The sequence below is a fragment of the Natrix helvetica genome (genome assembly GCF_964273705.1).
Source record: "Natrix helvetica genome assembly, chromosome: 2".
NCBI classification, from domain to species: Eukaryota; Metazoa; Chordata; class Lepidosauria; order Squamata; family Natricidae; genus Natrix; species Natrix helvetica.
The window spans coordinates 146,328,540-146,400,628 of NC_138552.1; positions in this window are offsets into that span (position 1 = coordinate 146,328,540).

Below are 72,089 nucleotides of genomic sequence, written 5' to 3' on the forward strand. Positions count from 1 at the left end.
TGGATTCACAGCCCCTCGGAATGGTTAGGAGGGGGCACGCCTTTTGAGCCCACCTTATATACATTTCCTGACAAAAACATGGGAAAATCCCATTCTGGAAAATTCCACTTAGGGTTAGGGTTAGCTCTCCTTGAATTCTCAGAGCAAAACGGACATCGCCATTGGATTCACAGCCCCTCGGAATGGTTAGGAGGGGGCACGCCTTTTGAGCCCACCTTATATACATTTCCTGACAAAAACATGGGAAAATCCCATTCTGGAAAATTCCACTTAGGGTTAGGGTTAGCTCTCCTTGAATTCTCAGAGCAAAACGGACATCGCCATTGGATTCACAGCCCCTCGGAATGGTTAGGAGGGGGCACGCCTTTTGAGCCCTCCTTATGTACATTTCCTGGCAAAATACATGGGAAAATCCCATTCGGGAAAATTCCACTTAGGGTTAGGGTTAGCTGTCCATAAATTATCAGAGCAAAACGGACATCACCATTGGATTCAGAGCCCCTCGGAATGGTTAGCAGGGGGCACACCTTTTGAGCCCACCTTATATACATTTCCTGGCAAAATACATGGGAAAATCCCATTTGGGAAAATTCCACTTAGGGTTAGGGTTAGCTCTCCATGAATTCTCAGAGTAAAACGGAGATCGCCATTGGATTCAGAGCCCCTCGGAATGGTTAGGAGGGGGCACGCCTTTTGAGCCCACCTTATATACATTTCCTGGCAAAATACATGGGAAAATCCCATTCGGGAAAATTCCACTTAGGGTTAGGGTTAGCTCTCCTTGAATTCTCAGAGTAAAACGGACATCGCCATTGGATTCACAACCCGTCGGAATGGTTAGGAGGGGGTACGCCTTTTGAGCCCACCTTATGTACATTTCCTGGCAAAATACATGGGAAAATCCCATTCGGGAAAATTCCACTTAGGGTTAGGGTTACCTGTCCATGAATTATCAGAGCAAAACGGACATCACCATTGGATTCAGAGCCCCTCGGAATGGTTAGCAGGGGGCACGCCTTTTGAGCCCACCTTATGTACATTTCCTGGCAAAATACATGGGAAAATCCCATTCGGGAAAATTCCACTTAGTGTTAGGGTTAGCTCTCCTTGAATTCTCAGAGTAAAACGGACATCGCCATTGGATTCAGAGCCCCTTGGAATGGTTAGGAGGGGGCACGCCTTTTGATCCCACCTTATGTACATTTCCTGACAAAATACATGGGAAAATCCCATTCGGCAAAATTCCACTTAGGGTTAGGGTTAGCTCTGCATGAATTCTCAGAGCAAAATGCACATCGCCATTGGATTCAGAGCCCCTCGGAATGGTTAGGAGGGGGCACGCCTTTTGAGCCCACCTTATGTACATTTCCTGGCAAAATACATGGGAAAATCCCATTCGGGAAAATTCCACTTAGGGTTAGTGTTAGCTCTCAATGAATTATAAGAGCAAAACGGACATCGCCATTGGATTCAGAGCCCCTCGGAATGGTTAGAAAGGGGCACGCCTTTTGAGCCCACCTTATGTACATTTCCTGGCAAAATACATGGGAAAATCCCATTTGGGAAAATTCCACTTAGGGTTAGGGTTAGCTCTCCATGAATTCTCAGAGTAAAACGGAGATCGCCATTGGATTCACAGCCCCTCGGAATGGTTAGGAGGGGGCACGCCTTTTGAGCCCACCTTATATACATTTCCTGGCAAAATACATGGGAAAATCCCATTCGGGAAAATTCCACTTAGGGTTAGGGTTAGCTCTCCATGAATTCTCAGAGCAAAATGCACATCGCCATTGGATTCACAACCCCTCGGAATGGTTAGGAGGGGGTACGCCTTTTGAGCCCACCTTATGTACATTTGCTGACAAAATACATAGGAAAATCCCATTTGGGAAAATTCTACTTAGGGTTATGATTAGCTGTCCATGAATTATCAGAGCAAAACGGACATCGCCATTGGATTCAGAGCCCCTCGGAATGGTTAGGAGGGGGCACGCCTTTTGAGCCCACCTTATGTACATTTCCTGGCAAAATACATGGGAAAATCCCATTCGGGAAAATTCCACTTAGGGTTAGGGTTAGCTCTCCTTGAATTCTCAGAGTAAAACGGACATCGCCATTGGATTCACAACCCGTCAGGATGGTTAGGAGGGGGTACGCCTTTTGAGCCCACCTTATGTACATTTCCTGGCAAAATACATGGGAAAATCCCATTCGGGAAAATTCCACTTAGGGTTAGGGTTACCTGTCCATGAATTATCAGAGCAAAACGGACATCACCATTGGATTCAGAGCCCCTCGGAATGGTTAGCAGGGGGCACGCCTTTTGAGCCCACCTTATGTACATTTCCTGGCAAAATACATGGGAAAATCCCATTCGGGAAAATTCCACTTAGTGTTAGGGTTAGCTCTCCTTGAATTCTCAGAGTAAAACGGACATCGCCATTGGATTCAGAGCCCCTCGGAATGGTTAGGAGGGGGCACGCCTTTTGATCCCACCTTATGTACATTTCCTGACAAAATACATGGGAAAATCCCATTCGGCAAAATTCCACTTAGGGTTAGGGTTAGCTCTGCATGAATTCTCAGAGCAAAATGCACATCGCCATTGGATTCAGAGCCCCTCGGAATGGTTAGGAGGGGGCACGCCTTTTGAGCCCACCTTATGTACATTTCCTGGCAAAATACATGGGAAAATCCCATTCGGGAAAATTCCACTTAGGGTTAGTGTTAGCTCTCAATGAATTATCAGAGCAAAACGGACATCGCCATTGGATTCAGAGCCCCTCGGAATGGTTAGAAAGGGGCACGCCTTTTGAGCCCACCTTATGTACATTTCCTGGCAAAATACATGGGAAAATCCCATTTGGGAAAATTCCACTTAGGGTTAGGGTTAGCTCTCCATGAATTCTCAGAGTAAAACGGAGATCGCCATTGGATTCACAGCCCCTCGGAATGGTTAGGAGGGGGCACGCCTTTTGAGCCCACCTTATATACATTTCCTGGCAAAATACATGGGAAAATCCCATTCGGGAAAATTCCACTTAGGGTTAGGGTTAGCTCTCCATGAATTCTCAGAGCAAAATGCACATCGCCATTGGATTCACAACCCCTCGGAATGGTTAGGAGGGGGTACGCCTTTTGAGCCCACCTTATGTACATTTGCTGACAAAATACATAGGAAAATCCCATTTGGGAAAATTCTACTTAGGGTTATGATTAGCTGTCCATGAATTATCAGAGCAAAACGGACATCGCCATTGGATTCAGAGCCCCTCGGAATGGTTACTAGGGAGCACGCCTTTTGAGCCCACCTTATGTACATTTCCTGGCAAAATACATGGGAAAATCCCATTCGGGAAAATTCCACTTAGGGTTAGGGTTAGCTCTCCTTGAATTCTCAGAGTAAAACGGACATCGCCATTGGATTCACAGCCCCTCGGAATGGTTAGGAGGGGGCACGCCTTTTGAGCCCACCTTATGTACATTTCCTGGCAAAATACATGGGAAAATCCCATTCGGGAAAATTCCACTTAGGGTTAGGGTTAGCTCTCCTTGAATTCTCAGAGTAAAACGGACATCGCCATTGGATTCACAGCCCCTCGGAATGGTTAGCAGGGGGCACGCCTTTTGAGCCCACCTTATGTACATTTCCTGGCAAAATACATGGTAAAATCCCATTCGGGAAAATTCCACTTAGGGTTAGGGTTAGCTCTCCATGAATTATCAGAGCAAAACGGACATCGCCATTGGATTCACAGCCCCTCGGAATGGTTAGGAGGGGCACGCCTTTTGAGCCCTCCTTATGTACATTTCCTGGCAAAATACATGGGAAAATCCCATTCGGGAAAATTCCACTTAGGGTTAGTGTTAGCTCTCAATGAATTATCAGAGCAAAACGGACATCGCCATTGGATTCAGAGCCCCTCGGAATGGTTAGAAGGGGGCACGCCTTTTGAGCCCATCTTATGTACATTTCCTGGCAAAATACATGGGAAAATCCAATTTGGGAAAATTCCACTTAGGGTTAGGGTTAGCTCTCCATGAATTCTCAGAGTAAAACGGAGATCGCCATTGGATTCACAGCCCGTCGGAATGGTTAGGAGGGGGCACGCCTTTTGAGCCCACCTTATATACATTTCCTGACAAAAACATGGGAAAATCCCATTCTGGAAAATTCCACTTAGGGTTAGGGTTAGCTCTCCTTGAATTCTCAGAGCAAAACGGACATCGCCATTGGATTCACAGCCCCTCGGAATGGTTAGGAGGGGGCACGCCTTTTGAGCCCTCCTTATGTACATTTCCTGGCAAAATACATGGGAAAATCCCATTCGGGAAAATTCCACTTAGGGTTAGGGTTAGCTGTCCATGAATTATCAGAGCAAAACGGACATCACCATTGGATTCAGAGCCCCTCGGAATGGTTAGCAGGGGGCACGCCTTTTGAGCCCACCTTATGTACATTTCCTGGCAAAATACATGGGAAAATCCCATTCGGGAAAATTCCACTTAGGGTTATGGTTAGCTGTCCATGAATTCTCAGAGCAAAATGGACATCGCCATTGGATTCACAACCCCTCGGAATGGTTAGGAGGGGGTACGCGTTTTGAGCCCACCTTATGTACATTTGCTGACAAAATACATAGGAAAATCCCATTTGGGAAAATTCTACTTAGGGTTATGATTAGCTGTCCATGAATTATCAGAGCAAAACGGACATCGCCATTGGATTCAGAGCCCCTCGGAATGGTTACTAGGGGGCACGCCTTTTGAGCCCACCTTATGTACATTTCCTGGCAAAATACATGGGAAAATCCCATTCGGGAAAATTCCACTTAGGGTTACGGTTAGCTCTCCTTGAATTCTCAGAGTAAAACGGACATCGCCATTGGATTCACAACCCCTCGGAATGGTTAGGAGGGGGTACGCCTTTTGAGCCCACCTTATGTACATTTCCTGGCAAAATACTTGGGAAAATCCCATTCGGGAAAATTCCACTTAGGGTTAGGGTTAGCTGTCCATGAATTATCAGAGCAAAACGGACATCACCATTGGATTCAGAGCCCCTCGGAATGGTTAGCAGGGGGCACGCCTTTTGAGCCCACCTTATGTACATTTCCTGGCAAAATACATGGGAAAATCCCATTCGGGAAAATTCCACTTAGGGTTAGGGTTAGCTCTCCTTGAATTCTCAGAGTAAAACGGACATCGCCATTGGATTCACAGCCCCTCGGAATGGTTAGGAGGGGGCACGCCTTTTGATCCCACCTTATGTACATTTCCTGGCAAAATACATGGGAAAATCCCATTCGGGAAAATTCCACTTAGGGTTAGGGTTAGCTCTGCATGAATTCTCAGAGCAAAATGCACATCGCCATTGGATTCAGAGCCCCTCGGAATGGTTAGGAGGGGGCACGCCTTTTGAGCCCACCTTATGTACATTTCCTGGTAAAATACATGGTAAAATCCCATTCGGGAAAATTCCACTTAGGGTTAGGGTTAGCTCTCCATGAATTATCAGAGCAAAACGGATATCGCCATTGGATTCACAGCCCCTCGGAATGGTTAGGAGGGGGCACGCCTTCTGAGCCCTCCTTATGTACATTTCCTGGCAAAATACATGGGAAAATCCCATTCGGGAAAATTCTACTTAGGGTTAGGGTTAGCTCTCCATGAATTATCAGAGCAAAACGGACATCGCCATTGGATTCACAGCCCCTCGGAATGGTTAGTGGGGGGCACGCCTTTTGAGCCCACCTTATGTACATTTCCTGGCAAAATACATGGGAAAATCCCATTCGGGAAAATTCCACTTAGGGTTAGTGTTAGCTCTCAATGAATTATCAGAGCAAAACGGACATCGCCATTGGATTCAGAGCCCCTCGGAATGGTTAGAAGGGGGCACGCCTTTTGAGCCCACCTTATGTACATTTCCTGGCAAAATACATGGGAAAATCCCATTTGGGAAAATTCCACTTAGGGTTAGGGTTAGCTCTCCATGAATTCTCAGAGCAAAACGGACATCGCCATTGGATTCACAGCCCCTCGGAATGGTTAGGAGGGGGCACGCCTTTTGAGCCCACCTTATATACATTTCCTGACAAAAACATGGGAAAATCCCATTCTGGAAAATTCCACTTAGGGTTAGGGTTAGCTCTCCTTGAATTCTCAGAGCAAAACGGACATCGCCATTGGATTCACAGCCCCTCGGAATGGTTAGGAGGGGGCAAGCCTTTTGAGTCCTCCTTATGTACATTTCCTGGCAAAATACATGGGAAAATCCCATTCGGGAAAATTCCACTTAGGGTTAGGGTTAGCTCTGCATGAATTCTCAGAGCAAAATGCACATCGCCATTGGATTCAGAGCCCCTCGGAATGGTTAGGAGGGGGCACGCCTTTTGAGCCCACCTTATGTACATTTCCTGGTAAAATACATGGTAAAATCCCATTCGGGAAAATTCCACTTAGGGTTAGGGTTAGCTCTCCATGAATTATCAGAGCAAAACGGACATCGCCATTGGATTCACAGCCCCTCGGAATGGTTAGGAGGGGGCACGCCTTCTGAGCCCTCCTTATGTACATTTCCTGGCAAAATACATGGGAAAATCCCATTCGGGAAAATTCTACTTAGGGTTAGGGTTAGCTCTCCATGAATTATCAGAGCAAAACGGACATCGCCATTGGATTCACAGCCCCTCGGAATGGTTAGTGGGGGGCACGCCTTTTGAGCCCACCTTATGTACATTTCCTGGCAAAATACATGGGAAAATCCCATTCGGGAAAATTCCACTTAGGGTTAGTGTTAGCTCTCAATGAATTATCAGAGCAAAACGGACATCGCCATTGGATTCAGCGCCCCTCGGAATGGTTAGAAGGGGGCACGCCTTTTGAGCCCACCTTATGTACATTTCCTGGCAAAATACATGGGAAAATCCCATTTGGGAAAATTCCACTTAGGGTTAGGGTTAGCTCTCCATGAATTATCAGAGCAAAACGGACATCGCCATTGGATTCACAGCCCCTCGGAATGGTTAGGAGGGGGCACGCCTTTTGAGCCCACCTTATATACATTTCCTGACAAAAACATGGGAAAATCCCATTCTGGAAAATTCCACTTAGGGTTAGGGTTAGCTCTCCTTGAATTCTCAGAGCAAAACGGACATCGCCATTGGATTCACAGCCCCTCGGAATGGTTAGGAGGGGGCAAGCCTTTTGAGTCCTCCTTATGTACATTTCCTGGCAAAATACATGGGAAAATCCCATTCGGGAAAATTCCACTTAGGGTTAGGTTTAGCTGTCCATGAATTATCAGAGCAAAACGGACATCACCATTGGATTCAGAGCCCCTCGGAATGGTTAGGAGGGGGCACGCCTTTTGAGGCCACCTTATGTGCATTTCCTGGCAAAATACATGGGAAAATCCCATTCGGGAAAATTCCACTTAGGGTTAGGGTTAGCTGTCCATGAATTATCAGAGCAAAACGGACATCACCATTGGATTCAGAGCCCCTCGGAATGGTTAGCAGGGGGCAGGCCTTTTGAGCCCACCTTATGTACATTTCGTGGCAAAATACATGGGAAAATCCCATTCGGGAAAATTCCACTTAGGGTTAGGGTTAGCTGTCCATGAATTATCAGAGCAAAACGGACATCGCCATTGGATTCACAGCCCCTCGGAATGGTTAGGAGGGGGCACGCCTTTTGAGCCCACCTTATGTACATTTCCTGGCAAAATACATGGGAAAATCCCATTCGGGAAAATTCCACTTAGGTTTAGTGTTAGCTCTCCATGAATTATCAGAGTAAAACGGACATCGCCATTGGATTCAGAGCCCCTCGGAATGGTTAGAAGGGGGCACGCCTTTTGAGCCCACCTTATGTACATTTCCTGGCAAAATACATGGGAAAATCCCATTCGGGAAAATTCCACTTACGGTTATGATTAGCTGTCCATGAATTCTCAGAGTAAAATTGACCTCGCCATTGGATTCACAACCCCTCGGAATGCTTAGGAGGGGGTACGCCTTTTGAGCCCACCTTATGTACATTTCCTGGCAAAATACATGGGAAAATCCCATTCGGGAAAATTCCACTTAGGGTTATGGTTAGCTGTCCATGAATTCTCAGAGCAAAACGGACATCGCCATTGGATTCACAACCCCTCGGAATGGTTAGGAGGGGGTACGCCTTTTGAGCCCACCTTATGTACATTTGCTGACAAAATACATAGGAAAATCCCATTTGGGAAAATTCTACTTAGGGTTATGATTAGCTGTCCATGTATTATCAGAGCAAAATGGACATCGCCATTGGATTCAGAGCCCCTCGGAATGGTTACTAGGGGGCACGCCTTTTGAGCCCACCTTATGTACATTTCCTGGCAAAATACATGGGAAAATCCCATTTGGGAAAATTCCACTTAGGGTTAGGGTTAGCTCTCCTTGAATTCTCAGAGTAAAACGGACATCGCCATTGGATTCACAGCCCCTCGGAATGGTTAGCAGGGGGCACGCCTTTTGAGCCCACCTTATGTACATTTCCTGGCAAAATACATGGTAAAATCCCATTCGGGAAAATTCCACTTAGGGTTAGGGTTAGCTCTCCATGAATTATCAGAGCAAAACGGACATCGCCATTGGATTCACAGCCCCTCGGAATGGTTAGGAGGGGGCACGCCTTTTGAGCCCTCCTTATGTACATTTCCTGGCAAAATACATGGGAAAATCCCATTCGGATAAATTCTACTTAGGGTTAGGGTTAGCTCTCCATGAATTATCAGAGCAAAACGGACATCGCCATTGGATTCACAGCCCCTCGGAATGGTTAGGAGGGGGCACGCCTTTTGAGCCCACCTTATGTACATTTCCTGGCAAAATACATGGGAAAATCCCATTCGGGAAAATTCCACTTAGGGTTAGGGTTAGCTCTCCATGAATTCTCAGAGCAAAACGGACATCGCCATTGGATTCACAACCCCTCGGAATGGTTAGGAGGGGGTACGCGTTTTGAGCCCACCTTATGTACATTTGCTGACAAAATACATAGGAAAATCCCATTCGGGAAAATTCTACTTAGGGTTATGATTAGGTGTCCATGAATTATCAGAGCAAAACGGACATCACTATTGGATTCAGAGCCCCTCGGAATGGTTAGCAGGGGGCACGCCTTTTGAGCCCACCTTATGTACATTTCCTGACAAAATACATGGGAAAATCCCATTCGGGAAAATTCCACTTAGGGTTAGGGTTAGCTGTCCATGAATTATCAGAGCAAAACGGACATCACCATTGGATTCAGAGCCCCTCGGAATGGTTAGCAGGGGGCACGCCTTTTGAGCCCACCTTATGTACATTTCCTGGCAAAATACATGGGAAAATCCCATTCGGGAAAATTCCACTTAGTGTTAGGGTTAGCTCTCTTTGAATTCTCAGAGTAAAACGGACATCACCATTGGATTCACAGCCCCTCGGAATGGTTAGGAGGGGGCACGCCTTTTGATCCCACCTTATGTACATTTCCTGACAAAATACATGGGAAAATCCCATTCGGCAAAATTCCACTTAGGGTTAGGGTTAGCTCTGCATGAATTCTCAGAGCAAAATGCACATCGCCATTGGATTCAGAGCCCCTCGGAATGGTTAGGAGGGGGCACGCCTTTTGAGCCCACCTTATGTACATTTCCTGGCAAAATACATGGTAAAATCCCATTCGGGAAAATTCCACTTAGGGTTAGGGTTAGCTCTCCATGAATTATCAGAGCAAAACGGACATCGCCATTGGATTCACAGCCCCTCGGAATGGTTATGAGGGGGCAGGCCTTTTGAGCCCTCCTTATGTACATTTCCTGGCAAAATACATGGGAAAATCCCATTCGGGAAAATTCTACTTAGGGTTAGGGTTAGCTCTCCATGAATTATCAGAGCAAAACGGACATCGCCATTGGATTCACAGCCCCTCGGAATGGTTAGGAGGGGGCACGCCTTTTGAGCCCACCTTATGTACATTTCCTGGCAAAATACATGGGAAAATCCCATTCGGGAAAATTCCACTTAGGGTTAGTGTTAGCTCTCAATGAATTATCAGAGCAAAACGGACATCGCCATTGGATTCAGAGCCCCTCGGAATGGTTAGAAAGGGGCACGCCTTTTGAGCCCACCTTATGTACATTTCCTGGCAAAATACATGGGAAAATCCCATTTGGGAAAATTCCACTTAGGGTTAGGGTTAGCTCTCCATGAATTCTCAGAGTAAAACGGAGATCGCCATTGGATTCACAGCCCCTCGGAATGGTTAGGAGGGGGCACGCCTTTTGAGCCCACCTTATATACATTTCCTGACAAAAACATGGGAAAATCCCATTCTGGAAAATTCCACTTAGGGTTAGGGTTAGCTCTCCTTGAATTCTCAGAGCAAAACGGACATCGCCATTGGATTCACAGCCCCTCGGAATGGTTAGGAGGGGGCACGCCTTTTGAGCCCTCCTTATGTACATTTCCTGGCAAAATACATGGGAAAATCCCATTCGGGAAAATTCCACTTAGGGTTAGGGTTAGCTGTCCATAAATTATCAGAGCAAAACGGACATCACCATTGGATTCAGAGCCCCTCGGAATGGTTAGCAGGGGGCACACCTTTTGAGCCCACCTTATATACATTTCCTGGCAAAATACATGGGAAAATCCCATTTGGGAAAATTCCACTTAGGGTTAGGGTTAGCTCTCCATGAATTCTCAGAGTAAAACGGAGATCGCCATTGGATTCAGAGCCCCTCGGAATGGTTAGGAGGGGGCACGCCTTTTGAGCCCACCTTATATACATTTCCTGGCAAAATACATGGGAAAATCCCATTCGGGAAAATTCCACTTAGGGTTAGGGTTAGCTCTCCTTGAATTCTCAGAGTAAAACGGACATCGCCATTGGATTCACAACCCGTCGGAATGGTTAGGAGGGGGTACGCCTTTTGAGCCCACCTTATGTACATTTCCTGGCAAAATACATGGGAAAATCCCATTCGGGAAAATTCCACTTAGGGTTAGGGTTACCTGTCCATGAATTATCAGAGCAAAACGGACATCACCATTGGATTCAGAGCCCCTCGGAATGGTTAGCAGGGGGCACGCCTTTTGAGCCCACCTTATGTACATTTCCTGGCAAAATACATGGGAAAATCCCATTCGGGAAAATTCCACTTAGTGTTAGGGTTAGCTCTCCTTGAATTCTCAGAGTAAAACGGACATCGCCATTGGATTCAGAGCCCCTTGGAATGGTTAGGAGGGGGCACGCCTTTTGATCCCACCTTATGTACATTTCCTGACAAAATACATGGGAAAATCCCATTCGGCAAAATTCCACTTAGGGTTAGGGTTAGCTCTGCATGAATTCTCAGAGCAAAATGCACATCGCCATTGGATTCAGAGCCCCTCGGAATGGTTAGGAGGGGGCACGCCTTTTGAGCCCACCTTATGTACATTTCCTGGCAAAATACATGGGAAAATCCCATTCGGGAAAATTCCACTTAGGGTTAGTGTTAGCTCTCAATGAATTATAAGAGCAAAACGGACATCGCCATTGGATTCAGAGCCCCTCGGAATGGTTAGAAAGGGGCACGCCTTTTGAGCCCACCTTATGTACATTTCCTGGCAAAATACATGGGAAAATCCCATTTGGGAAAATTCCACTTAGGGTTAGGGTTAGCTCTCCATGAATTCTCAGAGTAAAACGGAGATCGCCATTGGATTCACAGCCCCTCGGAATGGTTAGGAGGGGGCACGCCTTTTGAGCCCACCTTATATACATTTCCTGGCAAAATACATGGGAAAATCCCATTCGGGAAAATTCCACTTAGGGTTAGGGTTAGCTCTCCATGAATTCTCAGAGCAAAACGGACATCGCCATTGGATTCACAACCCCTCGGAATGGTTAGGAGGGGGTACGCGTTTTGAGCCCACCTTATGTACATTTGCTGACAAAATACATAGGAAAATCCCATTCGGGAAAATTCTACTTAGGGTTATGATTAGGTGTCCATGAATTATCAGAGCAAAACGGACATCACTATTGGATTCAGAGCCCCTCGGAATGGTTAGCAGGGGGCACGCCTTTTGAGCCCACCTTATGTACATTTCCTGGCAAAATACATGGGAAAATCCCATTCGGGAAAATTCCACTTAGGGTTAGTGTTAGCTCTCAATGAATTATAAGAGCAAAACGGACATCGCCATTGGATTCAGAGCCCCTCGGAATGGTTAGAAAGGGGCACGCCTTTTGAGCCCACCTTATGTACATTTCCTGGCAAAATACATGGGAAAATCCCATTTGGGAAAATTCCACTTAGGGTTAGGGTTAGCTCTCCATGAATTCTCAGAGTAAAACGGAGATCGCCATTGGATTCACAGCCCCTCGGAATGGTTAGGAGGGGGCACGCCTTTTGAGCCCACCTTATATACATTTCCTGGCAAAATACATGGGAAAATCCCATTCGGGAAAATTCCACTTAGGGTTAGGGTTAGCTCTCCATGAATTCTCAGAGCAAAACGGACATCGCCATTGGATTCACAACCCCTCGGAATGGTTAGGAGGGGGTACGCGTTTTGAGCCCACCTTATGTACATTTGCTGACAAAATACATAGGAAAATCCCATTCGGGAAAATTCTACTTAGGGTTATGATTAGGTGTCCATGAATTATCAGAGCAAAACGGACATCACTATTGGATTCAGAGCCCCTCGGAATGGTTAGCAGGGGGCACGCCTTTTGAGCCCACCTTATGTACATTTCCTGACAAAATACATGGGAAAATCCCATTCGGGAAAATTCCACTTAGGGTTAGGGTTAGCTGTCCATGAATTATCAGAGCAAAACGGACATCACCATTGGATTCAGAGCCCCTCGGAATGGTTAGCAGGGGGCACGCCTTTTGAGCCCACCTTATGTACATTTCCTGGCAAAATACATGGGAAAATCCCATTCGGGAAAATTCCACTTAGTGTTAGGGTTAGCTCTCTTTGAATTCTCAGAGTAAAACGGACATCACCATTGGATTCACAGCCCCTCGGAATGGTTAGGAGGGGGCACGCCTTTTGATCCCACCTTATGTACATTTCCTGACAAAATACATGGGAAAATCCCATTCGGCAAAATTCCACTTAGGGTTAGGGTTAGCTCTGCATGAATTCTCAGAGCAAAATGCACATCGCCATTGGATTCAGAGCCCCTCGGAATGGTTAGGAGGGGGCACGCCTTTTGAGCCCACCTTATGTACATTTCCTGGCAAAATACATGGTAAAATCCCATTCGGGAAAATTCCACTTAGGGTTAGGGTTAGCTCTCCATGAATTATCAGAGCAAAACGGACATCGCCATTGGATTCACAGCCCCTCGGAATGGTTATGAGGGGGCAGGCCTTTTGAGCCCTCCTTATGTACATTTCCTGGCAAAATACATGGGAAAATCCCATTCGGGAAAATTCTACTTAGGGTTAGGGTTAGCTCTCCATGAATTATCAGAGCAAAACGGACATCGCCATTGGATTCACAGCCCCTCGGAATGGTTAGGAGGGGGCACGCCTTTTGAGCCCACCTTATGTACATTTCCTGGCAAAATACATGGGAAAATCCCATTCGGGAAAATTCCACTTAGGGTTAGTGTTAGCTCTCAATGAATTATCAGAGCAAAACGGACATCGCCATTGGATTCAGAGCCCCTCGGAATGGTTAGAAAGGGGCACGCCTTTTGAGCCCACCTTATGTACATTTCCTGGCAAAATACATGGGAAAATCCCATTTGGGAAAATTCCACTTAGGGTTAGGGTTAGCTCTCCATGAATTCTCAGAGTAAAACGGAGATCGCCATTGGATTCACAGCCCCTCGGAATGGTTAGGAGGGGGCACGCCTTTTGAGCCCACCTTATATACATTTCCTGACAAAAACATGGGAAAATCCCATTCTGGAAAATTCCACTTAGGGTTAGGGTTAGCTCTCCTTGAATTCTCAGAGCAAAACGGACATCGCCATTGGATTCACAGCCCCTCGGAATGGTTAGGAGGGGGCACGCCTTTTGAGCCCTCCTTATGTACATTTCCTGGCAAAATACATGGGAAAATCCCATTCGGGAAAATTCCACTTAGGGTTAGGGTTAGCTGTCCATAAATTATCAGAGCAAAACGGACATCACCATTGGATTCAGAGCCCCTCGGAATGGTTAGCAGGGGGCACACCTTTTGAGCCCACCTTATATACATTTCCTGGCAAAATACATGGGAAAATCCCATTTGGGAAAATTCCACTTAGGGTTAGGGTTAGCTCTCCATGAATTCTCAGAGTAAAACGGAGATCGCCATTGGATTCAGAGCCCCTCGGAATGGTTAGGAGGGGGCACGCCTTTTGAGCCCACCTTATATACATTTCCTGGCAAAATACATGGGAAAATCCCATTCGGGAAAATTCCACTTAGGGTTAGGGTTAGCTCTCCTTGAATTCTCAGAGTAAAACGGACATCGCCATTGGATTCACAACCCGTCGGAATGGTTAGGAGGGGGTACGCCTTTTGAGCCCACCTTATGTACATTTCCTGGCAAAATACATGGGAAAATCCCATTCGGGAAAATTCCACTTAGGGTTAGGGTTACCTGTCCATGAATTATCAGAGCAAAACGGACATCACCATTGGATTCAGAGCCCCTCGGAATGGTTAGCAGGGGGCACGCCTTTTGAGCCCACCTTATGTACATTTCCTGGCAAAATACATGGGAAAATCCCATTCGGGAAAATTCCACTTAGTGTTAGGGTTAGCTCTCCTTGAATTCTCAGAGTAAAACGGACATCGCCATTGGATTCAGAGCCCCTTGGAATGGTTAGGAGGGGGCACGCCTTTTGATCCCACCTTATGTACATTTCCTGACAAAATACATGGGAAAATCCCATTCGGCAAAATTCCACTTAGGGTTAGGGTTAGCTCTGCATGAATTCTCAGAGCAAAATGCACATCGCCATTGGATTCAGAGCCCCTCGGAATGGTTAGGAGGGGGCACGCCTTTTGAGCCCACCTTATGTACATTTCCTGGCAAAATACATGGGAAAATCCCATTCGGGAAAATTCCACTTAGGGTTAGTGTTAGCTCTCAATGAATTATAAGAGCAAAACGGACATCGCCATTGGATTCAGAGCCCCTCGGAATGGTTAGAAAGGGGCACGCCTTTTGAGCCCACCTTATGTACATTTCCTGGCAAAATACATGGGAAAATCCCATTTGGGAAAATTCCACTTAGGGTTAGGGTTAGCTCTCCATGAATTCTCAGAGTAAAACGGAGATCGCCATTGGATTCACAGCCCCTCGGAATGGTTAGGAGGGGGCACGCCTTTTGAGCCCACCTTATATACATTTCCTGGCAAAATACATGGGAAAATCCCATTCGGGAAAATTCCACTTAGGGTTAGGGTTAGCTCTCCATGAATTCTCAGAGCAAAATGCACATCGCCATTGGATTCACAACCCCTCGGAATGGTTAGGAGGGGGTACGCCTTTTGAGCCCACCTTATGTACATTTGCTGACAAAATACATAGGAAAATCCCATTTGGGAAAATTCTACTTAGGGTTATGATTAGCTGTCCATGAATTATCAGAGCAAAACGGACATCGCCATTGGATTCAGAGCCCCTCGGAATGGTTAGGAGGGGGCACGCCTTTTGAGCCCACCTTATGTACATTTCCTGGCAAAATACATGGGAAAATCCCATTCGGGAAAATTCCACTTAGGGTTAGGGTTAGCTCTCCTTGAATTCTCAGAGTAAAACGGACATCGCCATTGGATTCACAACCCGTCAGGATGGTTAGGAGGGGGTACGCCTTTTGAGCCCACCTTATGTACATTTCCTGGCAAAATACATGGGAAAATCCCATTCGGGAAAATTCCACTTAGGGTTAGGGTTACCTGTCCATGAATTATCAGAGCAAAACGGACATCACCATTGGATTCAGAGCCCCTCGGAATGGTTAGCAGGGGGCACGCCTTTTGAGCCCACCTTATGTACATTTCCTGGCAAAATACATGGGAAAATCCCATTCGGGAAAATTCCACTTAGTGTTAGGGTTAGCTCTCCTTGAATTCTCAGAGTAAAACGGACATCGCCATTGGATTCAGAGCCCCTCGGAATGGTTAGGAGGGGGCACGCCTTTTGATCCCACCTTATGTACATTTCCTGACAAAATACATGGGAAAATCCCATTCGGCAAAATTCCACTTAGGGTTAGGGTTAGCTCTGCATGAATTCTCAGAGCAAAATGCACATCGCCATTGGATTCAGAGCCCCTCGGAATGGTTAGGAGGGGGCACGCCTTTTGAGCCCACCTTATGTACATTTCCTGGCAAAATACATGGGAAAATCCCATTCGGGAAAATTCCACTTAGGGTTAGTGTTAGCTCTCAATGAATTATCAGAGCAAAACGGACATCGCCATTGGATTCAGAGCCCCTCGGAATGGTTAGAAAGGGGCACGCCTTTTGAGCCCACCTTATGTACATTTCCTGGCAAAATACATGGGAAAATCCCATTTGGGAAAATTCCACTTAGGGTTAGGGTTAGCTCTCCATGAATTCTCAGAGTAAAACGGAGATCGCCATTGGATTCACAGCCCCTCGGAATGGTTAGGAGGGGGCACGCCTTTTGAGCCCACCTTATATACATTTCCTGGCAAAATACATGGGAAAATCCCATTCGGGAAAATTCCACTTAGGGTTAGGGTTAGCTCTCCATGAATTCTCAGAGCAAAATGCACATCGCCATTGGATTCACAACCCCTCGGAATGGTTAGGAGGGGGTACGCCTTTTGAGCCCACCTTATGTACATTTGCTGACAAAATACATAGGAAAATCCCATTTGGGAAAATTCTACTTAGGGTTATGATTAGCTGTCCATGAATTATCAGAGCAAAACGGACATCGCCATTGGATTCAGAGCCCCTCGGAATGGTTACTAGGGAGCACGCCTTTTGAGCCCACCTTATGTACATTTCCTGGCAAAATACATGGGAAAATCCCATTCGGGAAAATTCCACTTAGGGTTAGGGTTAGCTCTCCTTGAATTCTCAGAGTAAAACGGACATCGCCATTGGATTCACAACCCCTCGGAATGGTTACGAGGGGGTACGCCTTTTGAGCCCACTTTATGTACATTTCCTGGCAAAATACATGGGAAAATCCCATTCGGGAAAATTCCACTTAGGGTTAGGGTTAGCTGTCCATGAATTATCAGAGCAAAACGGACATCACCATTGGATTCAGAGCCCCTCGGAATGGTTAGCAGGGGGCACGCCTTTTGAGCCCACCTTATGTACATTTCCTGGCAAAATACATGGGAAAATCCCATTCGGGAAAATTCCACTTAGTGTTAGGGTTAGCTCTCCTTGAATTCTCAGAGTAAAACGGACATCGCCATTGGATTCAGAGCCCCTCGGAATGGTTAGGAGGGGGCACGCCTTTTGATCCCACCTTATGTACATTTCCTGACAAAATACATGGGAAAATCCCATTCGGCAAAATTCCACTTAGGGTTAGGGTTAGCTCTGCATGAATTCTCAGAGCAAAATGCACATCGCCATTGGATTCAGAGCCCCTCGGAATGGTTAGGAGGGGGCACGCCTTTTGAGCCCACCTTATGTACATTTCCTGGCAAAATACATGGGAAAATCCCATTCGGGAAAATTCCACTTAGGGTTAGTGTTAGCTCTCAATGAATTATCAGAGCAAAACGGACATCGCCATTGGATTCAGAGCCCCTCGGAATGGTTAGAAAGGGGCACGCCTTTTGAGCCCACCTTATGTACATTTCCTGGCAAAATACATGGGAAAATCCCATTTGGGAAAATTCCACTTAGGGTTAGGGTTAGCTCTCCATGAATTCTCAGAGTAAAACGGAGATCGCCATTGGATTCACAGCCCCTCGGAATGGTTAGGAGGGGGCACGCCTTTTGAGCCCACCTTATATACATTTCCTGGCAAAATACATGGGAAAATCCCATTCGGGAAAATTCCACTTAGGGTTAGGGTTAGCTCTCCATGAATTCTCAGAGCAAAATGCACATCGCCATTGGATTCACAACCCCTCGGAATGGTTAGGAGGGGGTACGCCTTTTGAGCCCACCTTATGTACATTTGCTGACAAAATACATAGGAAAATCCCATTTGGGAAAATTCTACTTAGGGTTATGATTAGCTGTCCATGAATTATCAGAGCAAAACGGACATCGCCATTGGATTCAGAGCCCCTCGGAATGGTTACTAGGGAGCACGCCTTTTGAGCCCACCTTATGTACATTTCCTGGCAAAATACATGGGAAAATCCCATTCGGGAAAATTCCACTTAGGGTTAGGGTTAGCTCTCCTTGAATTCTCAGAGTAAAACGGACATCGCCATTGGATTCACAACCCCTCGGAATGGTTACGAGGGGGTACGCCTTTTGAGCCCACTTTATGTACATTTCCTGGCAAAATACATGGGAAAATCCCATTCGGGAAAATTCCACTTAGGGTTAGGGTTAGCTGTCCATGAATTATCAGAGCAAAACGGACATCACCATTGGATTCAGAGCCCCTCGGAATGGTTAGCAGGGGGCACGCCTTTTGAGCCCACCTTATGTACATTTCCTGGCAAAATACATGGGAAAATCCCATTCGGGAAAATTCCACTTAGTGTTAGGGTTAGCTCTCCTTGAATTCTCAGAGTAAAACGGACATCGCCATTGGATTCAGAGCCCCTCGGAATGGTTAGGAGGGGGCACGCCTTTTGATCCCACCTTATGTACATTTCCTGACAAAATACATGGGAAAATCCCATTCGGCAAAATTCCACTTAGGGTTAGGGTTAGCTCTGCATGAATTCTCAGAGCAAAATGCACATCGCCATTGGATTCAGAGCCCCTCGGAATGGTTAGGAGGGGGCACGCCTTTTGAGCCCACCTTATGTACATTTCCTGGCAAAATACATGGGAAAATCCCATTCGGGAAAATTCCACTTAGGGTTAGTGTTAGCTCTCAATGAATTATCAGAGCAAAACGGACATCGCCATTGGATTCAGAGCCCCTCGGAATGGTTAGAAAGGGGCACGCCTTTTGAGCCCACCTTATGTACATTTCCTGGCAAAATACATGGGAAAATCCCATTTGGGAAAATTCCACTTAGGGTTAGGGTTAGCTCTCCATGAATTCTCAGAGTAAAACGGAGATCGCCATTGGATTCACAGCCCCTCGGAATGGTTAGGAGGGGGCACGCCTTTTGAGCCCACCTTATATACATTTCCTGGCAAAATACATGGGAAAATCCCATTCGGGAAAATTCCACTTAGGGTTAGGGTTAGCTCTCCATGAATTCTCAGAGCAAAATGCACATCGCCATTGGATTCACAACCCCTCGGAATGGTTAGGAGGGGGTACGCCTTTTGAGCCCACCTTATGTACATTTGCTGACAAAATACATAGGAAAATCCCATTTGGGAAAATTCTACTTAGGGTTATGATTAGCTGTCCATGAATTATCAGAGCAAAACGGACATCGCCATTGGATTCAGAGCCCCTCGGAATGGTTACTAGGGAGCACGCCTTTTGAGCCCACCTTATGTACATTTCCTGGCAAAATACATGGGAAAATCCCATTCGGGAAAATTCCACTTAGGGTTAGGGTTAGCTCTCCTTGAATTCTCAGAGTAAAACGGACATCGCCATTGGATTCACAACCCCTCGGAATGGTTACGAGGGGGTACGCCTTTTGAGCCCACCTTATGTACATTTCCTGGCAAAATACATGGGAAAATCCCATTCGGGAAAATTCCACTTAGGGTTAGGGTTACCTGTCCATGAATTATCAGAGCAAAACGGACATCACCATTGGATTCAGAGCCCCTCGGAATGGTTAGCAGGGGGCACGCCTTTTGAGCCCACCTTATGTACATTTCCTGGCAAAATACATGGGAAAATCCCATTCGGGAAAATTCCACTTAGTGTTAGGGTTAGCTCTCCTTGAATTCTCAGAGTAAAACGGACATCGCCATTGGATTCAGAGCCCCTCGGAATGGTTAGGAGGGGGCACGCCTTTTGATCCCACCTTATGTACATTTCCTGACAAAATACATGGGAAAATCCCATTCGGCAAAATTCCACTTAGGGTTAGGGTTAGCTCTGCATGAATTCTCAGAGCAAAATGCACATCGCCATTGGATTCAGAGCCCCTCGGAATGGTTAGGAGGGGGCACGCCTTTTGAGCCCACCTTATGTACATTTCCTGGCAAAATACATGGGAAAATCCCATTCGGGAAAATTCCACTTAGGGTTAGTGTTAGCTCTCAATGAATTATCAGAGCAAAACGGACATCGCCATTGGATTCAGAGCCCCTCGGAATGGTTAGAAAGGGGCACGCCTTTTGAGCCCACCTTATGTACATTTCCTGGCAAAATACATGGGAAAATCCCATTTGGGAAAATTCCACTTAGGGTTAGGGTTAGCTCTCCATGAATTCTCAGAGTAAAACGGAGATCGCCATTGGATTCACAGCCCCTCGGAATGGTTAGGAGGGGGCACGCCTTTTGAGCCCACCTTATATACATTTCCTGGCAAAATACATGGGAAAATCCCATTCGGGAAAATTCCACTTAGGGTTAGGGTTAGCTCTCCATGAATTCTCAGAGCAAAATGCACATCGCCATTGGATTCACAACCCCTCGGAATGGTTAGGAGGGGGTACGCCTTTTGAGCCCACCTTATGTACATTTGCTGACAAAATACATAGGAAAATCCCATTTGGGAAAATTCTACTTAGGGTTATGATTAGCTGTCCATGAATTATCAGAGCAAAACGGACATCGCCATTGGATTCAGAGCCCCTCGGAATGGTTACTAGGGAGCACGCCTTTTGAGCCCACCTTATGTACATTTCCTGGCAAAATACATGGGAAAATCCCATTCGGGAAAATTCCACTTAGGGTTAGGGTTAGCTCTCCTTGAATTCTCAGAGTAAAACGGACATCGCCATTGGATTCACAACCCCTCGGAATGGTTACGAGGGGGTACGCCTTTTGAGCCCACTTTATGTACATTTCCTGGCAAAATACATGGGAAAATCCCATTCGGGAAAATTCCACTTAGGGTTAGGGTTAGCTGTCCATGAATTATCAGAGCAAAACGGACATCACCATTGGATTCAGAGCCCCTCGGAATGGTTAGCAGGGGGCACGCCTTTTGAGCCCACCTTATGTACATTTCCTGGCAAAATACATGGGAAAATCCCATTCGGGAAAATTCCACTTAGTGTTAGGGTTAGCTCTCCTTGAATTCTCAGAGTAAAACGGACATCGCCATTGGATTCAGAGCCCCTCGGAATGGTTAGGAGGGGGCACGCCTTTTGATCCCACCTTATGTACATTTCCTGACAAAATACATGGGAAAATCCCATTCGGCAAAATTCCACTTAGGGTTAGGGTTAGCTCTGCATGAATTCTCAGAGCAAAATGCACATCGCCATTGGATTCAGAGCCCCTCGGAATGGTTAGGAGGGGGCACGCCTTTTGAGCCCACCTTATGTACATTTCCTGGCAAAATACATGGGAAAATCCCATTCGGGAAAATTCCACTTAGGGTTAGTGTTAGCTCTCAATGAATTATCAGAGCAAAACGGACATCGCCATTGGATTCAGAGCCCCTCGGAATGGTTAGAAAGGGGCACGCCTTTTGAGCCCACCTTATGTACATTTCCTGGCAAAATACATGGGAAAATCCCATTTGGGAAAATTCCACTTAGGGTTAGGGTTAGCTCTCCATGAATTCTCAGAGTAAAACGGAGATCGCCATTGGATTCACAGCCCCTCGGAATGGTTAGGAGGGGGCACGCCTTTTGAGCCCACCTTATATACATTTCCTGGCAAAATACATGGGAAAATCCCATTCGGGAAAATTCCACTTAGGGTTAGGGTTAGCTCTCCATGAATTCTCAGAGCAAAATGCACATCGCCATTGGATTCACAACCCCTCGGAATGGTTAGGAGGGGGTACGCCTTTTGAGCCCACCTTATGTACATTTGCTGACAAAATACATAGGAAAATCCCATTTGGGAAAATTCTACTTAGGGTTATGATTAGCTGTCCATGAATTATCAGAGCAAAACGGACATCGCCATTGGATTCAGAGCCCCTCGGAATGGTTACTAGGGAGCACGCCTTTTGAGCCCACCTTATGTACATTTCCTGGCAAAATACATGGGAAAATCCCATTCGGGAAAATTCCACTTAGGGTTAGGGTTAGCTCTCCTTGAATTCTCAGAGTAAAACGGACATCGCCATTGGATTCACAACCCCTCGGAATGGTTACGAGGGGGTACGCCTTTTGAGCCCACCTTATGTACATTTCCTGGCAAAATACATGGGAAAATCCCATTCGGGAAAATTCCACTTAGGGTTAGGGTTAGCTGTCCATGAATTATCAGAGCAAAACGGACATCACCATTGGATTCAGAGCCCCTCGGAATGGTTAGCAGGGGGCACGCCTTTTGAGCCCACCTTATGTACATTTCCTGGCAAAATACATGGGAAAATCCCATTTGGGAAAATTCCACTTAGGGTTAGGGTTAGCTCTCCTTGAATTCTCAGAGTAAAACGGACATCGCCATTGGATTCACAGCCCCTCGGAATGGTTAGGAGGGGGCACGCCTTTTGATCCCACCTTATGTACATTTCCTGGCAAAATACATGGGAAAATCCCATCCGGGAAAATTCCACTTAGGGTTAGGGTTAGCTCTGCACGAATTCTCAGAGCAAAATGCATATCGCCATTGGATTCAGAGCCCCTCGGAATGGTTAGAAGGGGGCACGCCTTTTGAGCCCACCTTATGTACATTTCCTGGCAAAATACATGGTAAAATCCCATTCGGGAAAATTCCACTTAGGGTTAGGGTTAGCTCTCCATGAATTATCAGAGCAAAACGGACATCGCCATTGGATTCACAGCCCCTCGGAATGGTTATGAGGGGGCAGGCCTTTTGAGCCCTCCTTATGTACATTTCCTGGCAAAATACATGGGAAAATCCCATTCGGGAAAATTCTACTTAGGGTTAGGGTTAGCTCTCCATGAATTATCAGAGCAAAACGGACATCGCCATTGGATTCACAGCCCCTCGGAATGGTTAGGAGGGGGCACGCCTTTTGAGCCCACCTTATGTACATTTCCTGGCAAAATACATGGGAAAATCCCATTCGGGAAAATTCCACTTAGGGTTAGTGTTAGCTCTCAATGAATTATCAGAGCAAAACGGACATCGCCATTGGATTCAGAGCCCCTCGGAATGGTTAGAAAGGGGCACGCCTTTTGAGCCCACCTTATGTACATTTCCTGGCAAAATACATGGGAAAATCCCATTTGGGAAAATTCCACTTAGGGTTAGGGTTAGCTCTCCATGAATTCTCAGAGTAAAACGGAGATCGCCATTGGATTCACAGCCCCTCGGAATGGTTAGGAGGGGGCACGCCTTTTGAGCCCACCTTATATACATTTCCTGACAAAAACATGGGAAAATCCCATTCTGGAAAATTCCACTTAGGGTTAGGGTTAGCTCTCCTTGAATTCTCAGAGCAAAACGGACATCGCCATTGGATTCACAGCCCCTCGGAATGGTTAGGAGGGGGCACGCCTTTTGAGCCCTCCTTATGTACATTTCCTGGCAAAATACATGGGAAAATCCCATTCGGGAAAATTCCACTTAGGGTTAGGGTTAGCTGTCCATAAATTATCAGAGCAAAACGGACATCACCATTGGATTCAGAGCCCCTCGGAATGGTTAGCAGGGGGCACACCTTTTGAGCCCACCTTATATACATTTCCTGGCAAAATACATGGGAAAATCCCATTTGGGAAAATTCCACTTAGGGTTAGGGTTAGCTCTCCATGAATTCTCAGAGTAAAACGGAGATCGCCATTGGATTCAGAGCCCCTCGGAATGGTTAGGAGGGGGCACGCCTTTTGAGCCCACCTTATATACATTTCCTGGCAAAATACATGGGAAAATCCCATTCGGGAAAATTCCACTTAGGGTTAGGGTTAGCTCTCCTTGAATTCTCAGAGTAAAACGGACATCGCCATTGGATTCACAACCCGTCGGAATGGTTAGGAGGGGGTACGCCTTTTGAGCCCACCTTATGTACATTTCCTGGCAAAATACATGGGAAAATCCCATTCGGGAAAATTCCACTTAGGGTTAGGGTTACCTGTCCATGAATTATCAGAGCAAAACGGACATCACCATTGGATTCAGAGCCCCTCGGAATGGTTAGCAGGGGGCACGCCTTTTGAGCCCACCTTATGTACATTTCCTGGCAAAATACATGGGAAAATCCCATTCGGGAAAATTCCACTTAGTGTTAGGGTTAGCTCTCCTTGAATTCTCAGAGTAAAACGGACATCGCCATTGGATTCAGAGCCCCTTGGAATGGTTAGGAGGGGGCACGCCTTTTGATCCCACCTTATGTACATTTCCTGACAAAATACATGGGAAAATCCCATTCGGCAAAATTCCACTTAGGGTTAGGGTTAGCTCTGCATGAATTCTCAGAGCAAAATGCACATCGCCATTGGATTCAGAGCCCCTCGGAATGGTTAGGAGGGGGCACGCCTTTTGAGCCCACCTTATGTACATTTCCTGGCAAAATACATGGGAAAATCCCATTCGGGAAAATTCCACTTAGGGTTAGTGTTAGCTCTCAATGAATTATAAGAGCAAAACGGACATCGCCATTGGATTCAGAGCCCCTCGGAATGGTTAGAAAGGGGCACGCCTTTTGAGCCCACCTTATGTACATTTCCTGCAAAATACATGGGAAAATCCCATTTGGGAAAATTCCACTTAGGGTTAGGGTTAGCTCTCCATGAATTCTCAGAGTAAAACGGAGATCGCCATTGGATTCACAGCCCCTCGGAATGGTTAGGAGGGGGCACGCCTTTTGAGCCCACCTTATATACATTTCCTGGCAAAATACATGGGAAAATCCCATTCGGGAAAATTCCACTTAGGGTTAGGGTTAGCTCTCCATGAATTCTCAGAGCAAAATGCACATCGCCATTGGATTCACAACCCCTCGGAATGGTTAGGAGGGGGTACGCCTTTTGAGCCCACCTTATGTACATTTGCTGACAAAATACATAGGAAAATCCCATTTGGGAAAATTCTACTTAGGGTTATGATTAGCTGTCCATGAATTATCAGAGCAAAACGGACATCGCCATTGGATTCAGAGCCCCTCGGAATGGTTAGGAGGGGGCACGCCTTTTGAGCCCACCTTATGTACATTTCCTGGCAAAATACATGGGAAAATCCCATTCGGGAAAATTCCACTTAGGGTTAGGGTTAGCTCTCCTTGAATTCTCAGAGTAAAACGGACATCGCCATTGGATTCACAACCCGTCAGGATGGTTAGGAGGGGGTACGCCTTTTGAGCCCACCTTATGTACATTTCCTGGCAAAATACATGGGAAAATCCCATTCGGGAAAATTCCACTTAGGGTTAGGGTTACCTGTCCATGAATTATCAGAGCAAAACGGACATCACCATTGGATTCAGAGCCCCTCGGAATGGTTAGCAGGGGGCACGCCTTTTGAGCCCACCTTATGTACATTTCCTGGCAAAATACATGGGAAAATCCCATTCGGGAAAATTCCACTTAGTGTTAGGGTTAGCTCTCCTTGAATTCTCAGAGTAAAACGGACATCGCCATTGGATTCAGAGCCCCTCGGAATGGTTAGGAGGGGGCACGCCTTTTGATCCCACCTTATGTACATTTCCTGACAAAATACATGGGAAAATCCCATTCGGCAAAATTCCACTTAGGGTTAGGGTTAGCTCTGCATGAATTCTCAGAGCAAAATGCACATCGCCATTGGATTCAGAGCCCCTCGGAATGGTTAGGAGGGGGCACGCCTTTTGAGCCCACCTTATGTACATTTCCTGGCAAAATACATGGGAAAATCCCATTCGGGAAAATTCCACTTAGGGTTAGTGTTAGCTCTCAATGAATTATCAGAGCAAAACGGACATCGCCATTGGATTCAGAGCCCCTCGGAATGGTTAGAAAGGGGCACGCCTTTTGAGCCCACCTTATGTACATTTCCTGGCAAAATACATGGGAAAATCCCATTTGGGAAAATTCCACTTAGGGTTAGGGTTAGCTCTCCATGAATTCTCAGAGTAAAACGGAGATCGCCATTGGATTCACAGCCCCTCGGAATGGTTAGGAGGGGGCACGCCTTTTGAGCCCACCTTATATACATTTCCTGGCAAAATACATGGGAAAATCCCATTCGGGAAAATTCCACTTAGGGTTAGGGTTAGCTCTCCATGAATTCTCAGAGCAAAATGCACATCGCCATTGGATTCACAACCCCTCGGAATGGTTAGGAGGGGGTACGCCTTTTGAGCCCACCTTATGTACATTTGCTGACAAAATACATAGGAAAATCCCATTTGGGAAAATTCTACTTAGGGTTATGATTAGCTGTCCATGAATTATCAGAGCAAAACGGACATCGCCATTGGATTCAGAGCCCCTCGGAATGGTTACTAGGGAGCACGCCTTTTGAGCCCACCTTATGTACATTTCCTGGCAAAATACATGGGAAAATCCCATTCGGGAAAATTCCACTTAGGGTTAGGGTTAGCTCTCCTTGAATTCTCAGAGTAAAACGGACATCGCCATTGGATTCACAACCCCTCGGAATGGTTACGAGGGGGTACGCCTTTTGAGCCCACTTTATGTACATTTCCTGGCAAAATACATGGGAAAATCCCATTCGGGAAAATTCCACTTAGGGTTAGGGTTAGCTGTCCATGAATTATCAGAGCAAAACGGACATCACCATTGGATTCAGAGCCCCTCGGAATGGTTAGCAGGGGGCACGCCTTTTGAGCCCACCTTATGTACATTTCCTGGCAAAATACATGGGAAAATCCCATTCGGGAAAATTCCACTTAGTGTTAGGGTTAGCTCTCCTTGAATTCTCAGAGTAAAACGGACATCGCCATTGGATTCAGAGCCCCTCGGAATGGTTAGGAGGGGGCACGCCTTTTGATCCCACCTTATGTACATTTCCTGACAAAATACATGGGAAAATCCCATTCGGCAAAATTCCACTTAGGGTTAGGGTTAGCTCTGCATGAATTCTCAGAGCAAAATGCACATCGCCATTGGATTCAGAGCCCCTCGGAATGGTTAGGAGGGGGCACGCCTTTTGAGCCCACCTTATGTACATTTCCTGGCAAAATACATGGGAAAATCCCATTCGGGAAAATTCCACTTAGGGTTAGTGTTAGCTCTCAATGAATTATCAGAGCAAAACGGACATCGCCATTGGATTCAGAGCCCCTCGGAATGGTTAGAAAGGGGCACGCCTTTTGAGCCCACCTTATGTACATTTCCTGGCAAAATACATGGGAAAATCCCATTTGGGAAAATTCCACTTAGGGTTAGGGTTAGCTCTCCATGAATTCTCAGAGTAAAACGGAGATCGCCATTGGATTCACAGCCCCTCGGAATGGTTAGGAGGGGGCACGCCTTTTGAGCCCACCTTATATACATTTCCTGGCAAAATACATGGGAAAATCCCATTCGGGAAAATTCCACTTAGGGTTAGGGTTAGCTCTCCATGAATTCTCAGAGCAAAATGCACATCGCCATTGGATTCACAACCCCTCGGAATGGTTAGGAGGGGGTACGCCTTTTGAGCCCACCTTATGTACATTTGCTGACAAAATACATAGGAAAATCCCATTTGGGAAAATTCTACTTAGGGTTATGATTAGCTGTCCATGAATTATCAGAGCAAAACGGACATCGCCATTGGATTCAGAGCCCCTCGGAATGGTTACTAGGGAGCACGCCTTTTGAGCCCACCTTATGTACATTTCCTGGCAAAATACATGGGAAAATCCCATTCGGGAAAATTCCACTTAGGGTTAGGGTTAGCTCTCCTTGAATTCTCAGAGTAAAACGGACATCGCCATTGGATTCACAACCCCTCGGAATGGTTACGAGGGGGTACGCCTTTTGAGCCCACCTTATGTACATTTCCTGGCAAAATACATGGGAAAATCCCATTCGGGAAAATTCCACTTAGGGTTAGGGTTAGCTGTCCATGAATTATCAGAGCAAAACGGACATCACCATTGGATTCAGAGCCCCTCGGAATGGTTAGCAGGGGGCACGCCTTTTGAGCCCACCTTATGTACATTTCCTGGCAAAATACATGGGAAAATCCCATTTGGGAAAATTCCACTTAGGGTTAGGGTTAGCTCTCCTTGAATTCTCAGAGTAAAACGGACATCGCCATTGGATTCACAGCCCCTCGGAATGGTTAGGAGGGGGCACGCCTTTTGATCCCACCTTATGTACATTTCCTGGCAAAATACATGGGAAAATCCCATCCGGGAAAATTCCACTTAGGGTTAGGGTTAGCTCTGCACGAATTCTCAGAGCAAAATGCATATCGCCATTGGATTCAGAGCCCCTCGGAATGGTTAGAAGGGGGCACGCCTTTTGAGCCCACCTTATGTACATTTCCTGGCAAAATACATGGGAAAATCCCATTTGGGAAAATTCCACTTAGGGTTACGGTTAGCTCTCCATGAATTCTCACAGTAAAACGGAGATCGCCATTGGATTCACAGCCCCTCGGAATGGTTAGGAGGGGGCACGCCTTTTGAGCCCACCTTATATACATTTCCTGACAAAAACATGGGAAAATCCCATTCTGGAAAATTCCACTTAGGGTTAGGGTTAGCTCTCCTTGAATTCTCAGAGCAAAACGGACATCGCCATTGGATTCACAGCCCCTCGGAATGGTTAGGAGGGGGCACGCCTTTTGAGCCCTCCTTATGTACATTTCCTGGCAAAATACATGGGAAAATCCCATTCGGGAAAATTCCACTTAGGGTTAGGGTTAGCTGTCCATGAATTATCAGAGCAAAACGGACATCACCATTGGATTCAGAGCCCCCCGGAATGGTTAGCAGGGGGCACGCCTTTTGAGCCCTCCTTATGTACATTTCCTGGCAAAATACATGGGAAAATCCCATTCGGGAAAATTCCACTTAGGGTTAGGGTTAGCTCTCCATGAATTCTCAGAGCAAAATGCACATCGCCATTGGATTCACAAACCCTCGGAATGGTTAGGAGGGGGTACGCCTTTTGAGCCCACCTTATGTACAATTCCTGGCAAAATACATGGGAAAATCCCATTCGGGAAAATTCCACTTAGGGTTAGGGTTAGCTCTGCATGAATTCTCAGAGCAAAATGCACATCGCCATTGGATTCAGAGCCCCTCGGAATGGTTAGGAGGGGGCACGCCTTTTGAGCCCACCTTATGTACATTTCCTGGCAAAATACATGGGAAAATCCCATTCGGGAAAATTCCACTTAGGGTTAGGGTTAGCTGTCCATGAATTATCAGAGCAAAACGGACATCACCATTGGATTCAGAGCCCCTCGGAATGGTTAGCAGGGGGCACGCCTTTTGAGCCCACCTTATGTACATTTCCTCGCAAAATACATGGGAAAATCCCATTCCGGAAAATTCTACTTAGGGTTAGGGTTAGCTCTCCATGAATTATCAGAGCAAAACGGACATCGCCATTGGATTCACAGCCCCTCGGAATGGTTAGGAGGGGGCACGCCTTTTGAGCCCACCTTATGTACATATCCTGGCAAAATACATGGGAAAATCCCATTCGGGAAAATTCCACTTAGGGTTAGAGTTAGCTCTCAATGAATTATCAGAGCAAAACGGACATCGCCATTGGATTCAGAGCCCCTCGGAATGGTTAGAAGGGGGCACGCCTTTTGAGCCCACCTTATGTACATTTCCTGGCAAAATACATGGGAAAATCCCATTCGGGAAAATTTTACTTAGGGTTAGGGTTAGCTCTCCATGAATTATCAGAGCAAAACGGACATCGCCATTGGATTCACAGCCCCTCGGAATGGTTAGGAGGGGGCACGCCTTTTGAGCCCACCTTATGTACATTTCCTGGCAAAATACATGGGAAAATCCCATTCGGGAAAATTCCACTTAGGGTTAGGGTTAGCTGTCCATGAATTCTCAGAGCAAAACGGACATCGCCATTGGATTCACAACCCCTCGGAATGGTTAGGAGGGGGTACGCGTTTTGAGCCCACCTTATGTACATTTGCTCACAAAATACATAGGAAAATCCCATTTGGGAAAATTCTATTTAGGGTTATGATTAGCTGTCCATGAATTATCAGAGCAAAACGGACATCGCCATTGTATTCAGAGCCCCTCGGAATGGTTACTAGGGGGCACGCCTTTTCAGCCCACCTTATGTACATTTCCTGGCAAAATACATGGGAAAATCCCATTCGGGAAAATTCCACTTAGGGTTAGGGTTAGCTCTCCTTGAATTCTCAGAGTAAAACGGACATCGCCATTGGATTCACAACCCCTCGGAATGGTTAGGAGGGGGTACGCCTTTTGAGCCCACCTTATGTACATTTCCTGGCAAAATACATGGGAAAATCCCATTTGGGAAAATTCCACTTAGGGTTAGGGTTAGCTGTCCATGAATTATCAGAGCAAAACGGACATCACCATTGGATTCAGAGCCCCTCGGAATGGTTAGCAGGGGGCACGCCTTTTGAGCCCACCTTATGTACATTTCCTGGCAAAATACATGGGAAAATCCCATTCGGGAAAATTCCACTTAGGATTAGGGTTAGCTCTCCTTGAATTCTCAGAGTAAAACGGACATCGCCATTGGATTCACAGCCCCTAGGAATGGTTAGGAGGGGGCACGCCTTTTGAGCCCTCCTTATGTACATTTCCTGGCAAAATACATGGGAAAATCCCATTTGGGAAAATTCCACTTAGGGTTAGGGTTAGCTCTGCATGAATTCTCAGAGCAAAATGCACATCGCCATTGGATTCAGAGCCCCTCGGAATGGTTAGCAGGGGGCACGCCTTTTGAGCCCACCTTATGTACATTTCCTGGCAAAATACATGGTAAAATCCCATTCGGGAAAATTCCACTTAGGGTTAGGGTTAGCTCTCCATGAATTATCAGAGCAAAACGGACATCGCCATTGGATTCACAGCCCCTCGGAATGGTTAGGAGGGGGCACGCCTTTTGAGCCCTCCTTATGTACATTTCCTGGCAAAATACATGGGAAAATCCCATTCGGGAAAATTCTACTTAGGGTTAGGGTTAGCTCTCCATGAATTATCAGAGCAAAACGGACATCGCCATTGGATTCACAGCCCCTCGGAATGGTTAGGAGGGGGCACGCCTTTTGAGCCCACCTTATGTACATTTCCTGGCAAAATACATGGGAAAATCCCATTCGGGAAAATTCCACTTAGGGTTAGGGTTAGCTGTCCATGAATTATCAGAGCAAAACGGACATCACCATTGGATTCAGAGCCCCTCGGAATGGTTAGCAGGGGGCACGCCTTTTGAGCCCACCTTATGTACATTTCCTGGCAAAATACATGGGAAAATCCCATTCGGGAAAATTCCACTTAGGGTTAGGGTTAGCTGTCCATGAATTCTCAGAGCAAAACGGACATCGCCATTGGATTCACAACCCCTCGGAATGGTTAGGAGGGGGTACGCGTTTTGAGCCCACCTTATGTACATTTGCTGACAAAATACATAGGAAAATCCCTTTTGGGAAAATTCTATTTAGGGTTATGATTAGCTGTCCATGAATTATCAGAGCAAAACGGACATCGCCATTGGATTCAGAGCCCCTCGGAATGGTTACTAGGGGGCACGCCTTTTCAGCCCACCTTATGTACATTTCCTGGCAAAATACATGGGAAAATCCCATTCGGGAAAATTCCACTTAGGGTTAGGGTTAGCTCTCCTTGAATTCTCAGAGTAAAACGGACATCGCCATTGGATTCACAACACCTCGGAATGGTTAGGAGGGGGTACGCCTTTTGAGCCCACCTTATGTACATTTCCTGGCAAAATACATGGGAAAATCCCATTCGCGAAAATTCCACTTAGGGTTAGGGTTAGCTGTCCATGAATTATCACAGCAAAACGGACATCACCATTGGATTCAGAGCCCCTCGGAATGGTTAGCAGGGGGCACGCCTTTTGAGCCCACCTTATGTACATTTCCTGGAAAAATACATGGGAAAATCCCATTCGGGAAAATTCCACTTAGGGTTAGGGTTAGCTCTCCTTGAATTCTCAGAGTAAAACGGACATCGCCATTGGATTCACAGCCCGTCGGAATGGTTAGGAGGGGGCACGCCTTTTGATCCCACCTTATGTACATTTCCTGGCAAAATACATGGGAAAATCCCATTTGGGAAAATTCCACTTAGGGTTAGGGTTAGCTCTGCATGAATTCTCAGAGCAAAATGCACATCGCCATTGGATTCAGAGCCCCTCGGAATGGTTAGAAGGGGGCACGCCTTTTGAGCCCACCTTATGTACATTTCCTGGCAAAATACATGGGAAAATCCCATTTGGGAAAATTCCACTTAGGGTTACGGTTAGCTCTCCATGAATTCTCACAGTAAAACGGAGATCGCCATTGGATTCACAGCCCCTCGGAATGGTTAGGAGGGGGCACGCCTTTTGAGCCCACCTTATATACATTTCCTGACAAAAACATGGGAAAATCCCATTCTGGAAAATTCCACTTAGGGTTAGGGTTAGCTCTCCTTGAATTCTCAGAGCAAAACGGACATCGCCATTGGATTCACAGCCCCTCGGAATGGTTAGGAGGGGGCACGCCTTTTGAGCCCTCCTTATGTACATTTCCTGGCAAAATACATGGGAAAATCCCATTCGGGAAAATTCCACTTAGGGTTAGGGTTAGCTGTCCATGAATTATCAGAGCAAAACGGACATCACCATTGGATTCAGAGCCCCCCGGAATGGTTAGCAGGGGGCACGCCTTTTGAGCCCTCCTTATGTACATTTCCTGGCAAAATACATGGGAAAATCCCATTCGGGAAAATTCCACTTAGGGTTAGGGTTAGCTCTCCATGAATTCTCAGAGCAAAATGCACATCGCCATTGGATTCACAAACCCTCGGAATGGTTAGGAGGGGGTACGCCTTTTGAGCCCACCTTATGTACAATTCCTGGCAAAATACATGGGAAAATCCCATTCGGGAAAATTCCACTTAGGGTTAGGGTTAGCTCTGCATGAATTCTCAGAGCAAAATGCACATCGCCATTGGATTCAGAGCCCCTCGGAATGGTTAGGAGGGGGCACGCCTTTTGAGCCCACCTTATGTACATTTCCTGGCAAAATACATGGGAAAATCCCATTCGGGAAAATTCCACTTAGGGTTAGGGTTAGCTCTCCATGAATTATCAGAGCAAAACGGACATCGCCATTGGATTCACAGCCCCTCGGAATGGTTAGGAGGGGGCACGCCTTTTGAGCCCACCTTATGTACATATCCTGGCAAAATACATGGGAAAATCCCATTCGGGAAAATTCCACTTAGGGTTAGAGTTAGCTCTCAATGAATTATCAGAGCAAAACGGACATCGCCATTGGATTCAGAGCCCCTCGGAATGGTTAGAAGGGGGCACGCCTTTTGAGCCCACCTTATGTACATTTCCTGGCAAAATACATGGGAAAATCCCATTCGGGAAAATTTTACTTAGGGTTAGGGTTAGCTCTCCATGAATTATCAGAGCAAAACGGACATCGCCATTGGATTCACAGCCCCTCGGAATGGTTAGGAGGGGGCACGCCTTTTGAGCCCACCTTATGTACATTTCCTGGCAAAATACATGGGAAAATCCCATTCGGGAAAATTCCACTTAGGGTTAGGGTTAGCTGTCCATGAATTCTCAGAGCAAAACGGACATCGCCATTGGATTCACAACCCCTCGGAATGGTTAGGAGGGGGTACGCGTTTTGAGCCCACCTTATGTACATTTGCTCACAAAATACATAGGAAAATCCCATTTGGGAAAATTCTATTTAGGGTTATGATTAGCTGTCCATGAATTATCAGAGCAAAACGGACATCGCCATTGTATTCAGAGCCCCTCGGAATGGTTACTAGGGGGCACGCCTTTTCAGCCCACCTTATGTACATTTCCTGGCAAAATACATGGGAAAATCCCATTCGGGAAAATTCCACTTAGGGTTAGGGTTAGCTCTCCTTGAATTCTCAGAGTAAAACGGACATCGCCATTGGATTCACAACCCCTCGGAATGGTTAGGAGGGGGTACGCCTTTTGAGCCCACCTTATGTACATTTCCTGGCAAAATACATGGGAAAATCCCATTTGGGAAAATTCCACTTAGGGTTAGGGTTAGCTGTCCATGAATTATCAGAGCAAAACGGACATCACCATTGGATTCAGAGCCCCTCGGAATGGTTAGCAGGGGGCACGCCTTTTGAGCCCACCTTATGTACATTTCCTGGCAAAATACATGGGAAAATCCCATTCGGGAAAATTCCACTTAGGATTAGGGTTAGCTCTCCTTGAATTCTCAGAGTAAAACGGACATCGCCATTGGATTCACAGCCCCTAGGAATGGTTAGGAGGGGGCACGCCTTTTGAGCCCTCCTTATGTACATTTCCTGGCAAAATACATGGGAAAATCCCATTTGGGAAAATTCCACTTAGGGTTAGGGTTAGCTCTGCATGAATTCTCAGAGCAAAATGCACATCGCCATTGGATTCAGAGCCCCTCGGAATGGTTAGCAGGGGGCACGCCTTTTGAGCCCACCTTATGTACATTTCCTGGCAAAATACATGGTAAAATCCCATTCGGGAAAATTCCACTTAGGGTTAGGGTTAGCTCTCCATGAATTATCAGAGCAAAACGGACATCGCCATTGGATTCACAGCCCCTCGGAATGGTTAGGAGGGGGCACGCCTTTTGAGCCCTCCTTATGTACATTTCCTGGCAAAATACATGGGAAAATCCCATTCGGGAAAATTCTACTTAGGGTTAGGGTTAGCTCTCCATGAATTATCAGAGCAAAACGGACATCGCCATTGGATTCACAGCCCCTCGGAATGGTTAGGAGGGGGCACGCCTTTTGAGCCCACCTTATGTACATTTCCTGGCAAAATACATGGGAAAATCCCATTCGGGAAAATTCCACTTAGGGTTAGGGTTAGCTGTCCATGAATTATCAGAGCAAAACGGACATCACCATTGGATTCAGAGCCCCTCGGAATGGTTAGCAGGGGGCACGCCTTTTGAGCCCACCTTATGTACATTTCCTGGCAAAATACATGGGAAAATCCCATTCGGGAAAATTCCACTTAGGGTTAGGGTTAGCTGTCCATGAATTCTCAGAGCAAAACGGACATCGCCATTGGATTCACAACCCCTCGGAATGGTTAGGAGGGGGTACGCGTTTTGAGCCCACCTTATGTACATTTGCTGACAAAATACATAGGAAAATCCCTTTTGGGAAAATTCTATTTAGGGTTATGATTAGCTGTCCATGAATTATCAGAGCAAAACGGACATCGCCATTGGATTCAGAGCCCCTCGGAATGGTTACTAGGGGGCACGCCTTTTCAGCCCACCTTATGTACATTTCCTGGCAAAATACATGGGAAAATCCCATTCGGGAAAATTCCACTTAGGGTTAGGGTTAGCTCTCCTTGAATTCTCAGAGTAAAACGGACATCGCCATTGGATTCACAACACCTCGGAATGGTTAGGAGGGGGTACGCCTTTTGAGCCCACCTTATGTACATTTCCTGGCAAAATACATGGGAAAATCCCATTCGCGAAAATTCCACTTAGGGTTAGGGTTAGCTGTCCATGAATTATCACAGCAAAACGGACATCACCATTGGATTCAGAGCCCCTCGGAATGGTTAGCAGGGGGCACGCCTTTTGAGCCCACCTTATGTACATTTCCTGGCAAAATACATGGGAAAATCCCATTCGGGAAAATTCCACTTAGGGTTAGGGTTAGCTCTCCTTGAATTCTCAGAGTAAAACGGACATCGCCATTGGATTCACAGCCCGTCGGAATGGTTAGGAGGGGGCACGCCTTTTGATCCCACCTTATGTACATTTCCTGGCAAAATACATGGGAAAATCCCATTCGGGAAAATTCCACTTAGGGTTAGGGTTAGCTCTCCTTGAATTCTCAGAGTAAAACGGACATCGCCATTGGATTCACAACCCCTCGGAATGGTTAGGAAGGGGTACCCCTTTTGAGCCCACCTTATGTACATTTCCTGGCAAAATACATGGGAAAATCACATTCGGGAAAATTCCACTTAGGGTTAGGGTTAGCTGTCCATGAATTATCAGAGTAAAACGGACATCGCCATTGGATTCACAACCCCTCGGAATGGTTAGGAGGGGGTACGCCTTTTGAGCCCACCTTATGTACATTTCCTGGCAAAATACATGGGAAAATCCCATTCGGGAAAATTCCACTTAGGGTTAGGGTTAGCTGTCCATGAATTATCAGAGCAAAACGGACATCACCATTGGATTCAGAGCCCCTCGGAATGGTTAGGAGGGGGCACGCCTTTTGATGCCACCTTATGTACATTTCCTGGCAAAATACATGGGAAAATCCCATTCGGGAAAATTCCACTTAGGGTTAGGGTTAGCTCTGCATGAATTCTCAGAGCAAAATGCACATCGCCATTGGATTCAGAGCCCCTCGGAATGGTTAGGGGGGGGCACGCCTTTTGAGCCCACCTTATGTACATTTCCTGGCAAAATACATGGGAAAATCCCATTCGGGAAAATTCCACTTAGGGTTAGGGTTAGCTCTCCTTGAATTCTCAGAGTAAAACGGACATCGCCATTGGATTCACAACCTCTCGGAATGGTTAGGAGGGGGTACGCCTTTTGAGCCCACCTTATGTACATTTCCTGGCAAAATACATGGGAAAATCCCATTCGGGAAAATTCCACTTAGGGTTAGGGTTAGCTGTCGATGAATTATCAGAGTAAAACGGACATCACTATTGGATTCAGAGCCCCTCGGAATGGTTAGGAGGGGGCACGCCTTTTGAGCCCACCTTATGTACATTTCCTGGCAAAATACATGGTAAAATCCCATTCGGGAAAATTCCACTTAGGGTTAGGGTTAGCTCTCCATGAATTATCAGAGCAAAACGGACATCGCCATTGGATTCACAGCCCCTCGGAATGGTTAGGAGGGGGTACGCCTTTTGAGCCCTCCTTATGTACATTTCCTGGCAAAATACATGGGAAAATCCCATTCGGGAAAATTCTACTTAGGGTTAGGGTTAGCTCTCCATGAATTATCAGAGCAAAACGGACATCGCCATTGGATTCACAGCCCCTCGGAATGGTTAGCAGGGGGCACGCCTTTTGAGCCCACCTTATGTACATTTCCTGGCAAAATACATGGGAAAATCCCATTCGGGAAAATTCCACTTAGGGTTAGGGTTAGCTGTCCATGAATTCTCAGAGCAAAACGGACATCGCCATTGGATTCACAACCCCTCAGAATGGTTAGGAGGGGGTACGCGTTTTGAGCCCACCTTATGTACATTTGCTGACAAAATACATAGGAAAATCCCATTTGGGAAAATTCTATTTAGGGTTATGATTAGCTGTCCATGAATTATCAGAGCAAAACGGACATCGCCATTGGATTCAGAGCCCCTCGGAATGGTTACTAGGGGGCACGCCTTTTGAGCCCACCTTATGTACATTTCCTGGCAAAATACATGGGAAAATCCCATTCGGGAAAATTCCACTTAGGGTTAGGGTTAGCTCTCCTTGAATTCTCAGAGTAAAACGGACATCGCCATTGGATTCACAACCTCTCGGAATGGTTAGGAGGGGGTACGCCTTTTGAGCCCACCTTATGTACATTTCCTGGCAAAATACATGGGAAAATCCCATTCGGGAAAATTCCACTTAGGGTTAGGGTTAGCTGTCGATGAATTATCAGAGTAAAACGGACATCACCATTGGATTCAGAGCCCCTCGGAATGGTTAGCAGGGGGCACGCCTTTTGAGCCCACCTTATGTACATTTCCTGGCAAAATACATGGGAAAATCCCATTCGGGAAAATTCCACTTAGGGTTAGGGTTAGCTCTCCTTGAATTCTCAGAGTAAAACGGACATCGCCATTGGATTCACAGCCCCTCGGAATGGTTAGGAGGGGGCACGCCTTTTGAGCCCACCTTATGTACATTTCCTGGCAAAATACATGGGAAAATCCCATTCGGGAAAATTCTACTTAGGGTTAGGGTTAGCTCTCCATGAATTATCAGAGCAAAACGGACATCGCCATTGGATTCACAGCCCCTCGGAATGGTTAGGAGGGGGCACGCCTTTTGAGCCCACCTTATGTACATTTCCTGGCAAAATACATGGGAAAATCCCATTCGGGAAAATTCCACTTAGGGTTAGTGTTAGCTCTCAATGAATTATCAGAGCAAAACGGACATCGCCATTGGATTCAGAGCCCCTCGGAATGGTTAGAAGGGGGCACGCCTTTTGAGCCCACCTTATGTACATTTCCTGGCAAAATACATGGGAAAATCCCATTCGGGAAAATTCCACTTAGGGTTAGGGTTAGCTCTGCATGAATTCTCAGAGTAAAACGGACATCGCCATTGGATTCACAGCCCCTCGGAATGGTTAGGAGGGGGCACGCCTTTTGAGCCCACCTTATATACATTTCCTTACAAAAACATGGGAAAATCCCATTCTGGAAAATTCCACTTAGGGTTAGGGTTAGCTCTCCATGAATTCTCAGAGTAAAACGGAGATCGCCATTGGATTCACAGCCCCTTGGAATGGTTAGGAGGGGGCACGCCTTTTGAGCCCACCTTATATACATTTCCTGACAAAAACATGGGAAAATCCCATTCTGGAAAATTCCACTTAGGGTTAGGGTTAGCTCTCCTTGAATTCTCAGAGCAAAACGGACATCGCCATTGGATTCACAGCCCCTCGGAATGGTTAGGAGGGGGCCCGCCTTTTGAGCCCTCCTTATGTACATTTCCTGGCAAAATACATGGGAAAATCCCATTCGGGAAAATTCCACTTAGGGTTAGGGTTAGCTGTCCATGAATTATCAGAGCAAAACGGACATCACCATTGGATTCAGAGCCCCTCGGAATGGTTAGCAGGGGGCACGCCTTTTGAGCCCACCTTATGTACATTTCCTGGCAAAATACATGGGAAAATCCCATTCGGGAAAATTCCAGTTAGGGTTAGGGTTAGCTCTCCATGAATTCTCAGAGCAAAATGCACATCGCCATTGGATTCACAACCCCTCGGAATGGTTAGGAGGGGGTACGCCTTTTGAGCCCACCTTATGTACAATTCCTGGCAAAATACATGGGAAAATCCCATTCGGGAAAATTCCACTTAGGGTTAGGGTTAGCTCTGCATGAATTCTCAGAGCAAAATGCACATCGCCATTGGATTCAGAGCCCCTCGGAATGGTTAGGAGGGGACACGCCTTTTGAGCCCACCTTATGTACATTTCCTGGCAAAATACATGGTAAAATCCCATTCGGGAAAATTCTACTTAGGGTTAGGGTTAGCTCTCCATGAATTATCAGAGCAAAACGGACATCGCCATTGGATTCACAGCCCCTCGGAATGGTTAGGAGGGGGCACGCCTTTTGAGCCCACCTTATGTACATTTCCTGGCAAAATACATGGGAAAATCCCATTCGGGAAAATTCCACTTAGGGTTAGAGTTAGCTCTCAATGAATTATCAGAGCAAAACGGACATCGCCATTGGATTCACAGCCCCTCGGAATGGTTAGCAGGGGGCACGCCTTTTGAGCCCACCTTATGTACATTTCCTGGCAAAATACATGGGAAAATCCCATTCGGGAAAATTCCACTTAGGGTTAGGGTTAGCTCTCCTTGAATTCTCAGAGTAAAACGGACATCGCCATTCGATTCACAGCCCCTCGGAATGGTTAGGAGGGGGCACGCCTTTTGAGCCCACCTTATGTACATTTCCTGGCAAAATACATGGTAAAATCCCATTCGGGAAAATTCCACTTAGGGTTAGGGTTAGTTCTCCATGAATTATCAGAGCAAAACGGACATCGCCATTGGATTCACAGCCCCTCGGAATGGTTAGGAGGGGGCACGCCTTTTGAGCCCTCCTTATGTACATTTCCTGGCAAAATACATGGGAAAATCCCATTCGGGAAAATTCTACTTAGGGTTAGGGTTAGCTCTCCATGAATTATCAGAGCAAAACGAACATCGCCATTGGATTCACAGCCCCTCGGAATGGTTAGGAGGGGGCACGCCTTTTGAGCCCACCTTATGTACATTTCCTGGCAAAATACATGGGAAAATCCCATTCGGGAAAATTCCACTTAGGGTTAGTGTTAGCTCTCAATGAATTATCAGAGCAAAACGGACATCGCCATTGGATTCAGAGCCCCTCGGAATGGTTAGAAGGGGGCACGCCTTTTGAGCCCACCTTATGTACATTTCCTGGCAAAATACATGGGAAAATCCCATTTGGGAAAATTCCACTTAGGGTTAGGGTTAGCTCTCCTTGAATTCTCAGAGCAAAACGGACATCGCTATTGGATTCACAGCCCCTCGGAATGGTTAGGAGGGGGCCCGCCTTTTGAGCCCTCCTTATGTACATTTCCTGGCAAAATACATGGGAAAATCCCATTCGGGAAAATTCCACTTAGGGTTAGGGTTAGCTGTCCATGAATTATCAGAGCAAAACGGACATCACCATTGGATTCAGAGCCCCTCGGAATGGTTAGCAGGGGGCACGCCTTTTGAGCCCACCTTATGTACATTTCCTGGCAAAATACATGGGAAAATCCCATTCGGGAAAATTCCACTTAGGGTTAGGGTTAGCTCTCCATGAATTCTCAGAGCAAAATGCACATCGCCATTGGATTCACAACCCCTCGGAATGGTTAGGAGGGGGTACGCCTTTTGAGCCCACCTTATGTACAATTCCTGGCAAAATACATGGGAAAATCCCATTCGGGAAAATTCCACTTAGGGTTAGGGTTAGCTCTGCATGAATTCTCAGAGCAAAATGCACATCGCCATTGGATTCAGAGCCCCTCGGAATGGTTAGGAGGGGACACGCCTTTTGAGCCCACCTTATGTACATTTCCTGGCAAAATACATGGTAAAATCCCATTCGGGAAAATTCTACTTAGGGTTAGGGTTAGCTCTCCATGAATTATCAGAGCAAAACGGACATCGCCATTGGATTCACAGCCCCTCGGAATGGTTAGGAGGGGGCACTTTTGAGCCCACCTTATGTACATTTCCTGGCAAAATACATGGGAAAATCCCATTCGGGAAAATTCCACTTAGGGTTAGAGTTAGCTCTCAAAGAATTATCAGAGCAAAACGGACATCGCCATTGGATTCAGAGCCTCTCGGAATAGTTAGAAGGGGGCACGCCTTTTGAGCCCACCTTATGTACATTTCCTGGCAAAATACATGGGAAAATCCCATTTGGGAAAATTCCACTTAGGGTTAGGGTTAGCTCTCCATGAATTCTCAGAGTAAAACGGAGATCGCCATTGGATTCAGAGCCCCTCGGAATGGTTAGGAGGGGGCACGCCTTTTGAGCCCACCTTATATACATTTCCTGACAAAAACATGGGAAAATCCCATTCTGGAAAATTCCACTTAGGGTTAGGGTTAGCTCTCCTTGAATTCTCAGAGCAAAACGGACATCGCCATTGGATTCACAGCCCCTCGGAATGGTTAGGAGGGGGCACGCCTTTTGTGCCCTCCTTATGTACATTTCCTGGCAAAATACATGGGAAAATCCCATTCGGGAAAATTCCACTTAGGGTTAGGGTTAGCTGTCCATGAATTATCAGAGCAAAACGGACATCACCATTGGATTCAGAGCCCCTCGGAATGGTTAGCAGGGGGCACGCCTTTTGAGCCCACCTTATGTACATTTCCTGGCAAAATACATGGTAAAATCCCATTCGGGAAAATTCCACTTAGGGTTAGGTTTAGCTCTCCTTGAATTCTCAGAGTAAAACGGACATCGCCATTGGATTCACAGCCCCTCGGAATGGTTAGGAGGGGGCACGCCTTTTGAGCCCACCTTATGTACATTTCCTGGCAAAATACATGGGAAAATCCCATTCGGGAAAATTCCACTTAGGGTTAGTGTTAGCTCTCAATGAATTATCAGAGCAAAACGGACATCGCCATTGGATTCAGAGCCCCTCGGAATGGTTAGAAGGGGGCACGCTTTTTGAGCCCACCTTATGTACGTTTCCTGGCAAAATACATGGGAAAATCCCATTTGGGAAAATTCCACTTAGGGTTAGGGTTAGCTCTCCATGAATTCTCAGAGTAAAACGGATATCGCCATTTGATTCACAGCCCCTCGGAATGGTTAGGAGGGGGCACGCCTTTTGAGCCCACCTTATATACATTTCCTGACAAAAACATGGGAAAATCCCATTCTGGAAAATTCCACTTAGGGTTAGGGTTAGCTCTCCATGAATTCTCAGAGTATAACGGAGATCGCCATTGGATTCACAGCCCCTCGGAATGGTTAGGAGGGGGCAAGCCTTTTGAGCCCACCTTATGTACATTTCCTGGCAAAATACATGGGAAAATCCCATTCGGGAAAATTCCACTTAGGGTTAGAGTTAGCTCTCAATGAATTATCAGAGCAAAACGGACATCGCCATTGGATTCAGAGCCCCTCGGAATAGTTAGAAGGGGGCACGCCTTTTGAGCCCACCTTATGTACATTTCCTGGCAAAATACATGGGAAAATCCCATTTGGGAAAATTCCACTTAGGGTTAGGGTTAGCTCTCCATGAATTCTCAGAGTAAAACGGAGATCGCCATTGGATTCAGAGCCCCTCGGAATGGTTAGGAGGGGGCACGCCTTTTGAGCCCACCTTATATACATTTCCTGACAAAAACATGGGAAAATCCCATTCTGGAAAATTCCACTTAGGGTTAGGGTTAGCTCTCCTTGAATTCTCAGAGCAAAACGGACTTCGCCATTGGATTCACAGCCCCTCGGAATGGTTAGGAGGGGGCACGCCTTTTGTGCCCTCCTTATGTACATTTCCTGGCAAAATACATGGGAAAATCCCATTCGGGAAAATTCCACTTAGGGTTAGGGTTAGCTGTCCATGAATTATCAGAGCAAAACGGACATCACCATTGGATTCAGAGCCCCTCGGAATGGTTAGCAGGGGGCACGCCTTTTGAGCCCACCTTATGTACATTTCCTGGCAAAATACATGGGAAAATCCCATTCGGGAAAATTCCACTTAGGGTTAGGGTTAGCTGTCCATGAATTCTCAGAGCAAAACGGACATCGCCATTGGATTCACAACCCCTCGGAATGGTTAGGAGGGGGTACGCGTTTTGAGCCCACCTTTTGTACATTTGCTGACAAAATACATAGGAAAATCCCATTTGGGAAAATTCTACTTAGGGTTATGATTAGCTGTCCATGAATTATCAGAGCAAAACGGACATCGCCATTGGATTCAGAGCCCCTCGGAATGGTTACTAGGGGGCACGCCTTTTGAGCCCACCTTATATACATTTCCTGACAAAAACATGGGAAAATCCCATTCTGGAAAATTCCACTTAGGGTTAGGGTTAGCTCTCCATGAATTCTCAGAGTAAAACGGAGATCGCCATTGGATTCACAGCCCCTCGGAATGGTTAGGAGGGGGCAAGCCTTTTGAGCCCACCTTATGTACATTTCCTGGCAAAATACATGGGAAAATCCCATTCGGGAAAATTCCACTTAGGGTTAGGGTTAGCTCTCAATGAATTATCAGAGCAAAACGGACATCGCCATTGGATTCAGAGCCCCTCGGAATAGTTAGAAGGGGGCACGCCTTTTGAGGCCACCTTATGTACATTTCCTGGCAAAATACATGGGAAAATCCCATTTGGGAAAATTCCACTTAGGGTTAGGGTTAGCTCTCCATGAATTCTCAGAGTAAAACGGAGATCTCCATTGGATTCAGAGCCCCTCGGAATGGTTAGGAGGGGGCACGCCTTTTGAGCCCACCTTATATACATTTCCTGACAAAAACATGGGAAAATCCCATTCTGGAAAATTCCACTTAGGGTTAGGGTTAGCTCTCCTTGAATTCTCAGAGCAAAACGGACTTCGCCATTGGATTCACAGCCCCTCGGAATGGTTAGGAGGGGGCACGCCTTTTGTGCCCTCCTTATGTACATTTCCTGGCAAAATACATGGGAAAATCCCATTCGGGAAAATTCCACTTAGGGTTAGGGTTAGCTGTCCATGAATTCTCAGAGCAAAACGGACATCGCCATTGGATTCACAACCCCTCGGAATGGTTAGGAGGGGGTACGCGTTTTGAGCCCACCTTATGTACATTTGCTGACAAAATACATAGGAAAATCCCATTTGGGAAAATTCTACTTAGGGTTATGATTAGCTGTCCATGAATTATCAGAGCAAAACGGACATCGCCATTGGATTCAGAGCCCCTCGGAATGGTTACTAGGGGGCACGCCTTTTGAGCCCACCTTATGTACATTTCCTGGCAAAATACATGGGAAAATCCCATTCGGGAAAATTCCACTTAGGGTTAGGGTTAGCTCTGCATGAATTCTCAGAGCAAAATGCACATCGCCATTGGATTCAGAGCCCCTCTGAATGGTTAAGAGGGGGCACGCCTTTTGAGCCCACCTTATGTACATTTCCTGGCAAAATACATGGTAAAATCCCATTCGGGAAAATTCTACTTAGGGTTAGGGTTAGCTCTCCATGAATTATCAGAGCAAAACGGACATCGCCATTGGATTCACAGCCCCTCGGAATGGTTAGGAGGGGGTACGCGTTTTGAGCCCACCTTATGTACATTTGCTGACAAAATACATAGGAAAATCCCATTTGGGAAAATTCTACTTAGGGTTATGATTAGCTGTCCATGAATTATCAGAGCAAAACGGACATCGCCATTGGATTCAGAGCCCCTCGGAATGGTTACTAGGGGGCACGCCTTTTGAGCCCACCTTATGTACATTTCCTGGCAAAATACATGGGAAAATCCCATTCGGGAAAATTCCACTTAGGGTTAGGGTTTGCTCTCCTTGAATTCTCAGAGTAAAACGGACATCGCCATTGGATTCACAACCCCTCGGAATGGTTAGGAGGGGGTACGCCTTTTGAGCCCACCTTATGTACATTTCCTGGCAAAATACATGGGAAAATCCCATTCGGGAAAATTCCACTTAGGGTTAGGGTTAGCTGTCCATGAATTATCAGAGCAAAACGGACATCACCATTGGATTCAGAGCCCCTCGGAATGGTTAGCAGGGGGCACGCCTTTTGAGCCCACCTTATGTACATTTCCTGGCAAAATACATGGGAAAATCCCATTCGGGAAAATTCCACTTAGGGTTAGGGTTAGCTGTCCATGAATTCTCAGAGCAAAACGGACATCGCCATTGGATTCACAACCCCTCGGAATGGTTAGGAGGGGGTACGCGTTTTGAGCCCACCTTTTGTACATTTGCTGACAAAATACATAGGAAAATCCCATTTGGGAAAATTCTACTTAGGGTTATGATTAGCTGTCCATGAATTCTCAGAGTAAAACGGAGATCGCCATTGGATTCACAGCCCCTCGGAATGGTTAGGAGGGGGTACGCGTTTTGAGCCCACCTTATGTACATTTGCTGACAAAATACATAGGAAAATCCCATTTGGGAAAATTCTACTTAGGGTTATGATTAGCTGTCCATGAATTATCAGAGCAAAACGGACATCGCCATTGGATTCAGAGCCCCTCGGAATGGTTACTAGGGGGCACGCCTTTTGAGCCCACCTTATGTACATTTCCTGGCAAAATACATGGGAAAATCCCATTCGGGAAAATTCCACTTAGGGTTAGGGTTTGCTCTCCTTGAATTCTCAGAGTAAAACGGACATCGCCATTGGATTCACAACCCCTCGGAATGGTTAGGAGGGGGTACGCCTTTTGAGCCCACCTTATGTACATTTCCTGGCAAAATACATGGGAAAATCCCATTCGGGAAAATTCCACTTAGGGTTAGGGTTAGCTCTCCTTGAATTCTCAGAGTAAAACGGACATCGCCATTGGATTCACAACCCCTCGGAATGGTTAGGAGGGGGTACGCCTTTTGAGCCCACCTTATGTACATTTCCTGGCAAAATACATGGGAAAATCCCATTCGGGAAAATTCCACTTAGGGTTAGGGTTAGCTGTCCATGAATTATCAGAGCAAAACGGACATCGCCATTGGATTCAGAGCCCCTCTGAATGGTTAGCAGGGGGCACCCCTTTTGAGCCCACCTTATATACATTTCCTGACATGGGAAATCCCATTCGGGAAAATTCCACTTAGGGTTAGGGTTAGCTCTCCTTGAATTCTCAGAGCAAAACGGACATCGCCATTGGATTCACAGCCCCTCGGAATGGTTAGGAGGGGGTACGCCTTTTGAGCCCACCTTATGTACATTTCCTGGCAAAATACATGGGAAAATCCCATTCGGGAAAATTCCACTTAGGGTTAGGGTTAGCTGTCCATGAATTATCAGAGCAAAACGGACATCACCATTGGATTCAGAGCCCCTCGGAATGGATAGCAGGGGGCACGCCTTTTGAGCCCACCTTATGTACATTTCCTGGCAAAATACATGGGAAAATCCCATTCGGGAAAATTCCACTTAGGGTTAGCGTTAGCTCTGCATGAATTCTCAGAGCAAAATGCACATCGCCATTGGATTCAGAGCCCCTCGGAATGGTTAGGAGGGGGCACGCCTTTTGAGCCCACCTTATGCACATTTCCTGGCAAAATACATGGTAAAATCCCATTCGGGAAAATTCCACTTAGGGTTAGGGTTAGCTCTCCTTGAAATCTCAGAGCAAAACGGACATCGCCATTGGATTCACAGCCCCTCGGAATGGTTAGGAGGGGGCACGCCTTTTGTGCCCTCCTTAGGTACATTTCCTGGCAAAATACATGGGAAAATCCCATTCGGGAAAATTCCACTTAGGGTTAGAGTTAGCTCTCAATGAATTATCAGAGCAAAACGGACATCGCCATTGGATTCAGAGCCCCTCGGAATGGTTAGAAGGGGGCACGCCTTTTGAGCCCACCTTATGTACATTTCCTGGCATAATACATGGGAAAATCCCATTCGGGAAAATTCCACTTAGGGTTAAGGTTAGCTCTCCATGAATTCTCAGAGAAAAACGGAGATCGCCATTGGATTCACAGCCCCTCGGAATGGTTAGGAGGGGGTACGCGTTTTGAGCCCACCTTATGTACATTTGCTGACAAAATACATAGGAAAATCCCATTTGGGAAAATTCTACTTAGGGTTATGATTAGCTGTCCATGAATTATCAGAGCAAAACGGACATCGCCATTGGATTCAGAGCCCCTCGGAATGGTTACTAGGGGGCACGCCTTTTGAGTCCACCTTATGTACATTTCCTGGCAAAATACATGGGAAAATCCCATTCGGGAAAATTCCACTTAGGGTTAGGGTTAGCTCTCCTTGAATTCTCAGAGTAAAACGGACATCGCCATTGGATTCACAACCCCTCGGAATGGTTACGAGGGGGTACGCCTTTTGAGCCTACCTTATGTACATTTCCTGGCAAAATACATGGGAAAATCCCATTCGGGAAAATTCCACTTAGGGTTAGGGTTAGCTGTCCATGAATTATCAGAGCAAAACGGACATCACCAATGGATTCAGAGCCCCTCAGAATGGTTAGCAGGGGGCACGCCTTTTGAGCCCACCTTATGTACATTTCCTGGCAAAATACATGGGAAAATCCCATTCGGGAAAATTCCACTTAGGGTTAGGGTTAGCTCTCCATGAATTCTCAGAGTAAAACGGAGATCGCCATTGGATTCACAGCCCCTCGGAATGGTTAGGAGGGGGTACGCCATTTGAGCCCACCTTATGTACAATTCCTGGCAAAATACATGGGAAAATCCCATTCGGGAAAATTCCACTTAGGGTTAGGGTTAGATCTGCATGAATTCTCAGAGCAAAATGCACATCGCCATTGGATTCAGAGCCCCTCGGAATGGTTAGGAGGGGGCACGCCTTTTGAGCCCACCTTATGTACATTTCCTGGCAAAATACATGGTAAAATCCCATTCGGGAAAATTCCACTTAGGGTTAGGGTTAGCTCTCCATGAATTATCAGAGCAAAACGGACATCGCCATTGGATTCACAGCCCCTCGGAATGGTTAGGAGGGGGCACGCCTTTTGAGCCCTCCTTATGTACATTTCCTGGCAAAATATATGGGAAAATCCCATTCGGGAAAATTCCCCTAACGGTTAGGGTTAGCTCTCCATGAATTCTCAGAGTAAAACGGACATCGCCATTGCACTCACAGCCCCTCGGAATGGTTAGGAGGGGGCACGCCTTTTGAGCCCACCTTATGTACATTTCCTGACAAAATACATGGGGAAATCCCATTCGGGAAAATTCCACTTAGGGTTATCGTTAGCTGTCCATGAATTCTCAGAGCAAAACGGACATCGCCATTGGATTCACAGCCCCTCGGAATGGTTAGGAGGGGGCACGCCTTTTGAGCCCACCTTATATACATTTCCTGACAAAAACATGGGAAAATCCCATTCGGGAAAATTCCACTTAGGGTTAGGGTTAGCTCTCCATGAATTATCAGAGCAAAACGGACATCGCCATTGGATTCACAGCCCCTCGGAATGGTTAGGAGGGGGTACGCCTTTTGAGCCCACCTTATGTACATTTCCTGGCAAAATACATGGGAAAATCCCATTCGGGAAAATTCCACTTAGGGTTAGGGTTAGCTGTCCATGAATTATCATTGCAAAACGGACATCACCATTGGATTCAGAGCCCCTCGGAATGGTTAGCAGGGGGCACGCCTTTTGAGCCCACCTTATGTACATTTCCTGGCAAAATACATGGGAAAATCCCATTCGGGAAAATTCCACTTAGGGTTAGGGTTAGCTCTCCATGAATTCTCAGAGCAAAATGCACATCGCCATTGGATTCACAACCCCTCGGAATGGTTAGGAGGGGGTACGCCTTTTGAGCCCACCTTATGTACAATTCCTGGCAAAATACATGGGAAAATCCCATTCGGGAAAATTCCACTTAGGGTTAGGGTTAGCTCTGCATGAATTCTCAGAGCAAAATGCACATCGCCATTGGATTCAGAGCCCCTCGGAATGGTTAGGAGGGGGCACGCCTTTTGAGCCCACCTTATGTACATTTCCTGGCAAAATACATGGTAAAATCCCATTCGGGAAAATTCCACTTAGGGTTAGGGTTAGCTCTCCATGAATTATCAGAGCAAAACGGACATCGCCATTGGATTCACAGCCCCTCGGAATGGTTAGGAGGGGGCACGCCTTTTGAGCCCTCCTTATATACATTTCCTGGCAAAATACATGGGAAAATCCCATTCGGGAAAATTCTACTTAGGGTTAGGGTTAGCTCTCCATGAATTATCAGAGCAAAACGGACATCGCCATTGGATTCACAGCCCCTCGGAATGGTTAGGAGGGGGCACGCCTTTTGAGCCCACCTTATGTACATTTCCTGGCAAAATACATGGGAAAATCCCATTCGGGAAAATTCCACTTAGGGTTAGTGTTAGCTCTCAATGAATTATCAGAGCAAAACGGACATCGCCATTGGATTCAGAGCCCCTCGGAATGGTTAGAAGGGGGCACGCCTTTTGAGCCCACCTCATGTACATTTCCTGGCAAAATACATGGGAAAATCCCATTTGGGAAAATTCCACTTAGGGTTAGGGTTAGCTCTCCATGAATTCTCAGAGTAAAACGGAGATCGCCATTGGATTCACAGCCCCTTGGAATGGTTAGGAGGGGGCACGCCTTTTGAGCCCACCTTATATACATTTCCTGACAAAAACATGGGAAAATCCCATTCTGGAAAATTCCACTTAGGGTTAGGGTTAGCTCTCCTTGAATTCTCAGAGCAAAACGGACATCGCCATTGGATTCACAGCCCCTCGGAATGGTTAGGAGGGCGCACGCCTTTTGAGCCCTCCTTATGTACATTTCCTGGCAAAATACATGGGAAAATCCCATTCGGGAAAATTCCACTTAGGGTTAGGGTTAGCTGTCCATGAATTATCAGAGCAAAACGGACATCACCATTGGATTCAGAGCCCCTCGGAATGGTTAGCAGGGGGCACGCCTTTTGAGCCCACCTTATGTACATTTCCTGGCAAAATATATGGGAAAATCCCATTCGGGAAAATTCCCCTAACGGTTAGGGTTAGCTCTCCATGAATTCTCAGAGTAAAACGGACATCGCCATTGCACTCACAGCCCCTCGGAATGGTTAGGAGGGGGCACGCCTTTTGAGCCCACCTTATGTACATTTCCTGACAAAATACATGGGGAAATCCCATTCAGGAAAATTCCACTTAGGGTTATCGTTAGCTGTCCATGAATTCTCAGAGCAAAACGGACATCGCCATTGGATTCACAACCCCTCGGAATGGTTAGGAGGGGGTACGCCTTTTGAGCCCACCTTATGTACATTTGCTGACAAAATACATAGGAAAATCCCATTTGGGAAAATTCTACTTAGGGTTATGATTAGCTGTCCATGAATTCTCAGAGTAAAACTGACCTCGCCATTGGATTCACAACCCCTAAGTATTGTTAGGAGGAAGCACGCCATTTGAGCCCACCTTATGTACATTTCCTGGCAAAATACATGGGAAAATCCCATTCGGGAAAATTCCACTTAGGGTTAGGGTTAGCTGTCCATGAATTATCATTGCAAAACGGACATCACCATTGGATTCAGAGCCCCTCGGAATGGTTAGCAGGGGGCACGCCTTTTGAGCCCACCTTATGTACATTTCCTGACAAAATACATGGGAAAATCCCATTCGGGAAAATTCCACTTAGGGTTAGGGTTAGCTCTCCATGAATTCTCAGAGCAAAATGCACATCGCCATTGGATTCACAACCCCTCGGAATGGTTAGGAGGGGGTACGCCTTTTGAGCCCACCTTATGTACATTTCCTGGCAAAATATATGGGAAAATCCCATTCGGGAAAATTCCCCTAACGGTTAGGGTTAGCTCTCCATGAATTCTCAGAGTAAAACGGACATCTCCATTGCACTCACAGCCCCTCGGAATGGTTAGGAGGGGGCACGCCTTTTGAGCCCACCTTATGTACATTTCCTGACAAAATACATGGGGAAATCCCATTCGGGAAAATTCCACTTAGGGTTATCGTTAGCTGTCCATGAATTCTCAGAGCAAAACGGACATCGCCATTGGATTCACAGCCCCTCGGAATGGTTAGGAGGGGGCACGCCTTTTGAGCCCACCTTATATACATTTCCTGACAAAAACATGGGAAAATCCCATTCGGGAAAATTCCACTTAGGGTTAGGGTTAGCTCTCCATGAATTATCAGAGCAAAACGGACATCGCCATTGGATTCACAGCCCCTCGGAATGGTTAGGAGGGGGTACGCCTTTTGAGCCCACCTTATGTACATTTCCTGGCAAAATACATGGGAAAATCCCATTCGGGAAAATTCCACTTAGGGTTAGGGTTAGCTGTCCATGAATTATCATTGCAAAACGGACATCACCATTGGATTCAGAGCCCCTCGGAATGGTTAGCAGGGGGCACGCCTTTTGAGCCCACCTTATGTACATTTCCTGGCAAAATACATGGGAAAATCCCATTCGGGAAAATTCCACTTAGGGTTAGGGTTAGCTCTCCATGAATTCTCAGAGCAAAATGCACATCGCCATTGGATTCACAACCCCTCGGAATGGTTAGGAGGGGGTACGCCTTTTGAGCCCACCTTATGTACAATTCCTGGCAAAATACATGGGAAAATCCCATTCGGGAAAATTCCACTTAGGATTAGGGTTAGCTCTGCATGAATTCTCAGAGCAAAATGCACATCGCCATTGGATTCAGAGCCCCTCGGAATGGTTAGCAGGGGGCACGCCTTTTGAGCCCACCTTATGTACATTTCCTGGCAAAATACATGGTAAAATCCCATTCGGGAAAATTCCACTTAGGGTTAGGGTTAGCTCTCCATGAATTATCAGAGCAAAACGGACATCGCCATTGGATTCACAGCCCCTCGGAATGGTTAGGAGGGGGCACGCCTTTTGAGCCCTCCTTATGTACATTTCCTGGCAAAATACATGGGAAAATCCCATTCGGGAAAATTCTACTTAGGGTTAGGGTTAGCTCTCCATGAATTATCAGAGCAAAACGGACATCGCCATTGGATTCACAGCCCCTCGGAATGGTTAGGAGGGGGCACGCCTTTTGAGCCCACCTTATGTACATTTCCTGGCAAAATACATGGGAAAATCCCATTCGGGAAAATTCCACTTAGGGTTAGTGTTAGCTCTCAATGAATTATCAGAGCAAAACGGACATCGCCATTGGAGTCAGAGCCCCTCGGAATGGTTAGAAGGGGGCACGCCTTTTGAGCCCACCTCATGTACATTTCCTGGCAAAATACATGGGAAAATCCCATTTGGGAAAATTCCACTTAGGGTTAGGGTTAGCTCTCCATGAATTCTCAGAGTAAAACGGAGATCGCCATTGGATTCACAGCCCCTCGGAATGGTTAGGAGGGGGTACGCGTTTTGAGCCCACCTTATATACATTTCCTGACAAAAACATGGGAAAATCCCATTCTGGAAAATTCCACTTAGGGTTAGGGTTAGCTCTCCTTGAATTCTCAGAGCAAAACGGACATCGCCATTGGATTCACAGCCCCTCGGAATGGTTAGGAGGGCGCACGCCTTTTGAGCCCTCCTTATGTACATTTCCTGGCAAAATACATGGGAAAATCTCATTCGGGAAAATTCCACTTAGGGTTAGGGTTAGCTCTCCATGAATTCTCAGAGTAAAACGGACATCGCCATTGCACTCACAGCCCCTCGGAATGGTTAGGAGGGGGCACGCCTTTTGAGCCCACCTTATGTACATTTCCTGACAAAATACATGGGGAAATCCCATTCGGGAAAATTCCACTTAGGGTTATCGTTAGCTGTCCATGAATTCTCAGAGCAAAACGGACATCGCCATTGGATTCACAACCCCTCGGAATGGTTAGGAGGGGGTACGCCTTTTGAGCCCACCTTATGTACATTTGCTGACAAAATACATAGGAAAATCCCATTTGGGAAAATTCTACTTAGGGTTATGATTAGCTGTCCATGAATTCTCAGAGTAAAACTGACCTCGCCATTGGATTCACAACCCCTAGGTATTGTTAGGAGGAAGCACGCCATTCGAGCCCACCTTATGTACATTTCCTGGCAAAATACATGGGAAAATCCCATTCGGGAAAATTCCACTTAGGGTTAGGGTTAGCTCTCCTTGAATTCTCAGAGCAAAACGGACATCGCCATTGGATTCACAGCCCCTCGGAATGGTTAGGAGGGGGCACGCCTTTTGAGCCCTCCTTATGTACATTTCCTGGCAAAATACATGGGAAAATCCCATTCGGGAAAATTCCACTTAGGGTTAGGGTTAGCTGTCCATGAATTATCAGAGCAAAACGGACATCGCCATTGGATTCAGAGCCCCTCGGAATGGTTAGGAGGGGGCACGCCTTTTGAGCCCACCTTATGTACATTTCCTGGCAAAATACATGGTAAAATCCCATTCGGGAAAATTCCACTTAGGGTTAGGGTTAGCTTTCCATGAATTATCAGAGCAAAACGGACATCGCCATTGGATTCACAGCCCCTCGGAATGGTTAGGCCTTTTGAGCCCTCCTTATGTACATTTCCTGGCAAAATACATGGGAAAATCCCATTCGGGAAAATTCCACTTAGGGTTAGGGTTAGCAGTCCATGAATTATCAGAGTAAAACGGACATCACCATTGGATTCAGAGCCCCTTGGAATGGTTAGCAGGGGGCACGCCTTTTGAGCCCACCTTGTGTACATTTCCTGGCAAAATACATGGGAAAATCCCATTCGGGAAAATTCCACTTAGGGTTATGGTTAGCTGTCCATGAATTCTCAGAGCAAAACGGACATCGCCATTGGATTCAGAGCCCCTAGTTATGGTTAGGAGGAAACACGCCTTTTGAGCCCACCTTATGTACATTTCCTGGCAAAATACATGGGAAAATCCCATTTGGGAAAATTCCACTTAGGGTTAGGGTTAGCTCTCCTTGAATTCTCAGAGTAAAACGGACATCGCCATTGGATTCACAACCCCTCGGAATGGTTAGGAGGGGGTACGCGTTTTGAGCCCACCATTTCTACATTTCCTGGCAAAATACATGGGAAAATCCCATTCGGGAAAATTCCACTTAGGGTTAGGGTTAGCTCTCCATGAATTCTCAGAGCAAAATGCACATCGCCATTGGATTCTGAGCCCCTCGGAATGGTTAGGAGGTGGCACGCCTTTTGAGCCCACCTTATGTACATTTCCTAGCAAAATGCATGGGAAAATCCCATTCGGGAAAATTCCACTTAGGGTTAGGGTTAGCTGTCCATGAATTATCAGAGCAAAACGGACATCGCCATTGGATTCACAGCCCCTCGGAATGGTTAGGAGGGGGCACGCCTTTTGAGCCCACCTTATGTACATTTCCTGGCAAAATACATGGGAAAATCCCATTCGGGAAAATTCCACTTAGGGTTAGTGTTAGCTCTCAATGAATTACCAGAGCAAAACGGACATCGCCATTGGATTCAGAGCCCCTCGGAATGGTTAGAAGGGGGCACGCGTTTTGATCCCACCTTATGTACATTTCCTGGCAAAATATATGGGAAAATCCCATTCGGGAAAATTCCCCTAACGGTTAGGGTTAGCTCTCCATGAATTCTCAGAGCAAAACGGACATCGCCATTGGATTCACAACCCCTCGGAATGGTTAGGAGGGGGTACGCGTTTTGAGCCCACCTTTTGTACATTTGCTGACAAAATACATAGGAAAATCCCATTTGGGAAAATTCTACTTAGGGTTATGATTAGCTGTCCATGAATTCTCAGAGTAAAACGGAGATCGCCATTGGATTCACAGCCCCTCGGAATGGTTAGGAGGGGGTACGCGTTTTGAGCCCACCTTATGTACATTTGCTGACAAAATACATAGGAAAATCCCATTTGGGAAAATTCTACTTAGGGTTATGATTAGCTGTCCATGAATTATCAGAGCAAAACGGACATCGCCATTGGATTCAGAGCCCCTCGGAATGGTTACTAGGGGGCACGCCTTTTGAGCCCACCTTATGTACATTTCCTGGCAAAATACATGGGAAAATCCCATTCGGGAAAATTCCACTTAGGGTTAGGGTTTGCTCTCCTTGAATTCTCAGAGTAAAACGGACATCGCCATTGGATTCACAACCCCTCGGAATGGTTAGGAGGGGGTACGCCTTTTGAGCCCACCTTATGTACATTTCCTGGCAAAATACATGGGAAAATCCCATTCGGGAAAATTCCACTTAGGGTTAGGGTTAGCTCTCCTTGAATTCTCAGAGTAAAACGGACATCGCCATTGGATTCACAACCCCTCGGAATGGTTAGGAGGGGGTACGCCTTTTGAGCCCACCTTATGTACATTTCCTGGCAAAATACATGGGAAAATCCCATTCGGGAAAATTCCACTTAGGGTTAGGGTTAGCTGTCCATGAATTATCAGAGCAAAACGGACATCGCCATTGGATTCAGAGCCCCTCTGAATGGTTAGCAGGGGGCACCCCTTTTGAGCCCACCTTATATACATTTCCTGACATGGGAAATCCCATTCGGGAAAATTCCACTTAGGGTTAGGGTTAGCTCTCCTTGAATTCTCAGAGCAAAACGGACATCGCCATTGGATTCACAGCCCCTCGGAATGGTTAGGAGGGGGTACGCCTTTTGAGCCCACCTTATGTACATTTCCTGGCAAAATACATGGGAAAATCCCATTCGGGAAAATTCCACTTAGGGTTAGGGTTAGCTGTCCATGAATTATCAGAGCAAAACGGACATCACCATTGGATTCAGAGCCCCTCGGAATGGATAGCAGGGGGCACGCCTTTTGAGCCCACCTTATGTACATTTCCTGGCAAAATACATGGGAAAATCCCATTCGGGAAAATTCCACTTAGGGTTAGCGTTAGCTCTGCATGAATTCTCAGAGCAAAATGCACATCGCCATTGGATTCAGAGCCCCTCGGAATGGTTAGGAGGGGGCACGCCTTTTGAGCCCACCTTATGCACATTTCCTGGCAAAATACATGGTAAAATCCCATTCGGGAAAATTCCACTTAGGGTTAGGGTTAGCTCTCCTTGAAATCTCAGAGCAAAACGGACATCGCCATTGGATTCACAGCCCCTCGGAATGGTTAGGAGGGGGCACGCCTTTTGTGCCCTCCTTAGGTACATTTCCTGGCAAAATACATGGGAAAATCCCATTCGGGAAAATTCCACTTAGGGTTAGAGTTAGCTCTCAATGAATTATCAGAGCAAAACGGACATCGCCATTGGATTCAGAGCCCCTCGGAATGGTTAGAAGGGGGCACGCCTTTTGAGCCCACCTTATGTACATTTCCTGGCATAATACATGGGAAAATCCCATTCGGGAAAATTCCACTTAGGGTTAAGGTTAGCTCTCCATGAATTCTCAGAGAAAAACGGAGATCGCCATTGGATTCACAGCCCCTCGGAATGGTTAGGAGGGGGTACGCGTTTTGAGCCCACCTTATGTACATTTGCTGACAAAATACATAGGAAAATCCCATTTGGGAAAATTCTACTTAGGGTTATGATTAGCTGTCCATGAATTATCAGAGCAAAACGGACATCGCCATTGGATTCAGAGCCCCTCGGAATGGTTACTAGGGGGCACGCCTTTTGAGTCCACCTTATGTACATTTCCTGGCAAAATACATGGGAAAATCCCATTCGGGAAAATTCCACTTAGGGTTAGGGTTAGCTCTCCTTGAATTCTCAGAGTAAAACGGACATCGCCATTGGATTCACAACCCCTCGGAATGGTTACGAGGGGGTACGCCTTTTGAGCCTACCTTATGTACATTTCCTGGCAAAATACATGGGAAAATCCCATTCGGGAAAATTCCACTTAGGGTTAGGGTTAGCTGTCCATGAATTATCAGAGCAAAACGGACATCACCAATGGATTCAGAGCCCCTCAGAATGGTTAGCAGGGGGCACGCCTTTTGAGCCCACCTTATGTACATTTCCTGGCAAAATACATGGGAAAATCCCATTCGGGAAAATTCCACTTAGGGTTAGGGTTAGCTCTCCATGAATTCTCAGAGTAAAACGGAGATCGCCATTGGATTCACAGCCCCTCGGAATGGTTAGGAGGGGGTACGCCATTTGAGCCCACCTTATGTACAATTCCTGGCAAAATACATGGGAAAATCCCATTCGGGAAAATTCCACTTAGGGTTAGGGTTAGATCTGCATGAATTCTCAGAGCAAAATGCACATCGCCATTGGATTCAGAGCCCCTCGGAATGGTTAGGAGGGGGCACGCCTTTTGAGCCCACCTTATGTACATTTCCTGGCAAAATACATGGTAAAATCCCATTCGGGAAAATTCCACTTAGGGTTAGGGTTAGCTCTCCATGAATTATCAGAGCAAAACGGACATCGCCATTGGATTCACAGCCCCTCGGAATGGTTAGGAGGGGGCACGCCTTTTGAGCCCTCCTTATGTACATTTCCTGGCAAAATATATGGGAAAATCCCATTCGGGAAAATTCCCCTAACGGTTAGGGTTAGCTCTCCATGAATTCTCAGAGTAAAACGGACATCGCCATTGCACTCACAGCCCCTCGGAATGGTTAGGAGGGGGCACGCCTTTTGAGCCCACCTTATGTACATTTCCTGACAAAATACATGGGGAAATCCCATTCGGGAAAATTCCACTTAGGGTTATCGTTAGCTGTCCATGAATTCTCAGAGCAAAACGGACATCGCCATTGGATTCACAGCCCCTCGGAATGGTTAGGAGGGGGCACGCCTTTTGAGCCCACCTTATATACATTTCCTGACAAAAACATGGGAAAATCCCATTCGGGAAAATTCCACTTAGGGTTAGGGTTAGCTCTCCATGAATTATCAGAGCAAAACGGACATCGCCATTGGATTCACAGCCCCTCGGAATGGTTAGGAGGGGGTACGCCTTTTGAGCCCACCTTATGTACATTTCCTGGCAAAATACATGGGAAAATCCCATTCGGGAAAATTCCACTTAGGGTTAGGGTTAGCTGTCCATGAATTATCATTGCAAAACGGACATCACCATTGGATTCAGAGCCCCTCGGAATGGTTAGCAGGGGGCACGCCTTTTGAGCCCACCTTATGTACATTTCCTGGCAAAATACATGGGAAAATCCCATTCGGGAAAATTCCACTTAGGGTTAGGGTTAGCTCTCCATGAATTCTCAGAGCAAAATGCACATCGCCATTGGATTCACAACCCCTCGGAATGGTTAGGAGGGGGTACGCCTTTTGAGCCCACCTTATGTACAATTCCTGGCAAAATACATGGGAAAATCCCATTCGGGAAAATTCCACTTAGGGTTAGGGTTAGCTCTGCATGAATTCTCAGAGCAAAATGCACATCGCCATTGGATTCAGAGCCCCTCGGAATGGTTAGGAGGGGGCACGCCTTTTGAGCCCACCTTATGTACATTTCCTGGCAAAATACATGGTAAAATCCCATTCGGGAAAATTCCACTTAGGGTTAGGGTTAGCTCTCCATGAATTATCAGAGCAAAACGGACATCGCCATTGGATTCACAGCCCCTCGGAATGGTTAGGAGGGGGCACGCCTTTTGAGCCCTCCTTATATACATTTCCTGGCAAAATACATGGGAAAATCCCATTCGGGAAAATTCTACTTAGGGTTAGGGTTAGCTCTCCATGAATTATCAGAGCAAAACGGACATCGCCATTGGATTCACAGCCCCTCGGAATGGTTAGGAGGGGGCACGCCTTTTGAGCCCACCTTATGTACATTTCCTGGCAAAATACATGGGAAAATCCCATTCGGGAAAATTCCACTTAGGGTTAGTGTTAGCTCTCAATGAATTATCAGAGCAAAACGGACATCGCCATTGGATTCAGAGCCCCTCGGAATGGTTAGAAGGGGGCACGCCTTTTGAGCCCACCTCATGTACATTTCCTGGCAAAATACATGGGAAAATCCCATTTGGGAAAATTCCACTTAGGGTTAGGGTTAGCTCTCCATGAATTCTCAGAGTAAAACGGAGATCGCCATTGGATTCACAGCCCCTTGGAATGGTTAGGAGGGGGCACGCCTTTTGAGCCCACCTTATATACATTTCCTGACAAAAACATGGGAAAATCCCATTCTGGAAAATTCCACTTAGGGTTAGGGTTAGCTCTCCTTGAATTCTCAGAGCAAAACGGACATCGCCATTGGATTCACAGCCCCTCGGAATGGTTAGGAGGGCGCACGCCTTTTGAGCCCTCCTTATGTACATTTCCTGGCAAAATACATGGGAAAATCCCATTCGGGAAAATTCCACTTAGGGTTAGGGTTAGCTGTCCATGAATTATCAGAGCAAAACGGACATCACCATTGGATTCAGAGCCCCTCGGAATGGTTAGCAGGGGGCACGCCTTTTGAGCCCACCTTATGTACATTTCCTGGCAAAATATATGGGAAAATCCCATTCGGGAAAATTCCCCTAACGGTTAGGGTTAGCTCTCCATGAATTCTCAGAGTAAAACGGACATCGCCATTGCACTCACAGCCCCTCGGAATGGTTAGGAGGGGGCACGCCTTTTGAGCCCACCTTATGTACATTTCCTGACAAAATACATGGGGAAATCCCATTCAGGAAAATTCCACTTAGGGTTATCGTTAGCTGTCCATGAATTCTCAGAGCAAAACGGACATCGCCATTGGATTCACAACCCCTCGGAATGGTTAGGAGGGGGTACGCCTTTTGAGCCCACCTTATGTACATTTGCTGACAAAATACATAGGAAAATCCCATTTGGGAAAATTCTACTTAGGGTTATGATTAGCTGTCCATGAATTCTCAGAGTAAAACTGACCTCGCCATTGGATTCACAACCCCTAAGTATTGTTAGGAGGAAGCACGCCATTTGAGCCCACCTTATGTACATTTCCTGGCAAAATACATGGGAAAATCCCATTCGGGAAAATTCCACTTAGGGTTAGGGTTAGCTGTCCATGAATTATCATTGCAAAACGGACATCACCATTGGATTCAGAGCCCCTCGGAATGGTTAGCAGGGGGCACGCCTTTTGAGCCCACCTTATGTACATTTCCTGACAAAATACATGGGAAAATCCCATTCGGGAAAATTCCACTTAGGGTTAGGGTTAGCTCTCCATGAATTCTCAGAGCAAAATGCACATCGCCATTGGATTCACAACCCCTCGGAATGGTTAGGAGGGGGTACGCCTTTTGAGCCCACCTTATGTACATTTCCTGGCAAAATATATGGGAAAATCCCATTCGGGAAAATTCCCCTAACGGTTAGGGTTAGCTCTCCATGAATTCTCAGAGTAAAACGGACATCTCCATTGCACTCACAGCCCCTCGGAATGGTTAGGAGGGGGCACGCCTTTTGAGCCCACCTTATGTACATTTCCTGACAAAATACATGGGGAAATCCCATTCGGGAAAATTCCACTTAGGGTTATCGTTAGCTGTCCATGAATTCTCAGAGCAAAACGGACATCGCCATTGGATTCACAGCCCCTCGGAATGGTTAGGAGGGGGCACGCCTTTTGAGCCCACCTTATATACATTTCCTGACAAAAACATGGGAAAATCCCATTCGGGAAAATTCCACTTAGGGTTAGGGTTAGCTCTCCATGAATTATCAGAGCAAAACGGACATCGCCATTGGATTCACAGCCCCTCGGAATGGTTAGGAGGGGGTACGCCTTTTGAGCCCACCTTATGTACATTTCCTGGCAAAATACATGGGAAAATCCCATTCGGGAAAATTCCACTTAGGGTTAGGGTTAGCTGTCCATGAATTATCATTGCAAAACGGACATCACCATTGGATTCAGAGCCCCTCGGAATGGTTAGCAGGGGGCACGCCTTTTGAGCCCACCTTATGTACATTTCCTGGCAAAATACATGGGAAAATCCCATTCGGGAAAATTCCACTTAGGGTTAGGGTTAGCTCTCCATGAATTCTCAGAGCAAAATGCACATCGCCATTGGATTCACAACCCCTCGGAATGGTTAGGAGGGGGTACGCCTTTTGAGCCCACCTTATGTACAATTCCTGGCAAAATACATGGGAAAATCCCATTCGGGAAAATTCCACTTAGGGTTAGGGTTAGCTCTGCATGAATTCTCAGAGCAAAATGCACATCGCCATTGGATTCAGAGCCCCTCGGAATGGTTAGCAGGGGGCACGCCTTTTGAGCCCACCTTATGTACATTTCCTGGCAAAATACATGGTAAAATCCCATTCGGGAAAATTCCACTTAGGGTTAGGGTTAGCTCTCCATGAATTATCAGAGCAAAACGGACATCGCCATTGGATTCACAGCCCCTCGGAATGGTTAGGAGGGGGCACGCCTTTTGAGCCCTCCTTATGTACATTTCCTGGCAAAATACATGGGAAAATCCCATTCGGGAAAATTCTACTTAGGGTTAGGGTTAGCTCTCCATGAATTATCAGAGCAAAACGGACATCGCCATTGGATTCACAGCCCCTCGGAATGGTTAGGAGGGGGCACGCCTTTTGAGCCCACCTTATGTACATTTCCTGGCAAAATACATGGGAAAATCCCATTCGGGAAAATTCCACTTAGGGTTAGTGTTAGCTCTCAATGAATTATCAGAGCAAAACGGACATCGCCATTGGAGTCAGAGCCCCTCGGAATGGTTAGAAGGGGGCACGCCTTTTGAGCCCACCTCATGTACATTTCCTGGCAAAATACATGGGAAAATCCCATTTGGGAAAATTCCACTTAGGGTTAGGGTTAGCTCTCCATGAATTCTCAGAGTAAAACGGAGATCGCCATTGGATTCACAGCCCCTCGGAATGGTTAGGAGGGGGTACGCGTTTTGAGCCCACCTTATATACATTTCCTGACAAAAACATGGGAAAATCCCATTCTGGAAAATTCCACTTAGGGTTAGGGTTAGCTCTCCTTGAATTCTCAGAGCAAAACGGACATCGCCATTGGATTCACAGCCCCTCGGAATGGTTAGGAGGGCGCACGCCTTTTGAGCCCTCCTTATGTACATTTCCTGGCAAAATACATGGGAAAATCTCATTCGGGAAAATTCCACTTAGGGTTAGGGTTAGCTCTCCATGAATTCTCAGAGTAAAACGGACATCGCCATTGCACTCACAGCCCCTCGGAATGGTTAGGAGGGGGCACGCCTTTTGAGCCCACCTTATGTACATTTCCTGACAAAATACATGGGGAAATCCCATTCGGGAAAATTCCACTTAGGGTTATCGTTAGCTGTCCATGAATTCTCAGAGCAAAACGGACATCGCCATTGGATTCACAACCCCTCGGAATGGTTAGGAGGGGGTACGCCTTTTGAGCCCACCTTATGTACATTTGCTGACAAAATACATAGGAAAATCCCATTTGGGAAAATTCTACTTAGGGTTATGATTAGCTGTCCATGAATTCTCAGAGTAAAACTGACCTCGCCATTGGATTCACAACCCCTAGGTATTGTTAGGAGGAAGCACGCCATTCGAGCCCACCTTATGTACATTTCCTGGCAAAATACATGGGAAAATCCCATTCGGGAAAATTCCACTTAGGGTTAGGGTTAGCTCTCCTTGAATTCTCAGAGCAAAACGGACATCGCCATTGGATTCACAGCCCCTCGGAATGGTTAGGAGGGGGCACGCCTTTTGAGCCCTCCTTATGTACATTTCCTGGCAAAATACATGGGAAAATCCCATTCGGGAAAATTCCACTTAGGGTTAGGGTTAGCTGTCCATGAATTATCAGAGCAAAACGGACATCGCCATTGGATTCAGAGCCCCTCGGAATGGTTAGGAGGGGGCACGCCTTTTGAGCCCACCTTATGTACATTTCCTGGCAAAATACATGGTAAAATCCCATTCGGGAAAATTCCACTTAGGGTTAGGGTTAGCTTTCCATGAATTATCAGAGCAAAACGGACATCGCCATTGGATTCACAGCCCCTCGGAATGGTTAGGCCTTTTGAGCCCTCCTTATGTACATTTCCTGGCAAAATACATGGGAAAATCCCATTCGGGAAAATTCCACTTAGGGTTAGGGTTAGCAGTCCATGAATTATCAGAGTAAAACGGACATCACCATTGGATTCAGAGCCCCTTGGAATGGTTAGCAGGGGGCACGCCTTTTGAGCCCACCTTGTGTACATTTCCTGGCAAAATACATGGGAAAATCCCATTCGGGAAAATTCCACTTAGGGTTATGGTTAGCTGTCCATGAATTCTCAGAGCAAAACGGACATCGCCATTGGATTCAGAGCCCCTAGTTATGGTTAGGAGGAAACACGCCTTTTGAGCCCACCTTATGTACATTTCCTGGCAAAATACATGGGAAAATCCCATTTGGGAAAATTCCACTTAGGGTTAGGGTTAGCTCTCCTTGAATTCTCAGAGTAAAACGGACATCGCCATTGGATTCACAACCCCTCGGAATGGTTAGGAGGGGGTACGCGTTTTGAGCCCACCATTTCTACATTTCCTGGCAAAATACATGGGAAAATCCCATTCGGGAAAATTCCACTTAGGGTTAGGGTTAGCTCTCCATGAATTCTCAGAGCAAAATGCACATCGCCATTGGATTCTGAGCCCCTCGGAATGGTTAGGAGGTGGCACGCCTTTTGAGCCCACCTTATGTACATTTCCTAGCAAAATGCATGGGAAAATCCCATTCGGGAAAATTCCACTTAGGGTTAGGGTTAGCTGTCCATGAATTATCAGAGCAAAACGGACATCGCCATTGGATTCACAGCCCCTCGGAATGGTTAGGAGGGGGCACGCCTTTTGAGCCCACCTTATGTACATTTCCTGGCAAAATACATGGGAAAATCCCATTCGGGAAAATTCCACTTAGGGTTAGTGTTAGCTCTCAATGAATTACCAGAGCAAAACGGACATCGCCATTGGATTCAGAGCCCCTCGGAATGGTTAGAAGGGGGCACGCGTTTTGATCCCACCTTATGTACATTTCCTGGCAAAATATATGGGAAAATCCCATTCGGGAAAATTCCCCTAACGGTTAGGGTTAGCTCTCCATGAATTCTCAGAGTAAAACGGACATCGCCATTGCACTCACAGCCCCTCGGAATGGTTAGGAGGTGGCACGCCTTTTGAGCCCACCTTATGTACATTTCCTGACAAAATACATGGGGAAATCCCATTTGGGAAAATTCCACTTAGGGTTAGGGTTAGCTCTCCATGAATTCTCAGAGTAAAACGGAGATCGCCATTGGAATCACAGCCCCTCGGAATGGTTAGGAGGGGGCACGCCTTTTGAGCCCACCTTATATACATTTCCTGACAAAAACATGGGAAAATCCCATTCGGGAAAATTCCACTTAGGGTTAGGGTTAGCTCTCCTTGAATTCTCAGAGCAAAACGGACATCGCCATTGGATTCACAGCCCCTCGGAATGGTTAGGAGGGGGCATGCCTTTTGAGCCCTCCTTATGTACATTTCCTGGCAAAATACATGGTAAAATCCCATTCGGGAAAATTCTACTTAGGGTTAGGGTTAGCTCTCCATGAATTATCAGAGCAAAACGGACATCGCCATTGGATTCACAGCCCCTCGGAATGGTTAGGAGGGGCACGCCTTTTGAGCCCACCTTATGTACATTTCCTGGCAAAATACATGGGAAAATCCCATTCGGGAAAATTCCACTTAGGGTTAGTGTTAGCTCTCAATGAATTACCAGAGCAAAACGGACATCGCCATTGGATTCAGAGCCCCTCGGAATGGTTAGAAGGGGGCACGCGTTTTGATCCCACCTTATGTACATTTCCTGGCAAAATATATGGGAAAATCCCATTCGGGAAAATTCCCCTAACGGTTAGGGTTAGCTCTCCATGAATTCTCAGAGTAAAACGGACATCGCCATTGCACTCACAGACCCTCGGAATGGTTAGGAGGTGGCACGCCTTTTGAGCCCACCTTATGTACAATTCCTGGCAAAATACATGGTAAAATCCCATTCGGGAAAATTCCACTTAGGGTTAGGGTTAGCTCTCCATGAATTATCAGAGCAAAACGGACATCGCCATTGGATTCACAGCCCCTCGGAATGGTTAGGAGGGGGCATGCCTTTTGAGCCCTCCTTATGTACATTTCCTGGCAAAATACATGGGAAAATCCCATTCGGGAAAATTCTACTTAGGGTTAGGGTTAGCTCTCCATGAATTATCAGAGCAAAACGGACATCGCCATTGGATTCACAGCCCCTCGGAATGGTTAGGAGGGGGCACGCCTTTTGAGCCCACCTTATGTACATTTCCTGGCAAAATACATGGGAAAATCCCATTCGGGAAAATTCCACTTAGGGTTAGGGTATAGCTGTCCATGAATTATCAGAGCAAAACGGACATCGCCATTGGATTCACAGCCCCTCGGAATGGTTAGGAGGGGGCACGCCTTTTGAGCCCACCTTATGTACATTTCCTGGCAAAATACATGGGAAAATCCCATTCGGGAAAATTCCACTTAGGGTTAGTGTTAGCTCTCAATGAATTACCAGAGCAAAACGGACATCGCCATTGGATTCAGAGCCCCTCGGAATGGTTAGAAGGGGGCACGCGTTTTGATCCCACCTTATGTACATTTCCTGGCAAAATATATGGGAAAATCCCATTCGGGAAAATTCCCCTAACGGTTAGGGTTAGCTCTCCATGAATTCTCAGAGTAAATCGGACATCGCCATTGCACTCACAGCCCCTCGGAATGGTTAGGAGGTGGCACGCCTTTTGAGCCCACCTTATGTACATTTCCTGACAAAATACATGGGGAAATCCCATTTGGGAAAATTCCACTTAGGGTTAGGGTTAGCTCTCCATGAATTCTCAGAGTAAAATCACAGCCCCTCGGAATGGTTAGGAGGGGGCACGCCTTTTGAGCCCACCTTATATACATTTCCTGACAAGAACATGGGAAAATCCCATTCGGGAAAATTCCACTTAGGGTTAGGGTTAGCTCTCCTTGAATTCTCAGAGCAAAACGGACATCGCCATTGGATTCACAGCCCCTCGGAATGGTTAGGAGGGGGCATGCCTTTTGAGCCCTCCTTATGTACATTTCCTGGCAAAATACATGGGAAAATCCCATTCGGGAAAATTCTACTTAGGGTTAGGGTTAGCTCTCCATGAATTATCAGAGCAAAACGGACATCGCCATTGGATTCACAGCCCCTCGGAATGGTTAGGAGGGGCACGCCTTTTGGGCCCACCTTATGTACATTTCCTGGCAAAATACATGGGAAAATCCCATTCGGGAAAATTCCACTTAGGGTTAGTGTTAGCTCTCAATGAATTACCAGAGCAAAACGGACATCGCCATTGGATTCAGAGCCCCTCGGAATGGTTAGAAGGGGGCACGCGTTTTGATCCCACCTTATGTACATTTCCTGGCAAAATATATGGGAAAATCCCATTCGGGAAAATTCCCCTAACGGTTAGGGTTAGCTCTCCATGAATTCTCAGAGTAAAACGGACATCGCCATTGCACTCACAGACCCTCGGAATGGTTAGGAGGTGGCACGCCTTTTGAGCCCACCTTATGTACAATTCCTGGCAAAATACATGGTAAAATCCCATTCGGGAAAATTCCACTTAGGGTTAGGGTTAGCTCTCCATGAATTATCAGAGCAAAACGGACATCGCCATTGGATTCACAGCCCCTCGGAATGGTTAGGAGGGGGCATGCCTTTTGAGCCCTCCTTATGTACATTTCCTGGCAAAATACATGGGAAAATCCCATTCGGGAAAATTCTACTTAGGGTTAGGGTTAGCTCTCCATGAATTATCAGAGCAAAACGGACATCGCCATTGGATTCACAGCCCCTCGGAATGGTTAGGAGGGGGCACGCCTTTTGAGCCCACCTTATGTACATTTCCTGGCAAAATACATGGGAAAATCCCATTCGGGAAAATTCCACTTAGGGTTAGTGTTAGCTCTCAATGAATTATCAGAGCAAAACGGACATCGCCATTGGATTCAGAGCCCCTCGGAATGGTTAGAAGGGGGCACGCCTTTTGAGCCCACCTCATGTACATTTCCTGGCAAAATACATGGGAAAATCCCATTTGGGAAAATTCCACTTAGGGTTAGGGTTAGCTCTCCATGAATTCTCAGAGTAAAACGGAGATCGCCATTGGATTCACAGCCCCTCGGAATGGTTAGGAGGGGGCACGCCTTTTGAGCCCACCTTATATACATTTCCTGACAAAAACATGGGAAAATCCCATTCTGGAAAATTCCACTTAGGGTTAGGGTTAGCTCTCCTTGAATTCTCAGAGCAAAACGGACATCGCCATTGGATTCACAGCCCCTCGGAATGGTTAGGAGGGCGCACGCCTTTTGAGCCCTCCTTATGTACATTTCCTGGCAAAATACATGGGAAAATCCCATTCGGGAAAATTCCACTTAGGGTTAGGGTTAGCTGTCCATGAATTATCAGAGCAAAACGGACATCACCATTGGATTCAGAGCCCCTCAGAATGGTTAGCAGGGGGCACGCCTTTTGAGCCCACCTTATGTACATTTCCTGGCAAAATATATGGGAAAATCCCATTCGGGAAAATTCCCCTAACGGTTAGGGTTAGCTCTCCATGAATTCTCAGAGTAAAACGGACATCGCCATTGCACTCACAGCCCCTCGGAATGGTTAGGAGGGGGCACGCCTTTTGAGCCCACCTTATGTACATTTCCTGACAAAATACATGGGGAAATCCCATTCGGGAAAATTCCACTTAGGGTTAGGGTTAGCTGTCCATGAATTCTCAGAGCAAAACGGACATCGCCATTGGATTCACAGCCCCTCGGAATTGTTAGGAGGGGGCACGCCTTTTGAGCCCACCTTATGTACATTTCCTGGCAAAATACATGGGAGAATCCCATTCGGGAAAATTCCACTTAGGGTTAGTGTTAGCTCTCAATGAATTACCAGAGCAAAATGGACATCGCCATTGGATTCAGAGCCCCTCGGAATGGTTAGAAGGGGGCACGCGTTTTGATCCCACCTTATGTACATTTCCTGGCAAAATATATGGGAAAATCCCATTCGGGAAAATTCCCCTAACGGTTAGGGTTAGCTCTCCATGAATTCTCAGAGTAAAACGGACATCGCCATTGCACTCACAGCCCCTCGGAATGGTTAGGAGGTGGCACGCCTTTTGAGCCCACCTTATGTACATTTCCTGACAAAATACATGGGGAAATCCCATTTGGGGTTAGCTCTCCATGAATTCTCAGAGTAAAACGGAGATCGCCATTGGAATCACAGCCCCTCGGAATGGTTAGGAGGGGGCACGCCTTTTGAGCCCACCTTATATACATTTCCTGACAAAAACATGGGAAAATCCCATTCGGGAAAATTCCACTTAGGGTTAGGGTTAGCTCTCCTTGAATTCTCAGAGCAAAACGGACATCGCCATTGGATGCACAGCCCCTCGGAATGGTTAGGAGGGGGCATGCCTTTTGAGCCCTCCTTATGTACATTTCCTGGCAAAATACATGGTAAAATCCCATTCGGGAAAATTCTACTTAGGGTTAGGGTTAGCTCTCCATGAATTATCAGAGCAAAACGGACATTGCCATTGGATTCACAGCCCCTCGGAATGGTTAGGAGGGGCACGCCTTTTGAGCCCACCTTATGTACATTTCCTGGCAAAATACATGGGAAAATCCCATTCGGGAAAATTCCACTTAGGGTTAGTGTTAGCTCTCAATGAATTACCAGAGCAAAACGGACATCGCCATTGGATTCAGAGCCCCTCGGAATGGTTAGAAGGGGGCACGCGTTTTGATCCCACCTTATGTACATTTCCTGGCAAAATATATGGGAAAATCCCATTCGGGAAAATTCCCCTAACGGTTAGGGTTAGCTCTCCATGAATTCTCAGAGTAAAACGGACATCGCCATTGCACTCACAGACCCTCGGAATGGTTAGGAGGTGGCACGCCTTTTGAGCCCACCTTATGTACAATTCCTGGCAAAATACATGGTAAAATCCCATTCGGGAAAATTCCACTTAGGGTTAGGGTTAGCTCTCCATGAATTATCAGAGCAAAACGGACATCGCCATTGGATTCACAGCCCCTCGGAATGGTTAGGAGGCGGCATGCCTTTTGAGCCCTCCTTATTATTATTATTATTATTATTATTATTATTATTAGCACTTATATACCGCCCCCTCTCCCGAAAGGGACTCGGGGCGGTGTACAGTCCGTATTAAAAAACACCAAATAAAATACATGTATGCATAGGAGGAGGATAAAATAGACCAAAACTGTACAGCTAATAAATAAACAATATAAAATTTAAAATATCATACAATTTATACACTATCCCTCTAAAAGCCAGTAAAAAGTATATGCCAGGAGGGGGTAGACGTTGTAAATTATGCCAAACCAGCCAGTCGGAACAGGTGTGTCTTCAGTTTCTGTCGGAAGGAGCGGAGGTCAGTAGTGGTTCTAATGTCGGGGGGGAGGTCATTCCAGAGGGTTGGGCCCATCACAGAGAAGGATCTACTCCTAGGTGTCGCCCGCTGGCATTGCCTAGCGGACGGCACCAGGAAAAGGCCCTCCCTGTGTGAGCGGATAGGTCGCAGGGACGTGTGTGGTAGGATGCGATCCTGCAGATAACTAGGTCCTCCGCCATGGAGCGCTTTAAAGATGGTGATCAATACCTTGAAACGCACCCGAAAGGCTACAGGTAGCCAGTGCAGCTCGCGCAGGAGAGGTGTTACGTGGGAGTAACGGGTACTTCCCATAATAACCCGCGCGGCTGCGTTCTGAACTAGCTGCAGTCTCCGGACGCGTCCCAAGGGAAGCCCCATGTAGAGGGCGTTGCAGTAGTCCAGGCGAGACGTCACCAGCGCATGAGTGACCGTGCGCAAGGCACTCCGGTCCAGTAGGGGGCGCAATTGGCGCACCAGGCGAACCTGGTGGAATGCCCCCCTTGCCACGGCTGCCACATGGTCCTCCATTGACAGCCGGGCATCAAGGAGGACACCCAAATTGCGCGCCCGCTCCACAGGGGACAACTGTTCGCCCCCTATGGCCAGCGATGGAGTCAGCTGGCTGAACCGAGGTGCCGGCAACCACAGCCACTCGGTCTTGGAGGGGTTGAGTTTGAGTCTGTTGTCCCCCATCCAGACCCCGACGGCCTCCAAACACCGGGACATCACTTCGACAGCCTCGTTGGGGTGGTTTGGGGTTGAAATATACAGCTGAGTATCATCAGCGTAGAGATGGTACTCAACCCCAAAACCACGGATGATCTCACCCAGCGGCTTCACATATGCATTGAACAGGAGAGGCGAGAGGACCGACCCCTGTGGCACCCCACAAGTGAGTGGCCTCAGGGACGACCTCTGTCCCCCTGTCAACACACATTGCTTCCGGTCGGAGAGGTAGGAGCCGAACCACCGCAAAACGGTGCCTCCGACTCCCATCCCCTCCAACCGGCGCAATAGGATACCATGGTCGATGGTATCAAAAGCCGCCGAGAGGTCTAATAGGACCAGGATAGAGGAGCAACCCCTATCTCTGGCCCTCCAGAGATCATCGACCAACGCGACCAAGGCTGTCTCGGTGCTGTGCCCGGGTCGGAAGCCGGACTGGCGTGGGTCTAGATAATCGGATTCGTCTAGGTGTCGCGGGAGCTGCTGCGCCACCACATTCTCAACAACCTTCGCCACGAAGGGGAGGTTGGAGACTGGACGATAGTTAGCTAGTTCCATTGGGTCGAGCGAAGGCCTCTTGAGCAAGGGTCTCACCACCGCCTCTTTCAAGGCGGTTGGTAAGTATCCCTCACCCAGTGATGCGCTCACCAGGCCCAGGAGCCAGCCTCGTGTCACCTCCCAGGCTGCCAGTACCAGCCAGGAGGGGCACGGGTCCGTTAAACAAGTGGTGGGTCGCAGCCGTCCACGTAACCTGTCCAAATCCTCGGGGGCAACAGAGTCAAACTCCTCCCAGAGTGGTCTCTCAAGACTCGCTGTTGGCGGCTCGTCTGGTCCACTGACGGAGGTCCACCCGCTCCGGATCTGATCGATTTTGTCTTGCAGATATTCTCCAAACTCCTCTGCTCTTCCCTGCAAGGGCGCCTCCCGCGTCTCCTGCAACAGGAGAGAGCGGGTCACCCTAAACAGGGCGGCAGGGCGGTTATCCGCAGACGCAATGAGAGCGGCACAATGCCTACGTTTGGCCGCTTTCAATGCCACAAGGTAAGTCCGTAAAAAGGCTCTTACCTGTGTTCGGTCAGATTCGGAGCGTGAGGACCTCCACCTGCTCTCTAGACGTCTCCTATGGCGCTTCATCACCCTGAGCTCCTCGGTATACCAAGGGGCCCGGGTGGCTCGCTGCCGCAGGAGAGGTCGCAGAGGCGCGACCCGGTCTAAGGCCCCCGCCGTCGCCCTATTCCAGGCGTCGACTAGGTCCTCCGACCGAGCGCGGGTTAGGGCTACAGGTAACGGCCCAAGCTCCGCCTGGAACCTATCCGGTTCCATCAAGTGCTTGGGGCGGTACCAGCTTGAACATACTGGTTCCGCCTCCTCGCGGTGGAGGGTAGCGCCAGGGAAGTCGAGCTGGAGATATGAGTGATCTGACCATGACAGGGGCATAATCTCTAAATCCCCTATTCCCAGATCACTCGTCCACTGTTCAGATACAAAGATAAGGTCCAGTGTGTGGCCGCCTTCATGTGTGGGGCCCTGAATTAGTTGGGTCAGGCCCATGGCTGTCATGGAAGCCATGAACTCCCGAGCCACCTCAGACGCTGCTCCCGTCGACGGCAGGTTGAAATCCCCCATAACCAAGAGTCTGGGAATCTCAACCGCCGTCTCCG